The sequence below is a fragment of the Rhineura floridana genome, chromosome 4 (genome assembly GCF_030035675.1).
Source record: "Rhineura floridana isolate rRhiFlo1 chromosome 4, rRhiFlo1.hap2, whole genome shotgun sequence".
In the NCBI taxonomy this organism is placed as follows: Eukaryota; Metazoa; Chordata; class Lepidosauria; order Squamata; family Rhineuridae; genus Rhineura; species Rhineura floridana.
This window is the reverse complement of record NC_084483.1, coordinates 152,094,835-152,166,923: the sequence shown is the minus strand read 5'-3', so window position 1 is coordinate 152,166,923 and position 72,089 is coordinate 152,094,835. Positions and strand designations below refer to the sequence as shown.

At 43.0% G+C, this 72,089-nt stretch overlaps 2 protein-coding genes across 7 annotated transcripts in view; one reads left to right on the top strand and one right to left on the bottom strand.

Moving 5' to 3' along the window:
* Window positions 1-15,032: 15,032 nt before the first annotated feature.
* On the top strand, window positions 15,033-39,678 carry TCTE1 (t-complex-associated-testis-expressed 1). Of its 6 annotated transcripts, none has more exons than XM_061624861.1 (5): window positions 15,033-15,051; window positions 26,259-26,517; window positions 27,338-27,906; window positions 33,183-33,632; window positions 38,283-39,678. In XM_061624861.1, the coding sequence occupies exons 2-5, from the start codon at window positions 26,340-26,342 to the stop codon at window positions 38,493-38,495; spliced, it is 1,410 nt and encodes a 469-aa protein (XP_061480845.1). In that variant the 5' UTR covers window positions 15,033-15,051; window positions 26,259-26,339; the 3' UTR covers window positions 38,496-39,678. The 6 variants fall into 6 exon arrangements, with proteins under 6 accessions (XP_061480845.1, XP_061480847.1, XP_061480843.1 ...); XM_061624863.1 differs by lacking the exon at window positions 15,033-15,051 and adding an exon at window positions 15,609-16,437 and having other exon boundaries at window positions 26,263-26,517; XM_061624859.1 differs by lacking the exon at window positions 15,033-15,051 and adding an exon at window positions 15,609-16,437.
* A 28,939-nt stretch (window positions 39,679-68,617) lies between these two features.
* The window catches only part of TMEM151B (transmembrane protein 151B), a 23,080-nt gene continuing 19,608 nt past the window's right edge, over window positions 68,618-72,089 (bottom strand). Inside the window, exon 2 of the mRNA XM_061626418.1 lies at window positions 68,618-70,544. Within this exon, the coding sequence (XP_061482402.1) occupies window positions 69,108-70,544 (1,437 nt within the window). The 3' untranslated portion in view covers window positions 68,618-69,107. The remainder of the gene's footprint in view (window positions 70,545-72,089) is intronic.

Sequence of the window (72,089 nt, the reverse complement as noted above, 5' to 3'; positions counted from 1 at the left end):
GCTTCCTATATTGTGCAGAATGGACCTCCTGATGAGACGGTATCTGCAGTAGGCCCTCACCTACAGAGCACAGTGATCGACTGGCTATATAAGGGGTAAGACAATCTTTCAGGTATCTGGGTCCCAAGCTGTGTAGGGCTTTGTACACCAAAACTAGAACCTTGAACTTGGCCCAGTAGCTAATAGGCAGCCAGTGCAATTCTTTCAGCAGCACAGTACCGTGTTGGCGATACTCTGCCCCAGTGAGCAGTGATGCCACCACATTTTGCACCAGCGGCAGCTTCCGCACCAATCTTAAGGGCAGCCCCACATAGAGTGCATTATAGTTATACAACCTGGAGATTACCAGTTGATGGACAAAAGTGGTCAGGCTATCCTGGTCCAGAAATGGCCACAGCTCTTACCAGACGAAACTGATAAAAGGCACTCCTAGCCACTGAGGTCACCTGGGCCTCTAGCAACAAAGATGGATCCAGGAGCATCCCCAGACTATGAACCGGCTCTTTCAGAGGGAGTATGACCCCATCCAAAGCAGGCAATTGACCAAGTATTCGAACCTGAGAACCACCAACCCGCAGTGCCTCAGACTTGCTAGGATTCAGTCTCAGTTTATTGGCCCTCATCTAGCTGAGTCCAGGCACTGGGCCAGGGCTTGCATGGCCTCTCCCGATTCAGATGTTACAGAGAAATAGAGCTGGGTATCATCAGCATACTGCTGACACCTCGCCCCAAATCTTCTGATGACTGCTCCCAAGGGGTTCATATAGATGTTAAACAGCAATGGGGATGGTACCCTTCTGCACCCCACAGCACAACTGCCAGGGGCCTGAATGATAATCACCCAATGCTATTATCTGAAAACGACCTTGGAGATAGGATCAAAACCACTGTAAAACAGTGCCTCCGATGCCCATCTTACCAAGTTGGCTCAGAAGGTTAATGGTATCAAAAGTCAACGAGAGATCAAGTAGGAATAACAGGGTTGCACTCCCCGTCCCTCACCTGATAAAGGGTGACCAAGGCTGATTCAGTCCCATAACCAGGCCTGAACCCAGATTGGAATGGGTCAAGATAATCTGTTTCATCCAAGAGTACTCACAATTGCTACGACACAACCCTCTTGATCACCTTCTTAAAAAGGGATTATTTGCACTCAGGTGGCAATTGTCGCAAACCAATGGGTCTAAGGTGAGTGTTTTCAGGAGTGGTCGGATCACCACCTCTTTCTGGGCAGCCGGGACCACTCCCTCTCGCAAACATGCATTGACCACACTCTGGATCCACTCAGTCATACCTTCTTGGCAAGCTTTAATAAGCCAAGAAGGGCAAGAGTTGAGAGGACACATTGCTGGCTACATCATCACAAGCACCTTGTCCACATCATCAGGCTGCATCAACTGAAAATGATCCCAAGTAGTTGCTGGCAGACTGGACTGCACTGGACACCTCACTAGGGACTACAGCAGATGTAGATGGGGCATCAACATGACTATGGAGGCGAGCAACTTTACCCTTGAAGGGCTGTGCAAACAATTAACAGTGGGCTTCCAAAGGGTCTAAAACACCATTTCTTGAGTTGATGTTAACACACCACTGACAATATGAAAAAGTTCCACTGGACAGTTACTTGAGGATGCGATGAAGGCAAAGAAGTGGGCCTTCTTTGCTACCTTCACAGCCACACAGTAGGCGTGGTTATGATGTTTTACCCATGCCTGATCAGTCTCACAGCATGTCTTTCGCCACTTGTGCTCTAGCTATCATCTAGCCTGTTTCATTGCCTTAGTTCACTGGTGTACCAAAGTGCAAACCAGGCTCCACAATGCTGGACAGGGCACTCAGAAATAACCTTGTTAAGAGCCCAACATGTCTCATTCCACAACGTAACAAGGGCTTCAACAGGGTCACCTGCTGTATCTACTGGAAACTCCCTCAGGGCGTTAAGGAATCCACTGGATTCCATCAGTCTCCAGGGGCAGACCATCTTAATATGTCCACCAACACTGCAAGGGAGAATTGGAGCTGCAAGTCTAAACTTCACAGGAAGTGGTCTGACCATGACAATGTGGTGACATCCATCACCCCATCTCCATACTACCCTTTCCTCCATCTGGAGCAAAAATCAATTTGAAGGTGTACCCTGCCCTATGTGTTGGACTGGTGACAATTTGAGACAGCTCCATGGTAGTCATGAAGGCCATGAAGGCCCGAAACGGAACACTAGAGGCAGCCTCAGCATGGACATTGAAATCACCCAGAACTATCATTTTGGGCTCCTCCAATACCACAGCTGAGACAGCCTCCACTAGCTCAGTCAGAGAAGCTGCTGGGCAGCAGGGTGGACGGTATACCAGCAGCAACCCTAGTTTACTGTCTCCTTGGCCTGACACCAGGTGCAGACACTCACAGCCAGCGCCAAGACAGAGTAGTTTCCTGGGGACAGAGATGGAAGTTCTGTAGAACAGAGCAACACACACACCCGTCCCTACAGCCTGTGCCGGTGTTGCACCGAGTATCCAGGTGGGCAAAGCTGGGACAGGTCAATTCCTCCCAGCTCACCCACCCTAGGCACAGCGGGTGAAGTTAGGCAAAAACTTAATCAAATTAAAAGAAAAGATGTATTCAAATTGGTAGAAGAGACTGGAAGAAACACAAACTGCAATAACTAAGACACAACAAATATTCACTAACTGAGCTACACAATATCTAAGGCAGACTTAGGACCTTGCAAACTAAGGATCTTCCGGTGACATTCAGTCAGCATGGGTCATCCCAGGCAATTCATGGAAGGCATTCCAGAGAGTGACAAATCACTGGGGAAAAACACTATTTTTGTCTCTGGAGATTCAGGAGAGGGGCTGCTGAGGGAAGAGGAACCAACCTGTTCAGAGGGGAGAAAATTCTCCTTGAGATATCTGATGGACATCATTGGTGGCAGAGAAATCATCCTGCAGCACTTGCCAATGACCCAGCAAGATGGTTCAAGAGATCTGAATGGGAATTATCTCCTTTTGTATGAGATAAGAGAAAAGGTGTAGCTTGAGATGTGACTGCTTGCTTTTGCTGTTATGGAAGAAAGAATCATTGGAGATATAAGAATTAATAAAGATAGAAAGGAAGCTTGGCATTCTGGCTTCCGTCACTAATTCAGCTGTAGAACGTACAGTGGGTAGCTGGAGGATGCATGTTTAAATTGTGCTCTTCTAAGAATATTGGGAAGTGTTGTGCGAAAAAAGGCCAAGCAGTGGAGACTGACTTGTGAGTTGAACCAGTCCATGCCACTGGCCACAGAAAGTAGCTGCCATGCAAAGGCAGTGAAAACATTCAAGCAACTGCCACCAGATGGCCATAGCATAACAAGCCACCCTGTAGAACCTATGTGATTATTCTTTATAACAAACAGTTAACCGATTAAAAAAAATTAAGAATTCAGAAATACATTATCACTTACCTAGAAAACAGTAATCCAGACAAAAAAATGGTAAAAATCTGAAATATTCATAAGGATAAGCCCAAAATATTGACTGGGTGACTGTGAAGCAATGCCTCCATATTGTTCCTCCTTGTTGTTAGAGACTTCCATGAGTTTTTCAATGGATTCTCAACTATTCTGTTATGCACACTTTCCCCAACAATGTGTCAGGTTTCAAAGGTTCAGACCAAGAGCCTTGTGTGTCAGGCATTCGTTCCATGCTTCCTGTGCTATTAGGGCCTAACCAGTGGTTAGCAGAGAAAACTGTAGGTCTTTCAAATTAAAACACTGCTAGAATGTTCTTGGTCCTAGGAATCAAGTGATTCTAATCTTATGCCACTACTTGCTATATAGCTCAAAGTTCTAATACAACTTCTTTAGTCTGGTAACATGTTATTGAGGAAACCCACTAGCCCAGGAGTGGGGAATCTTTGGCCCTCCAGATATGGTTGGACTACAACTCCTGTTAGCCTTAATTATTATGCATGCTGGCTGGGGTTGATGGGAGATGTAGTTCAGCAATATATGGAGGACCAAAGGTTCCCTACCCCTGCACTAGCCCATTTGAGCTGCTTGCCTGTTGCTCCTTCTGGTATGGATACTGTAGTGGCCCCAGACCAGAACTCCTCAGAGGCAGAGCCTCTGGCAACTGCATTTCTGTTAAGGAAATTGGCCAATACCATATGGGTCCGTGGAAGGCAAAGCTTTCCCTGAGCCTGAGAAGGCAACCTCTGCCATTGGACTCTGATGACTGGTCCACAGACTCCTCTGGGGATCAAGAGAGCCACAAGGAGAGATCCCCATAGCTAGAAAGCCCGTTACCCTGAAAGAGCCAATAGCTGCAGCGGAAGGCACTGGCCCTTCAATTAGCCAGGAAGGAACAGTCGGGGAGGGGCTCCAATTAATAGCCCTGCTAGAAAACTTGTTGGGTCAACTGGGATGTTGGGCTTCAACTGTTAGAACACTATCTGTGGTCCTGAACCCATGCCTTGGACTCTGTCCAAGGTGTCTGCTTTGGAAATCATGAACTTCTGACTGCCCTTTGCTTGGGCAATCACCCCTCCTTGGCAGTGGGCATTCCTGTGGATCACAACAAATACTGCTGCTTCTTAGCATAGTTGGTTTCAGTTTTTGTGGGGCCCAGTCATCTGCTTACCCCAGTAGTGGCACAGCCCAGAGAAGGGGCTCTCCTGCAAGCAGTGTTGGCAGTTACTGCTGCTGCTCAGTGGCAACTTATCAGGGTTCAATGTTAGTGGCCCCTCTTGAGGCACAGGGGCCTTGGCAGCTGCCCAGTGATGCTGACCTCTGAAACTTGCTGTGTTTTCCAGCCTTGGAGGCTGGACTATATTAGTCCAAGTGCCTAATATTGGGGCAGAACACACAGGTACCCCAGTTCTCAGCTTGTTTTTCCCACCTCTGGAACTTTGTCTCCCTTTTACATTGAATTACAGATACATAACTGATAATAAATATAGCAACACACCTCTCCTCTTCTCAGGGCCAGCCCTACCATTAGACAGAGTAAGGCAGCTTCCTCAGGTGGCTGATGCTGGGAGGTGGGAAATGGTGTCTAAGTGTTGAAGACAGAGAAGTATGTGTTATGTGACCTGCCCTGAGCCACCTAAGATAGCCTTCTACTCTCAGTTGAGGAGGAGGCAGAGCTTGGAAAAGTTACTTTTTTAAACTACAACTCCCATCAGCCCCAGCCAGCATGGCCACTGGATTGGGCTGATGGGCATTGTAGTTCAAAAAAGTAACTTTTCCAAGCTCTGGGAGGAGGATGCTGTCCCACCCCCAGTATTGAAGTAAGATTCAACTGCCAGCCTGGCTGGATTCTGTACATAGACTGAGAGGGTATCTGCATGTTCTCCATCACCTTTAGGAACGTATCAGATCAGATCATTGGTCCCTCTAGATCGATATTATCTACACAGACTGGGAGCAGTTCTCTAGCATTTCAGGCTATAAACACACTAGTTGCCAGATCAAAGCATTTCCATTAGCCACACCTGGAGGGGGAACGGGTTGATCTGCCATATCAATTGCAAAATCTCTTTGAAGCTGGATTTTTTTTAAAATGCACTCAAGCTGCTCCCACTATAGGTTTTACAGTAAAAAGGGATAGGGTTTGACTAGCATCGTGTGCCCCCATTTTCAGAAGAGAGAGGTGGAGATGCACTGGAACCAGCAGAACAGGGAGTGCGTTTCCACCCTCAGACAGGGTTTTTCTCTCAGCCCTACCTGGAGAAGTCAAGGATTGGACCTGGTCCCTTTTGCATGTAAAACAAATGCTGTACCGCTGAGCTACAGCCCTGCCCCTTGCCACAGGCAGCAAAATGTCTTCTACTGTCTCTTACTCTTCTTTCCCATTCATGGGTCTGTAGGTATTTATTTATTTAGTTAGTTTATATCCCATCCTTCCTCCAAAAGGAGCCCAGGGCAGCAAACAAGTGCTAAAACAATAAAAACATATTAAAACCAAATCCAACACAGATGCAGACTGGGCAGAGTGTATCGTAGAGACTGAAAGTGTCCTTAAAATCCAAGGAGGCCCCCAGTCATGGGAAAGCAAGGGCAGGGGGGATACTAAGCCTAAACATTGCTAGGTGCATAATTCTCTGATTTAATAATTTAAAAGCTGACAACAGTCAGAGTGCTATGAAATGTGAGGGTTTCGTTTCAGAAATAAGATTGAACTCAGCTGGCAGCAGGTCAGGCCAGCCCTTTGCCCAAGCAAATACGTCTTCAGGTTGCTGCCTGTCTTGGACAGAGAGAGACAAGGTTGCATAATTTCCCATCAGTGTTATGTTTGGAAAGTTATTCTACAGCCAAAGGGGACAAGTTTTTTTTTAAAGCAAAGCTCAACAGCAAAGCAGCAAATCAATGAGAAAGGCCATTCTGCGACAATTTGTGTGGCTGCATGATCTCATTATACATGCCGCTCTGCCTGCAGTCTGTTTCCCACGACTGTGCCCAGTCGAGTTTTCAGTATGCCAACTGATGGGGCTCTCCCCATTCTCCAGAGACAAACCGTTTTGCATTCATTAGAGTTTTGTGTAAAGAACATATTTTTAGATGTTAGGTCTAATTTTTTTCATTTCCTAATTTCATGCCACTTAAAAAATGGGAATATGACCACACAAACACATCTGTGTGTATAAGAAGAGTCCACCACTCTGTACCATTGTGGGGGGAGGAGGAGAAGAAGAAAGAGGTGGGTGGGTGTGATGGTGTTTCAGCTTTTAATGATGTTGTGCATATGTGTGTGCCATGCATGGGAAGGTGAAAAGCATGAAGGGCCCCTGCACTTCTGAATTTACCACTGCACTACTGTTTCCAAGGGATCTGGATAAAAGTCAGATACAGTAGAATTAATTAGTCTTGAAAAGTACAAACAGCTGAAAGAGAAAGTTGGAAGGAGCACCACCTTTCCTTCTTCCTCTTTCAGCTCTATGTACTTTTCAGGGGTGAAAAGGGTAGTAGTGTAGTGGCAGGTTCAGAAGAGCAGGGTCTCTTCTTGTTAGTCACAGCCACCTCTCCCCCTTTTTTGCTGCTGAGTTGAGAAAGAGGTTCTTGTTAATGCCTTCTCCCACAACAACAGACATCCCTAGGAGCCAATCAGAAAAAGAGCGTTAACTGCTGAAAACAACCTTCTAGGTGGCTTACTCACCTCCTTTCACTCTGATTGGCTACAGTCTGCAGAAAAGGACAAGGAAGCATGTTAGAAGACTCTTCTCAGTGGCTAACCCACTCTCCTTTTATGCTGATTGGCTCGCAGGATGCTGGAGACATAGGGACCCTGCTCCCAAAAAAGTAAAGGGTCAAAGACCCCCCCCCCAGACCTGGAATGACTACACTCCTGGAAAAGGGTAAGCACCTTGCCCCCTTATCACCAAGACAGCAGTGAGTAGGGGGGCTCAGAGGCTTCATGGGTGCCAGGGCAAAACTTCAAGGGTTTCATTGCACCCACAAGTACTACATTGCAACCCCTGACATAGATGATGGAACATTTTTGTTTCCCATTGCTCCAGAGGGTAAGACGTCAACCAATGGGCACAAAATACAAGAAATAGGATTTAGACCTTCCCATCAATAGCCCTCCTGACAATAGAGAACTGAGCTTGTAGAAAGGCTGGTACATGCTTAACAGCACACGTAAGAGACTGAGCGAATAATTCCAAAAATATGTGTTATTACATAACTGATCTTTACATTTCTAACAGGAACCAAACAACAGGAATTTAATTTTGTCTGCGAGTCACACATTGCCCTATTTACCACAGTACAATCCCATACACAGTATTTACTCAGAAATAAAACAAAAGTTTTCAGTGCTGCTTATTTCCTAGAAAGAAATCCCATTCTTCCCTTCCTGTGATATTTTATTGCTCCAAAGGAAGTAAAGCAAAATCACACTGATGTTCATGGCAGGCGGTGTGTTCCAGAGCAGTGATTCCCAGCCTGGGGGCTGCGGCCCCCAAGGGGGTCATGAAACAATCAGAAAGGGGTCGCGAAAATGACAGTGTTTTTTTTAAAAGGAACTGCAAATAATGGTAAGCCACGGGTGGAATGTTGGCTCTACCCCTTTTCTATCTCTGCGGTACTACCCCGCCGCCAGCGACATAATCTTTCCCACCCATGACGTCGATCTCATGACGCTCCCATTGTCTCCTCTCATGGCACTGGATGAGCTCACCCTTCCCGCCTAAATCCATGAAGGGGGCGCGTAGTTGCAGAGTGGAAATAACGCAATTGGCTGTGAGGCGGCTGGAGCTCCGCTAGAGCTGTGTCCTTTTCTGGTCAGCACAGGCCTGCTACTTGGCTGCCTTTCCCTAACTTCTCCCTGGCTGGGTCCTCTTCTTTCCTTTCTTCCTCCTCCTCCACCTGCCCCCCCCCCAGCCCTGCTTGCCTGTCGTGTTGGCACCTGGAGGAACCAGCAGCGAGTTCGCCAACTTGCTGTGCAAGTTCAAGTTGGTTTTCCTTGGAGAGCAGAATGGTCAGCGCATGGCTGAGGCTGGGGCGGGCGGCAGGTGAGGGCATGGAGGATGGGAGGTCTCTGGAGCAACAGGAAGCTACATGGAAGCAGGATTACTCCCAAGGTGGTGTTAGTTTTATGCTCTCAAATGCATATGGTACCTCATAGAATTATATAAAGAAAATCAGGTAAGATATCTCCCCCCCAAGTCAACACCTGTGTAAAATCTCATGCCCACAAATAGGCTTTCAGGTACCCTATCTTTCCTGTGTGGGCAGCAGATGAGGCTCAGTGTGTGTGTGTTTGTAATGTCATTCTAGGGAATTTTGTGAGAAATCCTGAAACAAGTTCAAAACTAAAGGCACCGCAGCTGCATGTTAGTTAAGGGTGCTAAACGCTTCTCTTCCCCAGTCCCAGACATAACGCTGCTGCACCACCACCTACTAGCCGCCTTTCTCCTGAACTAGATGGTTTGGGCTGAACAGGAAGGTGTGCACTGCAAGCTCTTTTTAACAGAAGTGATTCAGCTTGTATGCATAGTGGCTGCACAGCTTAAAACTACCCAACATACATTCTATATCTGGTAATTTTCTGCCAGGCAGCCACTACACATGCAATCTGGATCATTCCCATTCTAGAGTGCCTACACACACATCTTCCTGCCAAACACTATATGAGCCTGCCCGGGCCGTGAGATCCTCAGGAGAGGCCCTTCTCTCAATACCTACGTCCTCACAAGCACAACTAGTGGGGACGCGAGATAGGGCCTTTTCGGTGGCTGCCCTGAGGCTTTGGAATTCCCTTCCTAGGAAAGCAAGAATGGCCCCCTCCTTGCAGTCCTTCCATCGACAAGCAAAGACTTTTTTATTTCAACAAGCCTTTGGAACTGAAAGCTGTTAAGGACAGGTCTTAAAGGGTGTTGCATTGCTGTTGCCTAACTATTATTTTAAACTGAGTTTGAATTATTTTAACTGTATGTATGAATGGTTTTAATACTGTAAATTGTTTAATTTGATTTTAATCTAGACTTTTGTATGCTTTTAATTATATGTGTGCTTTTATCTGGAAGCCGCCATGAGTTCCAGTTTTGGAAAAAGGGTGGGGTAAAAATAATGATAATAAAAATAAATAAATAAATAAACACTGTGTGCAGGAGGAAGCTAGCCCAGATTGAAAACCTGCAGTAAAGGGAAAAGGGAGTGGAGGCAGGAGAAGCTTTTACCAAGGCTTTTCTCCTCTCTGATGAAGGGGGAGCAGCGCTGGGCTGAAAAAGTCAGAAGGCATGTTTCTTCTTCCCTCACAGCATGGTAGCTTCTTGAAAAGTAAGAGGGATCGCTTTTCTTGCAAGGGGGGGGGAGGTGAGGAGAAGGGGGGGGGAGAAAAGAAGCCAATGCACTTGTTGCACTGAAATCAAAATATTGAAACAAGTTAGATGGGGAACCAGATTTAAGGTTGAAACTTACATCGCTTCAACCAGACTTCCAATCTCTGACAGCTGCAAAACAACACCTGCCTTCTCATTAACTCAGTTATACCATGGATGTATGAGCCTGATTTTAAGAACCTGTCAACAGTTAAATCATTGGGTCACCTGAACGCTCTTGGGCTGCATTCACTGTACATTTATTCCACTATTATTCCACTTGAAACAGTCATGGCTTCCCCCAATGTAGTTTCTTAAGGGTGGTGAGAGTTGTTACAAGACCCTTGTTCCCCTCACAGATTACAACTCCCAGAGTTTCCTGGGAGGACGGTTGGAATGTTAAACCACTCAGGGAACTGTAGCTCTCTGAGGAGAACAGGAGCCTTCTCTTAGCACCCTTCATAAACTACACTTCCCACGCTTCTTTGGGGGAAACCATGATTATTTAAGTGGAATAATAACGGAATAAATGCATGGTGTGAATGTGGCCTGGTTTCACTCTTCTTCACATTGTGAGTTTCAGAAGTAATTATCTGAGCAGATTCATTTTGGGAGGGGTCTGTTCTGGAGTCCCTCTGTGTGTGCGCGCATGTGCACACACGCGCATGGGGATCCCTGGGGGTGGGTGTTGGGGTGAATATGTGTGTTTTGGGAGCTCTGGGATGTGTGTGTGCATGTTTTGGGAGTGTGTGTGTGTATGTATGTGTATGGGGTTGGTGCGTGAAGCCTCTAGTTACCTAGTAAGTTGACTATCCTTCAAAATTTGTTAGAAGTTGTTTATATTCTGTAATCTGCCCTGGGACTTTCTGGTGAAGGGCAGATAATAAATATAATCAAATAAATATCATCATATTTATGGATTATTGCAATGTGCTCTACGTAGGGCTGCCTTTGAAGATGGTTCGGAAGCTACAGCTTGTGCAGAATGCGGCAGCCAGACTGATAACGAGGACCAAGCAGTCTGAACATATAACACCTGTTCTGGCCCGCTTGCACTGGCTACCAATATGCTTCCGGGCCAGATTTAAAGTGCTGGTTTTAACCTATAAAGCCTTATACGGTGCGGGACCGCAATACCTGCTGGAACGCCTCTCCCGATATGAACCTGCCCGTACACTACGTTCAACATCGAAGGCCCTCCTCTGAGTTCCGACTCATAGGGAAGCTCGGAGGACGATAACAAGAACTAGGGCCTTCTCAGTGGCGGCCCCCGAACGGTGGAATAGTCTTTCCGATGAGGTGCGCTTGGCGCCAACGTTATCTTTTTGGCGCCAAGTTAAAACCTTCCTCTTTTCTCAGGCATTTTAGTTTTTTAGTTTTAAATATGTTGTAATTGATTTTAGATTTGTGGATTTTTATATACATGTCCCTTGCACTGATTTATTGGATTTTATTGTGTATATCTATATTTCTCTGTTGTACACCGCCCAGAGAGCTATGCTAGTCGGGCGGTATAGAAACTCAACAAATAAATAAATAAATAAATAATATTTGTTGTTGAGATGAATAACAAAATGACATTACTTAACACTTCATTGTGTATTATTTTCAATTAACAAAGACTAAAATTACAACAATTAGCATGTGGGGGTCACAAAAAATTTTGAGTTTACAAAGGGGGTCCCGTACTTATAAAGGTTGGGAAACACGGTTCTAAAGGCAATGTGAAATGCATCCCTAGATGCTCCATGCAGAAAAGCTACATAGAAAGTTATGCTTTTTATAGGGCATTTTAGCAAAAAGCTACAGTACACAAAGCAGATTTAAGTTACATAGGATGCTTCCTTATACTGTTTCAGATCATCTATGGCTGTGTACACACTGCCATTTACCCTGCATGCAGTGCACTCCCACTGCTGGTTTGGGAAGTGGTGTCCACACAACATTAGCCACAATCCATATGTATCTTGTGTCTGTTGAGTAATTTCTTGTGAAACACTACTTTTGATGCATTTCCCCCAAACCAGCTATTAATGTGTAATATAACAGCCTATATAATAATAATAATAATAAACCCGCCATTCACTCTGAGGTCCCAGGGCAGGTTATAACTATTTAAAATACATCCTTACAAGCTATTTAAAATAACTTACAATCACAAAAATATACATCTCAGGTGTCAAAGGCCAGAGTAAAGAGATGCGTCTTCAGCATTTGCCTAAATATAGCTGTGTATTGCCTGCTTTGAGTTGTATCCTGTGAAGTTGTCCCATTCATGCAAGGACTTCTCCTTTTGCAATAGAACTTCCCCTCTCCTTCCCTGCGTGCCCCCAGTCTGCTGCAGAGGGTTGGAGAAACCCCTAGAACAGATTGGGGGGCACAAGAGGAGGGGAAATTCTGCTGTACATGTGGGACAACTTTGTTGGCTACAGCCCTCAGACTGGTAATGGTTTTCAAAGATCCCAGAGAGAGTTATTTCCTATCACTTCCTTTTATCTGATTCTTTTAACTGGAGATGCCTGAGATTGAATCTGGAAACTTCTACAAGCAAAGCATGTTCTCTAGAACTGAACTATGTCCATCCCCTAAGTTGGGCTAAGGGCAGTAATCTGTTACTATTACAGCGATATAGCAGTAGTTTTGTTACAGCGATATAGCAGCCACACTAGGGAATCAAGTTATCATTCAATTCCCTATAAATTTCATGCACAAATTTGACTCCAGCCTTTGAGAGGATAGGCACACAGCACTATATTTATGTAATAATTAAATTTTTGTTGCTTGTCATCAACCGTGTTTAAAAGTGTCCCTGAAAATGTAATATTGAAAATAAAATTTCTGCAGTTTCTAGATTCAAAATTCACATTAAAAAATTAAAAATGTTGAGCAGGTTGGAAATGGTGTGATGTACCTTTAGTCATCTCCCATAGCATACCGTGAGCTTTTAGCTACTTCACTGCCCTTTCTTGTTTTATTTTACATAGAAGCAGCAGCAGTAGACAAAAACATAAGGAAGGCCTGCTGGACCAGACCAAAGGCCTATCTAGTCCTGCATCCTGTACTTAGCAGCCAGTCAGATACCTACTATGGGAGCCTGCAAGGAAGATACGAATGCAAACAGAATGGCACAGATTTCCCCCAATATGACATTACATCAGGTTGCTCTGACTCCTTATTCAGATTGCATTTCTGACTGTTACTCTTGCTGCCTTTTTGCTTAAAGGAGAGCATGTCATAGGGATTAGGTCAAAAATATGGCCTCCCATATCTGATGTGAAAGTTGGCCAGTGAAAAAAGCGGGTAAGAGAAAAATCAACTCCTTTGAAATGTGGTGGTGGTGGAGAGCTTTGCGCATACCATGGACTGCAAAAAAGACAAATAATTGGATGTTAGAACAAATTAAACCAGAACTGTCACTAGAAGCTAGAATGATGAAACTGAGGTTATCATACTTTGGACACATCATGAGAAGACGTGATTCACTAAAAAAGACAATATTCTGGGAAAAACAGAAGGGAGTAGAAAAAGAGGAAGGCCAAACAAGAGATGGATTGATTCCATAAAGGAAGCCACAGACCTGCACTTACAAGATCTGAACAGGGTGGCTCATGACAGATGCTCTTGGAGGTCACTGATTCATAGGGTCGCCATAAGTCGTAATTGACTTGAAGGCACATAACAACAACAACTTCTTCCATTTGCTCTATTTTGCTTGAGAATGTCTTGTGGCATTTGAAACTCTCTCTTTTCTTTTTCACTATACATCTGAGTAATGAGAAGTGCCTAGCTGCTCAGTTTTGCAAAATCACCTTTAGATAGTAAGATTCTTGTAGATGGTGGTCAGGCTAGGTCACTACAATAAATTGTTATAATCCTAATTATTTTGCTGCTTTGACAATCCTAGACATAAATTACATAAGTTATAAATTCAATGGTATAAATTAAGATCATTTGAAAGACAGCATGAGAGAGAAATAGCCATACTGAGCTGGGTTTTTTTAGCAATTCAGTATCTCATAGTCCAGAAAGAGGAAACTAAAGTTGTCAATATCCAAACCCAGATTACCTAAAATATCTGGCTACCTGAATGTATATGCTGCACCACAAGCAACGCAAAAAGCTTCATTTATAAGGCCCTATAAATTGTATCCTTCCCTTTAGTCCACTTTTAGAACTGGGGGGGGGAAGAGTGGCTAGGAAAACAGGAAGAATTTGCATGCAGCTTTGATGGGTTATTGAGGAAGGGGGAAGAAGGAAGCAGTAGGGAGACAGGAAATGTTGGTGGCTGTTAAGCTTAGAAATATTTGCTACTCTGGTATAGATTATTACTGTTCTTCCAAAAAATTTAAAAAAATCTATACCATGCAATTGCAGAGAAGAATCTAAATAATGTGCAAATGGAGTCAGTCTAAGTTTATGGCTAGCTTCCACAAATAACAGTATTTTACCATTCAGTATTTTATTCAAGGCATCCAAGAGCATTAACCTTTTCAAAAATGTATGATGATTGAAAATCTATGCAAATACACAAAATAGAGGAATTGTGGTAACAAAAAAAACTAAATATGATCACATTGTAAGAGACTTGAACCATTTTTAAAAATGCAAATTTGTAAACATAATGAAATACTTAGAGAAGTGATGGGGCATTTTTACGTGGAGACCAACGGTCAGCCCTGGAACTTGTTTTTAGCTGCAAGGCTCAGTTTGGAACATGTTAAGTAATAATAGACTGTGAACACACTAGTCGCCAGAGCAAAGCGTTTCCATTAGTTACACCTGGAGGGGGAACAGGTTGATCAGCTGATCAGTTGCAAAATCTCTTTGAAGTTGAATTAAAAAAAACACTCAAGTGCATCCCGCCAGGTTTTACAGTAAAAAGTGACAGGATTTGACTAGCGTCATGTGCCCCCGTTTTTAGAAGAGAGAGGTGAAGACACACTGGAACTGGCAGAACAGTAAGTATGTTTCTACCCATAGAGCATGTTTGGGCATGTGCAAAGTGTCTCTGGCTGTGAGCACACTAGTCGCCAAAGCAAAGCATTTTCATTGGCCACACCTGGAGGGGGAACAGGTTGATCTGCCAATCAGTTGCAAAATCTCTTTGAAGTAAATTTTTAAAAAACCACAAGCTGCTCCCATCAGGTTTTACACTAAAAAGGGGCAGGTTTGACTAGTGTAGTGTGCCTCTGTTTTTAGAAGAGAGTGGTGGACTGGAAACGCACTGGAACTGGAAGAACAGTAAGTGTGTCTCTATCCTCTCATTCAACAATGATAAAGTACAAGCTGCTCCTATTCCCCAGGGACTGGAGGAATCATTTCCAGGTCAGAAAGAACATGACCTTTAGGCAAACTTGAACCTCTCATGAAAGGATGGCTAACTTGTGGTCCTCCAGATATTGCTGGACTCCTAACTCTCATCAGACATAGGGCCCATCCAAACCTAACTGCAAATTCCACATTTTCCATATTTGGTTGGTGGCCTTGAGATCCATACATGGCCTGAACAGGGTGGTTCATGACAGATGTTCTTGGAGGTCACTGATTCATAGGGTTGCTGTAAGTCATAATCGACTTGAAGGCACATAACAACAACATATGTGAATTTGAAAATCCTTATTAGCTTGCAACTGATAATGGTGAATTAATGAGGACACAAAGGTATAACGTTGCAGATTATAGCAGTATGGACGCCCCCCCAGCCAGCATGGCCAACCCTGCTTAAAAGCTGCACTGTAATAAGTGGCCTCTTTCTTTGGATATGCTAAATGATATTCTCTCAAAAAAATTGTAGTTTCCTAAGCTAGCAAATGTTCACTTAATGAGTATTAGTAGTGTTGAGAGTCAGCAGCTAGGCTACTGCGGCTTCTAATGGGCGGGGGCTTTGAACGTAGCCAGAGTCAGTGAAGAACAACAAGTTCAAGTTTTGCCGCCAATCGGGGGAATCAGTCAGCCCTTCATCAGTTGCTCATGCATGGGCTTTACGGCGGGGCTGGGGTTGATGCTGTTTTCAAGATCAGCGCTACCTATGTAGGTTCTCTTCTCGCTGTTTCCCGCCTGTATTTGCATGAGAAGAACGGCAGAATTCTCCAGCATTTCTCCTCATGAGACAACCGATCCAGATGTCCATGAAACTTTCTAGCACTCGATGGAAATGGGGCTCACAGAGCGCTCGGATGGACGTTTATTCTGTGCAGCGGTACTGATAGCGTGCGGTGTTTAGTTGCGTTTGCAATGTGTTCCCCACAATTATGCCTACGCTAAGCTGCACTGGAGATAAGCCTCTCAATGTAGCCGGAGAGTTTTCTATCATATCGGGCTATACATTCTCTAGGCTGGCTACCACAGCAAAGCTCCCTATGCTATGTTGTGTCCCTCTATTTTTTTGGCGGCGGCGACGGGGGGAGACACTGATGCATATTCTGACAAATGCATACAAGGAGGTACTCCAGCCGCTGCTCCAACGAAGACAACACCCCATTTTAGCACAACACGCCCTCCTTCAGTCTAGTCCTATGCATGTTTATTAAGGAGTCAGCCCCACTGGGGACTTACTGCCCAGTAAGTGCGTTAGTATTTGCTGCCTTAGGAACACGAGAATCTTCGAGCGCTCCTGCTGCAGAGCAGGTGAGCGGGCGGTAGCTAAGAAACATTGTTATTTTAACCTATAAATAAATGAAAAACAAACAGCCTAGGCGAAGAATGTGTGATTCTCTTAGAATGGCCACATGGAAATAAGGAGAGGGCTCCTGGGCCTTTAATACCTCTGTAGAAGAGGAATTTCAGCGAGTGAGGCAGCCATTAAAGCGTGCAGGAACCCTACCTTCTTTTTCATTTGGCCACCCGAGATCAGCAGCCCAGTCCTTATAGAGGGCGGGAGTATAGGGCAGCCTACAGTCAAAAGGAGGGAGACGCTTATTATTTGGGGTGAGAGGGTGAGGCTCACGAACACAGCGTCCTGTTTATTTTGATTTCAAATGTAGGAAACAATATATTCACGACTCGAGCCCTGTCCCGCCCCGGGTGTTTCTTCGCGCGCATCGCCTAAAAGGAAAAGGGCGGCTCCCGCTTGTTGATTGGAGGCCGCGCTGAGCTCCTGACCCTGTGGGGAGGGCTGGGCCACCCTGCCTCTTAGTTCCGGCCATTGACAACACTTCGTTTCCCTAGCAACCGCCTCTGAGGACTGTGAGCAGGCAAGTGGGATAGATCCTCCCCCCGAAAGACATGTGGTGGGTTATTCGGGAAGGGGAGAAGAGGGAGCTTTGAGACTTTCCGGCCAGCGGAATGCTTATATGTGTATCGGTAGCATTCGGAGTTTAGATGCGCCATCCGTGAAAGGCAAATAGCGGATGTAGTCGAAAAAAGCGTACAGGGGGTAGGGAGCCCCTTAAAGCTACGAGAGTAATGATGGAGGCAGCCCCTAAACACCTTTCCCACCACCCCTCCTGCCTGTCTGTCTCTAAATATAATATGTGTATGAGAGACAGACAGAGAGATCTGTACAGGGAAAGAGTAGAGTCCCTTTTACAAAAGAACCAGGTAGCCACCATAGAGAGTTCTGTTGCCGCAAATGCAAAATCTGGCTTTGTACCCCCATGTCAATTACTCTAGGGCGGTTATGGTTCCCTACCTGGGCAGTTACAGTGGACTGGACCACCGGCTTCATCCGTTCCACAAGCGTTCACTAAGAGACTAAGAAAAGCTCACCCTTAGTCTTCCCTAATTTGGGATGGTCATAAGGTGCTAAGGAGCAACTAAAAGTAGTTCCAGATGAGCAGTTGTTTCCAAAGGCTGCAATTGCTACAATTCATCTTGGTAATATGGTGGTGGTGGGGAGCTTCCTCAACAAACATTTAAAATATTGTTAAAGTGGGGGTGTAGGGAGATACTTTGGGAGGCATTGATAGCTGAGAACCTCTGGAGAATAGAGTGTGGTACACTGAGGGAGTGGAAGCTCTGGGAGCCTCTTGTGAAAATATCCTAGAAGAGACCCTTTTTCTTCCATCTCATGGGTTCAGTTGTTTTTAGAATTCCTACAATGAGTTCAATAAGTCATGCTCCCAGGTAAATGGGCATAGGATTCCAATCCTAACATCTCAGGAGCTACTGTAGAGAGCTTTTTCAGTATCCTGAGGAACATGGAAGAATTTCCTTTCCTCTCAGCTCTGTGATGTTTGGAGATACATGCTGGGGAGAAAGATAGAATTTGTTTAGGTCTGTGCTTGAATGTCCATAACGTTTTGCAATCTTAATCTGTAAGGAAAGGTATGTGATGTGTAATAGAAATTTTGAGGAGACAAACAGCACATCCACACAACCCTTTTAGGCAGAGATGACAGTGTTTTGTACTGTTCAGCTCCTAAGCAGTTGCATGTACATTAAGAGACAAACAGCAGTAATGCAAGTAGAACATAGGCGGCTTTCAATAATCAGCCAAATTAGTAGTAGCAGTTGCATATTGCGCCTTCTCTGTGCAGAACTGTTGATTAGTGACTTTTAATCCTATTCTCTTTTGCAGTATATTTAGTGCTTGAATTATAGAGGGAGGAAGATGAGATAGGCAAGCTCTTAATAAAATCCACAAGACACTTCCTGTGGACTCTCCTCAATTTTAGCCAAGCCATGCCCCTCCCAGCTTTCTAAAAACATTGTCATGAAAAGTAAGGCCCCCCCCACCTGTATTTCAAGCACTGCTTGTATTTGTTGATTGTTGCAACTACTTGGTACTGTACTGTTCGATGGTATGGGTTATATTCTATTCAGTTTAGTGGACTCTATGTTGCATTCAGAAGATCTTTCCCTGTGAGCAGGTCTTATTTCTTAAAAGGAAGTTGAACTGAAAAGGTTTGAATATTAAAAAGCACCTTAAAATGAATGAAATACTTGAGGAATCTGTCTTGATTTTTTCTTACAGGTTTTACGATTAAATATCTGTCTGTAAATAATATAAATTGGAAACTTACTACATTTTGGCATTTGATTGCATCGCTTTTAACAGTACTTTTGCAGTACCTATGATTTAGTCACAGAGTGGGTGGAAATAATACCTTTATATGCTAGCTTTTACTTAATGGCATTTTAATTTGCTGTTAATGCAAAATGTCAAGAAAGGAGACTACTTATATTCTATGCCTGTGTGCCATTTATGGCAGCAGTTATGTTTTCAGCCAAAGTTCATTGAATCTGAGGTGATGAGTGAATACAGAAGGACAAATAGTAATATATCACAGTAAATGTACAACTGCTTAATAAGCTAATCATCTATATTATTCCTGTGAAGAAATGAGAACCGTACTACATTTCCATACTGGAATCAAAAGGCTGAGGAAATGGGGAGGGGGGGTAAACTCTTTACACTTTGGCAGGAAAATATAAACAATCTGTTTATAGGAAATGGTTACATATATGTTGTGGTAAGTTACCACTTCATAAAATATCTAATCACCAATGAATATATGAATATGAATGCAAATCAGTACAGGGGGATGTATGTCTCTACTGACAGAATAAGAAAATGAAGTAATACAAAAGCAATGGTAATATGTGATTAACACATCAGGAGGTTCTGTAAATTGATTCAGTGTGATAAATGACTCACTGCAAGACCTAGCGCCTTGCAACTCCCCAAGTACTTGATCATAGAGTTAATTCAAGCACCTTGTGGAATCATTATAGCACCATAGCAACTTTGTTCTGCTATATTTGTGATGACACTGAATGCTCAGTTAGGAGAGAATGAAACACATATGTCTTATTAAAAACAAAAATAAGTTTGAGGATTGTGTCCAGGTTTCTACCTAGATTTCCTAGAATGCTGCGATACTGTGTACGTAGAATAGGAAAAGCCTCGCTTTCTGCTAAGGCAGTGGACACCTGCCTTCTTTCATTTACAGTACATTCAATCCCAAAGTGATAGCACTGAACCTCCTGATGAATTGTAATTCAGCAGTTTCACACTGCAGCCTCTCAGCCTTTTTCAAAGGGAGACTGCAACGGAAACCGCAGAATTATAATTTATCAAGGAAATACAAGGTTCAGTGCTATCACTTATGGACTGAATCGAGGCAAAGCTTTTTTAAATCAGACTATTGTTACCAGTGCCAGGATGTCTGTGTTATCAACAAATGACTACTGTTAATGACTTAATTATCACCTTCCCTACTTTTCTGCATTTTGTTTCATTTTGACCTCACTGTTTATAATCCACATATACACACACGTGTGTGTATGCACGCATATACCCTGGAATTCAGGATAACACTTCATATATCTGATGAAGTGGAATGTAGTCCATAAAAGCTTTTTTGTTATGTGCCTTCAAGTCAATTACGACTTATGGAGACCCTATGAATCAGCGACCTCCAATAGCATCTGTCATGAAACACCCTGTTCGGATGTTCTAAGTTCAGGTCTGTGGCTTCCTTTGTGGAATCAGTTCATCTCTTGTTTGGCCTTCCTCTTTTTCTACTCCCTTCTGTTTTTCTCAGCATTATTGTCTTTTCTAGTGAATCATGTCTTCTCATGATGTGTCCAAAGTATGATAATCTCAGTTTCATCATTTTAGCTTCTAGTGACAGTTCTGGTTTAATTTGTTCTAACACCCAATTATTTGTCTTTTTTGCAGTCCATGGTATGCGCAAGCTTATACCATAATAAATGTGTTGTTCTTTAAGGTGCCCCAAGATCCTTTGTTGCTTTTGCTACAGCTGGCTAACATGGCAACCCCTCTGGAAATTGTTAAAAGCAAATCAGTTTTCTAGCACAAGTGGATACCGAATAGTTGGTTGCTGAACTGATGCTACTTGATATGTATGTCGTGAGCTGCCTACTGAGCAGAACTTCATAGAATCATAGATCATAGAATCGTAGAGTTGGAAGGGGCCTAGTCCAACCCCTTGCTCAATGCAGGAATCCAAATTGAAGTATACCCTTCTTTTGGATGGATCCTATCTTTTAGCAAGCAGCCCCCCATGCTGTCTTTAAGCTACTCCTAAAACTCAGGGGAACTTCAGTACTCCTCAGAAGAGTCAGAAATAAAAATAACATCCCTGTTCATGGGTGAAAATGCTTTTCCAGCATAAAGTGGCTCTTTGGATTGCAGCCACAGCCTTTATGAGCTACAACTAGCATTAGAGGTTATAATGAACTCTTCTTCACTTGCAGGCTTTTTTTTTTTAAGTCAATAGAGATTTGGTTGAAATCCACCTAAGATTGTTCTCCTGCATTATGGAATATCTAATCATGAAATGTTTTAATTTTTAATAGAATTTTTAATTTGCAGATTTTGGCAATGAAATACTTAATTGTTCCTAATAAAAATTAGAACCCTACTCATTATTATTTATTTATGCAGTTATATTGTTCATGGTGCTTTACAGAAATAAACTCTGCATTCATGCTTCTTGGAAGAAGCTGCAACTGCAAAGTGATTCTCTTACTGTTGTGAAATAATCACTGGGACTATTTGGCAAGTACAGAAAGCTGTTGAATTTTAGCACTTCATGATACCAGGGCTTGGTTTTGCACTTGCCAATTGTTTTCTCCCATCCATATTCTGGGATTGGTGGAGATTGGAGTGACAAGGTGGTTGTAATGGCATGCTGGTCACAGCAGTCAGATCTGTAGAAGGATCTCCAGCTGAGGAGCAGTAGTGGGCTAGCTTGACACCGGAAGGGAGAATCAGGGAGAAGAGAAAGGAGAAACTGCAGCTATAAAGGCTGCTGTGCTCTCCTGCTAGAAGGTTTGTTGGTATGGCTTTTGAGGTTAGGAACTTTGGTTGCCTGTACCTATATGGTGTTAGCTCCACAACAGCTATATTTCACACCCACACTAGGATTAGCTGGTCTGATGGATAACATTTCATGTCATTTGGCCATTGGGCAGCTTATCTCACCACTTCTGCAAAGACCAAAGTGTCCGTTTGTCCTGGCCTCTCCCTGCATCTCCAACTGCCCACCTTCTTATTAGTGTATTACTTTTCTCTAGCACCTGCTGCTTGCTGTTAATACAGTCAAAGAAACTTTGTGGAACATTATCTGAAACACAACATGAATAATTTCTTTGCTCCTCGAGTTCTTAGCATTTTGTAGATGTCCACTCTTGTGATTCAGCAGGCTGTTTTATTAGCACTACCCCAGACAGTTTGGGGGTTGGAGTGATTGTCAAAGCCTACCGCCTGTTACAAAGGTTTCACAGACACCAGGGCTTTAGCACACCAAGGCCTGCGTCTTATATGAGCTTGAAAGCAAAAGTGAGCAGCTTCATGAAGGGGAAGGAAATAATGAGCTTGATCTCTGCCACAGTACCTGCTTCTCTCTTTGTAACAGGAAAATACTGTGGAGAATCAAAGTACTATTCAGCAGAAGTGTGCAGTACTATGGCACTAGTTTCCATGTGGCCGCAGGCTTCTTTGTAGGAGGTTATTAGGAGGTCTTGTGAGGATGAAACACTGTGTCAGAAACTAGGATAATTTCCATTTTCGGTTCACACACCATTATCAAACTCTGTTGCGCTGCAGGATAAAGGAAGACATGGACCTACTGTTCAGTTCTATCAGATTATAGGAGTAAAACCAAATATAATCTGTCATACACATATCTAGGAGGTATGGCTATGTCAGGTCATGAAAGGGAGAAAAGTGGAAACAAATCTATCATCTTAGTTCTGTCAATAGCCATTTGCCATGTAGCTAAATGGATGGCAGTGTGCCTCTGGATACCAGTCACTGAGGAGCTAATAGCAGGGGAAGGCTGTTGCTTTTGTGCTCTGCTTTGGGCTTCCTGGAAGCCAAGGACTGGCCACTGTTGAAACCAAGATACTGGACTAGAGGGACCCTTGGTATAATCCAGCATAGATAATTCTTATATTCTTAGTTTATTTACTACTGTGATCTGCATTTGCCTCAAGAAGAAATTCATTTATCCTTTTACAGATCACCGTATCCTGGATCCTTACCCTCAAATATATGGCTTGCTTCACTTGATGAAGCCCCCTCGGGTATCCCCCAGGTTGTTCCTAATTAATTAGTATCCTGCCCTTCCCCCCAGAGGGAGCCCAGGGTGGCAAACAAAAACACTAAAAGCACTTTAAAGCATCCTAAAAACAAAAGGCTTTAAAATATATTAAAACAAAACATTTTTAAAAACATATTAAAACAAAATGTCTTTAAAACATCATTTAAAAAACAACTTAAAAAACATCCTGAAAAACAATTCCATGTACAGATGCAGACTGGGATAAAGTCTTGTTGAAAAAGGAAGGTCTTCAGTAGGCGCCAAAAAGATAACAGAGATGGTGCCTTAAATATTAATTTAAGGGGAGGGAATGCCAAAGTATTGGTGCCACAACACTAAAGATCCGCTTCCTTTGTTGTGTGGAGCAGAATGCCTGATAAGATGGTATCTACAGGAGGCCCTCACCTGCAGAGCACAGTGATCGACTGGCTATATAAGAGGTAACACAGTCTTTCAGGTATCCTATTCCCAAGCTACATAGAGCTTTGTACTCTAAAACCAGAACCTTGAACTTGGCCCAGTAGCTAATGGGCAGCCAGTGCAATTCTTTCAGCAGCGGAGTAACATATTGGTAATACCCTGCCCCAGTGAGCAATCGTGCCACCACATTTTGCACCAGTCACAGCTTCTGAACCAATCCCAAGGGCAGTCCCACTTAGAGCACATTACAGTAATCCATTCTGAAGGTTATCAGTTCATGGACAACAGTGGTCAGGCTGTCCTGGTCCAGAAACAGCCACAGCTGCCTTACTAGGCAAAGCTGGTAAAAGGTATTCCTAGCCACTGAGGTCACCAGGGCCTTTAGCAACAAAGATGAATCCAGGAGCTCCTCCAGATTACGAACCTGCTCTTTCAGAGGGAGTATGGCCCCATCCAAAGCAGGCAATTGACCTATTATCCGACCTCAGGAACCACCAACAGCATTGGGGACAAGATGGTACCCTGCAGTGTTGGAGAATTTTGTATTTTTCCATTGGGATCTTTTGCTGGGGGTCCTGGAATAAAAATTTTGAAGACACAGGCTTGCAGCAAAAAGGAAGGCCTTTATTGGATGACAAGTGTACGCTTGGTCAGTCTCCCTCCTAGTGAGTGGAGAACTGCCACTTGGCACTGTTTGCCTGGGTTTTTTATACATTTCAGGACAAAGACTTTAGCATCTACCAATCAGGATTTAACACATCAGAATGGCATAGACATGATAGTATTACACATGCATTTTGCATAGGCATTTTGTACTTTAACACATCAGAATGATATAGACATGACAGTATTACACAGGCATTTTTTATAGGCATTGCATAGGTACTGTACTTCTCTGCATCGTGTTCTAGTGAATTTGGTGTTCTAATGAATTTGGCAATGTTCAGTATTTCACATGAAAGTACATTTTCACAGTGAGCTAAGCATCTTAGCTATTCTGCAATTCGTTCTACATCTTAGAGGTACCGAGATATTCAGCACAGTGTTATCAATTGTTTTGAGTACAAATAGTTCCAAACAAACCAGCATGGTCAGGGAAGTCAGTTCCAAAGAGAAAAAGATCTGGTTTCCTACTAAACTGTTAAAATGTTATGAACCTTTATAGCTTTATAAAATAATGTTTTTGCTTATTATGTATATTGAGTTCTCCATTAGTTATACATGTATGTATATATAAAATTCCCCATCATCTCCCCCCTCTGAAGCTAGCTAGAATACTAGCTTCACACAATATCACATTATTTCATTTATTATCCTAAAGTATTTGGTGAAGAGAAAAAAAAGAGAAGAATAGCATTACAAAATTACTGGGTGCATGGTAGCATTAATCATTAATCATTTATCAAAATTCTCCAACAGCAGCACCCCACAGCACAATTGCCAGGAGCCAAAAGACAATCCCCCAGGGCTGTTCTCTGAAAACAGCCCTGGGGATAGGATTGGAACCACTGTAAACCAGTGTCTTCGATACCCATCTCACTAAGTTGGTATCTCAGAAGGATACCATGGTTAATGGTATCAGAACCCGCTGAGAGATCAAGTAAGAATCACAGGGTCACACTCCCCCTGTCCTCCTGATAAAGGTCATCCATCAGGGCAACCAAGGTCGGTTCAGTCCCATAGCCAGTCCTGAACCCAGATTAGAATGGGTCAAGATAATCAAGATAATATAGAGTACCTTATAGAGACTATATAGAGATTGAGGCACTTTTCTGCTGAGTTTATGGCCTAGCATAGTCTGGATGGCAGATTAATGTTCAGAAACGGGGGGGAAACCTTTTCCCACCCAAGGGCCATATTCCCTTCTGGCAACCTCCCTGGGGCCACATGGCAGAGCTACAGGGAAAAGTGAGTGGGACAATAAATATAAATTTTACCTTTGTACAGTAGGTACTTTCTACACACACTCCTCTGTATCTTCCATCCAGATAAGCAAGAAACATTATCAGAGTTCAGAGCTGCATTCCAGCCCTATTATACCACTCTCACAAGTGTTCATGTAGCCTTTTAAAGTAAACCTTCAGTGAAGACCTGCAAGGCTCCACCCTGCCATAAAGCAATGGCTCATTGTTTCCATGTTAAAATGAAATTTCAGCTGTATTTAGTTCAGCAGAAGGGAATCTGTGGCCCTCCAGATGTTGCTGGACTATAACTCCCACCAACCCCAGCCAGCATGGCTACTGATCATAGAGTATGGGAGTTATAGTCCAACGAAATCTGGAGGGCCAAAGGTTTCCCTCCACTGATTTAGTGCTTTGGAGGTCATGAACTCCCCTGTCTGTTCTGGCATGCATATATTGGCTTATTTTTTAAAGGGGGGCAGCCTGCAGTATGGCTATTGCCCCTGCTTTAAAGCTATCCCCTCTAGTCACTGTGTGGACTATACTGTGTTGTTGTCATGTGCTTTTGCATTGGCACTTCAGAGGCCTGTGTGGAAAGGATAAACTGCAACTTGGAGAATATGTTGTCTGCATGATCCTTAAGAAATATGAGTACTATACGGGAGATGGAACATGTGTGAAATTAGAATAGTTCAGAGAAAGGAGAATGGATTGGGACTCCCAGGTTCTGTTCTGTTTGGGTTTTTTTCAATATATATAAATTTATCTTTACATCATGTGAGCATTCTGCACTGACACACTGCTGCTTTTTGATGTAGAACCACCACTTCATTGTGCTTATCCATCTGATTTGTGTATGAGTAATTTCCTTTAATTGCTTTATCTTCACTTTAGTAGACATTTAATAGCTCAAGAAAAGGCAAAGTTGGTCCAGAAAAATAGTGCCTTGTTTCATATGTGCATTGGTGGAGCTAATTATTGAATGTATCATATCAAAGATTTAAATAAATACAACTGTAAAAGTCTTTCTCCCCCTTTTCCTCCCCTTGTAGTACCATGGATCACAACAAATATTTTATCAGTACCAGTGATACTAACTTCTGGATTTTTCTAGGAAGAGTGACTGCAGAACTTTAGTGATCCAGTTTGCACAGAACTTTCAGTCGAGAGAGAGAGATCATTCTAACATTCCAAGATGCAGGAGTCGGTTGCTGCAGATCCCAATGCAGTTGCTCCCCCGAGCCACACAACAAACCCTGCAGCTAACCCCCGGCGAATGCGAAGGATTATAGCTGAGGATCCTGAGTGGAATCTAGCCATAGTTCCACAGCTCACAGAGCTCTGCATCCAGCACATAATCAACAACTTTGAAAGTAAGTAATTTCTCCTTCTCTATGCAAACCTTGCTGAGAAAGTACAATTAGATCACAGGTTAGAATTCTACATGCTATTGAGGATTGATTTTTAAAAATGAAACTAAATGTAATACATCGTTAGAAAATGCCAGTCAGTTATATGTAGACCAAATCATTCCTGCATCCTGCTGTTGCTTGACAACCAGTTAATTCCTTTATTTTTGCCTAGTAGTTTTTGTAAAGACATTATAGTCTACAATATAACACAAAACTCATATATTCATTCCCAGAAACTATTGTTCTGTGAGGAAGTCTAGATATTCCTAATTATTTATTTATTTTTATTTATTTATTATTTGATTTATATCCCACCCTTCCTTCCAGTAGGAGCCCATGATAATGAATTCTTAGCATCCTCAGCAAATTACTGTTTTCAAGATTCTTTGGGGGAAGCCATGCTGAATTAGTACAAAACCAAATGTGCGTTTAGATATATGGTGCAATATTATTTGAATAATTGTTTAATCTGCTCCTGCTATTTTAATGCTATCATTTAATTTGTTTGCTTTATTTGCTGCTGTTATTTTAATATTTTAGTGTTGCTTTTTTGTTATTCTATTGTGGTATAAACATATTCTATTGTTTATTAACTACTGTAAACCAGTTAAACCACTTTGAGAGGATAATTTATCCTGAAAGGTGGTTTGAAAATCCAACCAACAAATAAATAATATATAACTAGCAAATTAATCTCCATGGAGGTATAAAAAGCAGGAAACAGGCACCACATTCTAACAGGCTCCACGCTGTAATACTAATTTCACTTCTTTCCAACTAGATAATCCTATCTTGCATAGTCTTCTTCCTGAGCACCAAAGGAAGGTGCTGGACAAGGTCTCCACAAGTCTGCCCCTCACTGTGACTGCCAACCTGATTAGTGATGAAGGCTATTGGAAACGATGCTGCACTGAGAGATGGACAGTTTGTGATGTGTCCCGCTATGGAAACAGCTGGAAACGGATGTTTTTTGAACGTCACTTGGAGAACATATTGAAGTTCTACATTCCAGATACCAGTAGCCCTAACCAGGTCCTGGATGTCATCCCACTCTGCAAGGAATATGTGAGGAAGCTAGAAATCGACCAGTTCCTTCCACCAGTGAAACTAGATCAGAAGAAGGAAGATGAAGAAGTCTCTGATACTGAAAGTGATGCTGGACTAGATGAACCTTCCATGGACCATTTTGATATGAGTATGCTCGCCCCAGCACTCTGTCACCTAGAGGAACTGCACTTATCTTATGGCGTTAAAGATTGTGGCATGAATTTTGAGTGGAATCTTTTTGAGTTCACCTATCGGGACTGCTGCTCCCTGGCCAATGCTGTCAAGAAATGTCCAACTTTAAAAGTAATTTACCATATACAGTTTTATAATATTTAGAAACCCTAAACATAGAATGATGGTTCCCAAAGGTCAGAGGCCAGTTGAACAATCCTTTAATTCCTTTAGTGTAGAACTATGTCTGAATAATTAAATGAAAGCAGTACTTCCATGCCGAGAGAGAGCCTGTTTTACAGCATACTTCCAATACTAATCCCAAACATTCTTATTTAAATAAATAATAATAAAATTTTATTTGTGAGTCGCCTATCTGGCCGAATTAACGGCCACTCTAGGCGACGTACAATAACACAATAAATACAACATATGGATAAAAAAACAGTCAATAATTAATCTAAAACCAGCCTTCCAATTAATAACATCATAAAAACTAATCCACCCCAAAAATCCTGTAGGCCTGCCTGAATAGCCAGGTCTTCAAGGCCAGGCGGAAACCCATCAGGGAGGGGGCATGTCGAAGGTCAAAAGGAAGGGAATTCCAGAGGGTGGGGACCACAATCGAGAATGTCCTCTCTCTGGTCCGCACCAGCCTGGCTGTTTTGACTGGCGGGACCGAGAGGAGGTCTTGTGTGGCTGATCTCGTCAGGCGGCATAATTGGTGATGCTGGAGGCGCTCCTTTAGATAAACTGGACCGAAACCGTGTAGGGCTTTAAAGGTTAATACCAACACCTTGAATTGGGCCCGGTAAACAACTGGTAGCCAGTTTAGATGTTCAAATGCCCTTAATACATTACAGCAGAGGCATGGGAGTCATTTTTCCATGGCTTCATCCTGTGTAGATGGTGTTCACTACACAGGTCCTTACCATCTGATCCCAGCCAGGCAAGGATTGTATGGGGAGGACCTATATTAATTGACCCTGCTTACATGGTACTGGACCTTTAAACATTATAGCAGTACAATGAGATGAAGCTTCAATAAATAAGCTCCTAAACCTCTGCTGTAATCTATAAAGGCCACTGCAAGTCCTATGGATTTCAGATGAAACTTATTTCCAAAAAAGGGCCAAACAGGATTTGGGAGATCCATAACTGGAACCCTTGACAGTTCTATTTTTCTTGAAAGTAACTATAGGGCCTCCCAAATTAGATTGGGGCTGCAGTGCTATGTTGTTGTTACGTGCCTCCAAGTCGACTGCAACTTATGGCGACCCTATGAATCAGCAACCTCCAAGAGCATCTGTCGTGAACCACTCTGTTCAGATCTTGTAAGTTCAGTTCTGTGGCTTCCTTTAAGGAATCAATCCATCTCTTGTTTGGCCTTCCTCTTTTTCTACTCCCTCCTGTTTTTCCCAGCATTATTATCTTTTCTAATGAATCATGTCTTCTCATGATGTGTCCAAAGTATGATAACCTCTGTTTCATCATTTTAGCTTCTAGTGACAGTTCTGGTTTAATTTATTCTAACACCCAGTTATTTGTCTTTTTTGCAGTCCATGGTATGCGCAAAGTTCTCCTCCAACACCACATTTCAAATGAGTTAATCTTCCTCTTATCCGCTTTTTTCACTGTCCAACTTTCACATCCATACATAGTGATCGTAAATACCATGGTCTGAATGATCCTGACTTTAGTGTTCAATGATACATTTTTGCATTTGAGGACCTTTTCTATTTCTCTCACAGCTGCCCTCCCCAGTCCTAGCCTTCTTCTGATTTCTTGACTATTGTCTCCATTTTGGTTAATGACTGTGCCAAGGTATTGATAATCCTTGACAAGTTCAATGTCCTCCTTGTCAACTGTAAAGTTACATAAATCTTCTGTTGTCATTAGTTTAGTCTTTTTGACGTTCAGCTGTAGTCCTGCTTTTGTGCTTTCCTCTTTAACTTTCGTCAGCATTTGTTTCAAATCATTACTGGTTTCTGCTAGTAGTATGCTATCATCTGCATATCTTAAATTACTGATATTTCTCCCTCCAATTTTCACACCTCCTTCATCTTGGTCCAGTCCTGCTTTCCATATGATATGTTCTGCGTACAGATTAAATAAATAGGGTGATAAAATACACCCCTGTCTCATACCCTTTCCGATGGGGAACCAATTGGTTTCTCCATATTCTGTCCTTGGACAGTAGCCTCTTGTGCAGAGTATAGGTTGCGCATCAGGACAGTCAGATGCTGTGGCACCCCCATTTCTTTTAAAGCATTCCATAGTTTTTCGTGATCTACACAGTCAAAGGCTTTGCGGTAATCTATAAATCACAGGGTGATTTTCTTCTGAAATGCCTTGCTCCGTTCCATTATCCAACGTATGTTTGCGATATGATCTCTGGTACCTCTTCCCTTTCTAAATCCAGCTTGGATGTCTGGCATTTCTCGCTCCATATATGGCAAGAGCCTTTGTTGTAGAATCTTGAGCACTACTTTACTTGCATGGGATATTAAGGCAATAGTTCGATAATTACTGCATTCCCTGGGATCCCCTTTCTATGGAACTGGGATGTATATGGAACGCTACCAGTCTGTGGGCCATTGTTTAGTTTTCCATATTTCTTGACAGATTTTTGTCAAAATTTGGACTGATTCAGTCTCAGTAGCTTGTAGCAACTCTATTGGTATGCCATCTATTCCTGGTGATTTGCTTCTTCCAAGTATTTTAAGAGCAGCTTTCACCTCGCATTCTAAAATTTCTGGTTCTTCATCATACGGTTCCTCCGTGAATGAATCTGTCATCCGGGCATCTCTTTTATAGAGTTCTTCAGTATATTGCTTCCATCTTCCTTTTATTTCATCTTGGTCATTCAGTGTGTTCCCCTGTTGATTATTCAACATCCCTACTCTTGGTTTAAATTTCCCTTTCATTTCTCTAATCTTTTGGAATAGGGCTCTTGTTCTACCCTTTTTCTTGTCCTCTTCTATTTCTATACAGTAACTATTGTTATTGTAATAGTTCTCTTTGTCCCTGCGTACTAGTTGCTGTATTGTTGCATGTAGGGTTCTGACTGTGTTTCTATCTCCTTTTGCTTTTGCTTTCCTTCTCTCTTTAACCACTTTAAGAGTTTCTTCAGTCATCCATTGAGGTCTTTCTCTCTTTTTAACTAGAGGTATTGTCTTTTTGCATTCTTCCCTGATAACGTCTCTGACTTCATTCCATAGTTCTTCTGGTTCTCTGTCAACTAAGTTTAAAGCCTCAACCTGTTCCTTATTTGATCTTTATATGCTTCTGGGATGTTATTTAAATTGTATTTTGGCATTATGATTGCCTTGTTGGTCTTCTTTAGCTTTACTCTGATTTTCGATATGACCAGTTCATGATCTGTGCTGCAGTCTGCTCCTCGTTTTGTTTTCACAGAAAGTATGGAACTTCTTCATCTTCTGCTACCGATTATATAATCAATTTGATTCCTATATTGACCATTTGGTGATGTCCACGTGTACAGTCGTCTTTTCGGTTGCTCAAAAAATGTGTTTGCAAGAAACAAATTATTGGCTTCACAGAATTCAATAAGTCTTTCTCCTTCATTTCTGTCTCCTAGGCCCCATTTCCCCACAATTCCTAATTCTTCTCTGTTCTCTACTTTTGCATTCCAATCCCCCATGATTATCACCATATCTTGTTTTGGTGTGTGATCAATTTCTTCCTGTACTTCTGCATAAAATCTCTCCAATTCCTCTTCTTCTGCATTTGCCGTTGGAGCATAGACTTGGATGATGGTTATGTTGATAGGTTTCCCATTTAATCTCATTGATATAATTCGCTCAGACCTGGCGTTGTAGCTCCTAATTGCTTTTGCTACATCACTTCTCACTATTAAAGCAACCCCATTTCTTCTTAATTTCTTATTTCCTGCATAAAATATTTTGTAGTTGCCTGATTGAAAATGTCCCATTTCCATCCATTTTAGTTCGCTCACACCAAGTATTGCAATGTTGACATGTTCCATTTCTTGCTTGACAATTTCTAACTTTCCCTGGTTCATGCTTCTCACATTCCATGTTCCTATTGTGTGCGTCGTACAACTCCGGACTCTCCTTTTGGATCTGTGCACATCAGCCTCTGGGCTTCCTTTCGGCTTTGACCCAGCTGCGTCATTAGTCACAGCGCTACTTGTACTTGTCCTTTGTTCTTCCCCAGTAAGTCGGTGAGTGCCTTCTGACCTGGGGGTCTCATCTTCCAGCACTATCTCATGTTGCATTTTGGATACTCTGTTCATAGGGTTTTCATGGTAAGAGGTATTCAGAGGTGGATTACCATTGCCTTCCTCTGAGTTTGGATGCATCTTAGTCTGGTGTCTTAGCTTTGACCATTCTGCCATGGGTGCTCCTGCTAGGAGTCTAGCCTCTTGGTCTAAACTCCTGACGGCATTGCTCTTAGCTTCTTCAACACTCTCAACCCCCCTCACCACGTTAAGGTGTGCATCCTAGGGGGGTGCTATGAGAGCAGTGCTATGAGAGGTGAATTAACCCCATACTTCAGCATCTGTATTCTGATGTAAATCCCTTTCCCTCCCCTCAGCTGCTGTCTAGATCAGGAAAATCACTAGGGGAAATTCTTTTCCACCTGCAGCACAGCAGCAATCCAACTTGGGGAGACCCCTACAGCTCCTTTTAAAAGAAAAAACAAATGACAAGTGATTGAATCATGGGTCTCCCGCATCTTGTCTAGTTTGGTCCTAAATGTGGCTTGCATTAAAACAGCAGCCTTAAGTTTCCTTTTCAATCTGTTCCCTCCCTGCCCCCCCAGTATGCCCTATCTATTTTTAATGTAGACATCTGCATGGCCTAAGTGAGGAAGCAAGGTAGGTGAGTCTCTAATGATATAAGAGCCTTGCAGCTCCTGTAAAAAAATGGCATGGGATGGGTGGAATGACCCCACAACTCCTCACCCCCAAACCACCCTGGGTAGTGCACTTTTGATTCATGGCACTTGAGAGATCTGTGTTGTATCTTACTCGTGATGACTAAACCATCCATTTGCCTGCCAGTTTATATCACAGAAAGCCTTGAGTCTGCTTAAAGGCAATGGAGAAATCTTTGATTCTGAATTCCAACCTCTTTGAGAAAACAAGGCAAAGTTAACCACAATTGCTGCTTGCACACCAGAGCTTTCAAATTACTCCTTGTGAGTCCAAAGCAGTTGAGCTTTTGAAGGTATGCACCGGTTACACTTAACAGTTATGATATGTGTTTTGTTTTTTTAAAGCATCTAAAGGAATAAACTGTCCAATTCCTTTGGCTTTCAGTGAGAACTTAGTGATCCTGTGGGAGTCTGAGGCAAACAACGATGTCTGAAATATTTTTAACTTTTTAATCAAAGTATGTAATCTTATTTTTCTGCTGCAGGTCTTCAAACTGTGCCGTAGCAAAGTGGATGATGATAAAGCCCGTATCCTGATTTATCATCTATTAGACCACCCCTCGCTAATAGAACTAAACTTATCCCACAATCTGATCGCAGACCGGGGAGCACGAGCTGTTGGCAAGCTGATCAACCGCAGCAAATTGGTAACCCTTAACCTTTGTGATAACAGGATCCGGGCTCAAGGAGCCCAGGCTATTGCTCATGCGTTGTCCAAGAATTCCATCCTGACGTCCCTAAATCTGCGCCTCAACTGCATCGAGGATGAGGGAGGCCAAGCCATTTGCCATGCCCTCCTGGTTAACAGCATTTTGACAACTCTTCACTTGGGCGGCAATGAGTTGTCAGAGCCAACAGCCACTCTTTTCTCTCAGGTCCTGGCTCAGAACACTGCTCTGATTCACATCAACCTCTCCTGCAACCACATTGGGCTAGTATGCAATCTCCTTTTTTTTAAATGGGAGCTTAACATGCAGTTAATATGCAGTTAACACACAGCACTTATATAGCAGTTTAGAATGTTCAAAGCACTTTACATACATCATCTAAGTAATCCTTACACCCTTGTAAGGTCAGGTCAGATGTAGGGGTGTTGAATCTGAGAGATAGTGGCTTGTCACCTCATAGTGAAGTTTTGGCTGAGATAAGACTTGGCCTGGTTTACATGTGTAGCAGAATGAGGTGGCAGAGTGCACCTCTCCAGTGGGGGAGATGAGCTCCATGCAAGTAAAAGGCACATCAGAGAGGGAGGCTCTAGCTCAACCCACTCCTTGCTGTGCTAGTTTTTAATATGCAGAGGTTTTTTCTGTGTTTTAACACAGAGGACCACTCAAAAGTGTGATTCCCCACTTGCAGATAAAGTAGTACCATTGATTCTGCCATGTCAGAACTAGATTGTCTCATTCCTTTGTCATTCTGCTGCATGTGTAAACTAGGTTTGACCTGGAGAGATCCAGGCTCATAGTGCCTGCATTGCAGCACCTCTGTGTGTTCTGGTTACCAGCAGTCAGTTCAGTCAAGAGATAATTCTACATTATTCTATAGTAAGAAAGTCTAGGTCTCCATACAGCCTGCTGGATTTTATTGAGGGTGTATGCAGCAACAATGTTGCTGATGCATTAATAGTGCATTTGAAAAGAATTCATACTGGACTGTCCATATGTCCAGCTTTATCTGTTGTTCTGTGATACTTCCCCAATGTTTCTGCATTATTGCATCCATACTTTAACTCCATCCATTCCATTTTCTGTGTTCCTACCACCCCAATTCCCCCCTTTTTTTCCAAACACAAGTTAGTTGCGCTATGACACCATGCCACCATCATTTCATTTGTACACATACGTTTAGACTGTGATTGCTATGCCAAGCCACGATCAGCTGCAGAAAAAGCCACGAATGCTGGTATCTGGCATTAACAGGAAGTATGTGAGAGCGGCTATGTCACAAAAGAAATGAATACATTTTGGCACATTGCCAAGGTGCTCTTGCCCTATAGTGAATTAAAGCAGGAGTAAAGAAAGAAACAAAACATTTGTAATATAAAAAGTTATGGGATTTTAGCAGGAAGCTATGAGACATGCACCGATTGCAGCCGAAGCCATATAACCTCCCAGAAACGTTTGCAGGCAACTTTTGCATTGAAAGTGTGAGCGCATTGAAAGCGTGATCGCATATAACCGTCCTGATAGCATTGTGAGCAGAAATCATGATGAATGCACAATAAAAAGGATTTCTAGAGGGGCCTTAGCTCCTCTTGCAATCTTCTAGCAAAAGATTCAAACATATCTCTGGCTTACATTTAAAGATGGAACTTTCATATTTCATTATTTAGCAGTGGAGAAAGCAGAGAATGGACTGTTTCAAATTGTGTTCAGAAACTCTTCTTTGTAGCATGATGTGTGACTCTCATTGTATGCCTTTTTTCCTATTTTGGTAATGTGGCAATAAGTGAGTGATATAACCTATTTGGAGTGTATTTGTGGTCAATTCTACATAATATTGCCACAGAAAATTTAATATACCAGGTGCTTTACAATCTTTGTCTAGTTTGTGCTTGCAACTAAGGCCCGGAGTGGGTAATTTGCTCCAGGCCACGCAAGAAATTTATCACTCAGCAAGGATTTGAACCCAGGCTCCAAGATAAAAAATCCAATATTTTACCAAAGGACAAAGGTTTAAATCCTCAGTGGTGGTCTTTTGAGAAGTTAGCAACTCTGTAAGGTGGGTGTGCAGGTGCTTCATTGCTTGGTTTATGTCTATCCCAGCATGCTTTAGTTTTTTCTTGTTCCAGCATGCTTGAAATGAAATCTGGATCAATTCATGTAGGTTAAAGCATGCAAGCTCTTCATATTCACAGAGTTGTGGTCAGATTGAAGAAAAGTTATAAAAACTTCAATGGCTTTTGCATGTTCATCAGCTAATTTTGCCATGTCCACTATATATTTTTCAATCTCCCGTAACACCATGGCAATCATAATTTATATAGCTAATGGGCTTCAGGAAATGGCAACATTAAAATTTCTTAAGATGTTGTCATTTCCCCTGAAATTATTTTAAGAGCTCTTATGAGTTTTCATATTCTGTTTAAAAAATAGTTCTTAAGCCATGCTGTGCTAGACAGTTCTGCCTACTTTCACGAAGGGAGTAGGAGGCCTTGGTTTGGAGAAAGAGATCAATGTGGACAGAAGGTGAGCAAGTAGAAGCCTATGCTTATTGTATCAGACATTGATTTTGGTGCTGTAAAAATGTCTCAAGGGAAACTGGATTTTCAAGAAATTTAGATGTTTGAAAACTGAAAATCTTGCTTGTATCAGGTAACACTTGGGGTAGCTTAGAGAGGTATTCTGGATATCTGAAGTTACTACAGTGAAGAATCCTTCATCTACCTGAGTGATTGATGACTTTATTTTAAAATCCACAGACTGAGGCAGGAAGAGAGAAAAGCAGAAAGATCCAGAACAGGACATTAATAAAAGAGATATGTTGGCCCATGTCACAGCTTAGAGATCACTAGCCTGCTCTTGCTTCAGATCTTCATCTCTATTATTCACAATTATTTTTGTCACATACTTTTAAAATCTGTCTGCTGTTATGTATCACGATGATGTCATCTTTTATTTCTTGCCATGCCAATTTTGTTCCCTCTGGGTCTGTCACATACTTTTTTAGAAGCATCAGAGGTTGAGGGAGTTAATGACTTCTTGTCTTTTTTCTGTAGAATGCCAAAATCTTGCAGAATTGCCTAAGCAAACACTTTATCATCTCCTGACATTATAATGAGGAGTTAGAAAGATGCCACTGTTATGACATTTTCATAACTGAGAGCATATTACATCATCCATTCTGTGAGCATTTGGCATTAAGCAAGCAGCAGCTTGATGAAAAGATGACATGAGAGGTCCACAAATTTGTTTGCCCCGGTATGCATCCTTCACCATTCCAGAGGCACAGTGAGATGTCTGAGATAAGATAGGATCAAGCCAGCCAAAATTTGTGAACCCCTAAGTGATTGGATGCAAGGAAATGGCTCGATCCAGAGCCCTAGTATCATTTTGGGGCCTCTTATAAACTTGTAACATGGACTCCTTTACACAAACGCATTATGATCTTACCTCAAGCCACAGGCATGGGTATCCCTGGGATCAATGCCCCTGATTATTGTGGTGGTCTGTCCCTACTATCCTTTCCTCCTACTTTTGCACCAGCAACTCTGGGACTGGTAATTCTTACGGGAGCAGTTCACATAGGGAATTATACATCTCTTTGTCTCTGAAACTGTACATCCGAGTTTAATTGCACAAACACTCTTTCTCTGTTTTAGAGAAGGGCCTGGACCAGCAGCTCACTGTTCAGAAAGCAACTTGTTCTGCTCTAGCACTGCTTCTGATTGGCTCCAGCAAATCTCAGTGAAGCTGGACAATGGGTACATGGAGGGAAATAAGTTTTCATAAAAATCTTCAAGCAAAATTTACAATTTAGCCTTAATTTTTTCCCCTTGTGGTAATGGGGATGTTGCCTAGGCTGTACCTCCTCCCCCCCCGATCTGTGGGCCTTGATAAAGTGTATCTCCTATGCTCAGGTCTGTGCATTCTTAACTGGGCAAGTGTTAGGGGGCTGTTGATATGTGTGCAGCATTAGCAAGGCTACCGCTTCTGTATGAGTGAAGGCATACATAATGTTTTCAGAGTGGCAGAGGTAGTTTTGTTGCTCTCGTAACACATGTACAGGGTGAACCCTTAAAAAGACCCTTCAGTTTTGTAGGGGCCTCTTGCAATTCTATTTTATTAAGCATTCATCACAATGCTGTTATTGGGGTGGTTATACGTGATCCTGCTTTGAATACCATTTGTGGCTGCAAACGTTTTGGGGAAGTCATATTTATTTGCAATAGGTGCATATCCTGCGAAAATCCTGTAACTTTTCATAGCACAAATGTTCCAGTGGTGTTTTTGTCCTGCTTTTGTTGTGTAAAAGTGCCCCTCCAGACAACAATAATGCGGCAATGTTGGAGAAACATCACAGAACAACTAATAAGGTGGAATGATGTGTGGATGGTTCAGTATAAATCCACCACTAATGCACCATTTTGCATCAATGACATGTTGTTGAGTACACCCTCAGAATATACCTTTATATACCTGCCAACTAAGATTTTGCATCCTGCATCTGATGAAATGGGCTTCAGTCCATGAAATCTTATGCCGCAATAAATTTTTTGGTCTTTAATGTGCCATAAGACTTTGTCTTGTCTTATTTATTTATTTATTGCATTTGTATACCGCCCCATAGCCAAAGCTCTCTGGGTGGTTTACAACAATTAAAAACATTAAAAACAAATATACAAATTTAAAAACACATTTTTAAAAAGCAATTTAAAAACGCATGCTAAAATGCCTGGCAGAAGAAGAAAGTCTTGTACAACACTAGCCTCCGCCACCCCTTTGAGAGCAGAAAGCCCCTTTCCCCAGGCTTCCTTAGGTATTAATTGAAAAAAAAATCAAGGTACTTTGGGACAGCGTGGTTTAAACCTGTGGATTTTGTGTGTGTGTCTTTGGCCTTCAGCCTAGCCTCTTTATTGATTCCAGGATGGAGGGAAGCAGCTGCTGGAAGGCATGACCGATAACAAGACCGTGGTAGAATTTGACCTAAGGCTGGCAGAGGTGGGACAAGAGAGTGAATACCTCATTAACCAGGCCATAAAGACCAACCAGGAACTAGCCCGTCTCAAAAGCCTGCAGCAATTGAACTCTGCACATGGCCCACATTCTGTTGAAGAAAAACACCCTGAACTAGACTAACATTTTAAGTGTTTTTGTTTTCACTTTCACCATGTTAAATGCCTATTTTATTTTTGCTAAGCATTTTGCTCAGAAGTTATTCTTTCTCCTCATCTGGTTTGATCTTGGCAGGACATGGCTTCACTTCCCCCTACCTTTTTCTTGACCTTCCCATGAAACCTTTGGCACAGCTCCCTAGATCCCATGGCCTACTGCCACTGAGCCTGTAACTAAGCCAAAGTGTGGGCAACTGAAAGCAGATTGCTTCCTTGTTTATCCCTGCCTCTGTTGTTTCTCTTTGTTGATTTTTAGATGTTACACTCCTCAAGGCAAGGAACTCTTGTGCTTTGTAAACTACACCCTGCTGGAGCTACATAAATAATAATTAATTAAAAATCATTGTGGAGAAGACAATCTGACATTCTGCAAACTGAAAATAATGGTACTATAAAAGCATGACAAGCTAGGCAGATGATGTTTAAAACGAGCTAGATCTAACATATCCCTTCAGTACAAGGTTATTTTTTAAATGTATGGAAATGTTTCATTAAAGTTGTATACAAACATTTCCTCTCTATTTGCCTCCCCTCCCTGGCACCCCACCCTCTTTCCCCCTTGTTATCCCAAAGCAAAAGTCCTCCCAGTGACAAGAACAGGACAAAAAGAAAGCGTGAGAGAGAAGGTTAAGCTCCCCCTTTCATGCAGCATTTTAAATCAGTACCATCACTTTATAGGGAATTGGCCAGACCAAGATTGAGTCCTGCTGCCTTTATGTCTAGTTGTGCTCTCAGGCTGGACAAGCCTTGGTATTGTTGTCCACGCACTGGTAACCTCCAGGCTGGATTACTGTAATGCGCTCTATGTGGGCTGTCCTTGAGGTTGGTCCGGAAGCTGCAGCTGGTGCAAAATGCGGCGGTGAGACTGCTCACTGGGGCAGGGTATCTCCAACATGTCACCCCGCTGCTGAAAGAATTGCACTGGCTGCCCATTTGCTACCGGGCCAAGTTCAAGGTTCTAATTTTGGCGTACAAAGACCTACACAGATCGGGACCAGGATACTTGAAAGACCGTCTTACCCCTTATATGCCCAGTCGATCACCGTGCTCTGCAGGTGAGGGCCTCCTGCAGATACCATCTTATCAGGAGGTTCCTTCTGCACAATATAGGAAACGGACCTTTAGTGTGGCGGCACATACCCTGTGGAATTCCCTACCCTTAAATATTAGACAGGCTCCATCTCTGCTATCTTTTTGGCGCCTTTTGAAGACTTTCCTCTTTCAACAAGCCTTTTAAGTTGAGACCTGTCCCAGTCTGCATCTGTGTCAGAATTGTTTAATATGTTTTTAATAATGATTTTAACCCTTTTTTAAGGTTTTTAAAAATGTTTTTAATGCTGTTTTGTTTTAATGTTTTTTTAAGATCTGTTTTTATGATGTTTTAAAGTGTTTTAGTGCTTTGTTTGCTGCCCTGGGCTCCTGCTGGTACGAAGGGCGGGATACAAATTAAATAAATAAATAGATATATAAAATTAACATGGGAAAGCAACTGATGGTGCTGAATCCTGGAAGAAGCCCTGAAGCTTACTGCCAGACTGCATCCTGTAGGCTTCCATCACACTACCAGATATTGGGCTTGTATCCCAATACACACCTAGTCTAGCCTATAATATCGATTTCCCCCTTCCAGTTTGGCCAAGGAATGTATTAGGCACATAAAGCTGTTATTCATATATCTCAGCTTCTAAAGGGAGATGCATTACTGATATATGTCCAAACAGTCCTGCTCAAGGGTAATTTGTAATTTGTATTCATCTGAAGTCTTGTTCCTGATACATGTTGGAAGGGGGAAGGGAGCATTTCCCCCCATCCATTCCATTCTGTAGGAATACAAATAATTTGGACAAGTTAACACATCTAACTCCCCTGAACTTTATGACTGTCTATATGCCTTAATTTTTGTTAGCTGTTTCTGAAGTGCAGGTTATTGTGAGGCCAGTGACAGAATCTGCTGTGACTTAAATGGCTTCCTGGGTGCAACTTGCTTTTGAATTTAAACATCCAAACTTTCTAAGACCCAGTTATGTCTCTTGCAGTTGTTTATCTCCCCCCCCCCCGGAGAATCTCAGTAATATGGTCAAATGGAGATTGCTAAGGGTAGCACAGGCAACACCCTTGAAAGTGACAGTGATCATGTGTTATGGGAAGATTTTCATTTTCAGCATCAAAGGTTCCATCCCTGATGTGACCTCCAAAGTCTCTTTGTTTTAACTTCTCTTTGCAGACAGGTAATGGTTAAATGGAAAAAGAAGTGACAGGATCAGAAGTATTTTCTCTAGTTATTGCCCCAGGTTAGCACACAACACTGAAGTCATTTAAAATTCCACCAGGTGCTTTATATAATTTGAGGTTCTTAATATGCCCTAGTATTTTCTAAGTAAGAAATGTGTTCCCAGTTCCTGACCAAATTTCTTTCCTTTGCTATACCTCTTGCCTTTCCTCACTCCTTTAGGATTGCTTTACAGAGCATAGTTGCTATCTATAAACTCAAAAGCTGTTATTTGGACAATTAAAATTCAAGATATGCAGCACAATCCTATGTATGCTAACTTGGAAATAAGTATGTTCAATAGGGCTGTCTACTTAATAAGTATGTTTAGAATTGCAGTGTTCACCTTGCAACACTTACCTTTCAAATCTCCTTGCCATAGTAATTAACTCAGAAGCCCAGTCATAATAAACCTGATGTCACAATTTTTAAGAATTCAGTTCTTTGTACATAGAACAATAACCTCATTCACATGAAATGGTAAGCTAACTTAGCATGAACAAGTTAATGGGGGGTTCCCAGAGAGTTCTGCAGCTGCACTGTAGTGTGCTAAGCAAAGCCACAGTTTGGCTTAGTATGTCATCTGAACCCAGGCTTGTGGCTGAGTTCTACCAGGCGAACCATAAACTGTAAATCATAGGACAAACCTTGGTTATAGCTTGTGGGTTGTATGGAGAAAGGAAAACCAGATGACAAACCAAACCGTGGCTTACCTCAGTGCAGTGCAACAGCAGAGCAGTGAGGAGGAGCAAAGTAGTTGTGATCTCTCTGGAAGCCCACATATTCATTTGTTCATGCTAAGCCATTTTGATATCCAGTAGCAGTGAAGTGGAAAAAATGGTTGAAATATTTTCCTTATTTTTGAGGCCCATTATAGAGGAACTGTACCAAGCAGCACAAGCACATTACTTAATACATTTGTTCAGTTTATTATGAACAGAATCAGAATTTGGCCATGCATACTATTAATTTTAATTACATTTATTTCCAGATTTATTCTGTAAGTTTTAAATAGATCCAAGTGTTTTTATTTAAAATCGTTTTTAAAAATATCAATATTGTTGTTATATGCCTTCAAGTCGATTACGACTTATGGCGACCCTATGGAACTTTTTTGGATAAGCTATATAAAATTCTGGTAACACTTCCTGCTTATCCTCACTCACCAAACACCTGACAAAGTAAAAATATCTTTTCCCACAATAGGACAATGCCCAGGTTTACTATGATAAATGTTTGGGTAAAGTGAGTGGTAAACTAGAGAAACAGCAACCAAGAATGTCTCCCAACAACTATTCATTATTTTTATCAGGTATGAAGGGCACTATCAAATGATTACCCTTGGGAATCATAAAGATGGTGATAGGAAATAGCTATGTCGAAGCCATTTAAAATGGAAATGGACTGCCTTCAAGTTGATCCTGACTTATGGCTACCCTATGAATAGGGATTTCATGGTAAGTGGTATTCAGAGGGGGTTTACCATTGCCTCCCTCTGAGGCTAGTCCTCCCCAGCTGGCTAGAGCCTGCTCAGCTTGCCACAGCTGCACAAGCCAGCCCCTTACTTGTCCACAACTGCTAGCTGGGGGGCAACTGGGCTCCTTGGGACTCTGCAGCTTGCGCACACCTGCACAGGTGGTAGGGCACGTATCCCCTGAGCCACCCACTGAGGGGGTGATCTTTAGCTGGCCCTTTACACCCAGGAGACACAAGTGGGGATTTGAATTCACAGACTCTGGACTCCCAGCCAGGCTCTCCTCCCCACTGTACTATACCAACACTTCCTGTTTTGTTCTCCCACCCCAAATCCACCCTATTGGTGCATACAGATGTGCCTTCAAAGAGAACACAGTGCATTTGTTTTCTCCACAGTGTGAATCTGGCTTCCTGTGACCAGCACATGTTACGATACGTGTTCTTGGGAACCTGAGTGTGTAAACTTGCCACCCACATGTCCCATGAAACACACCTCCTTGAGAGGAGGGGGATCTTTTGCTAGGATAAAACAAGCACTTTGCCCTGAAATGTGCCTAAATGGTGCGTGTATAACCCAAGAAATGCAAGTCCAAACCAGATTAAAGCAAATCTTTCTTTTATTAAGAGAAAAGAGCAGATTAGTATTACAAAATTACTGGGTGCATGGCAGCATTAATCATTAATATCCTAACCCATTCATAACTTTAAACTAAAGAGATCAAAGGACCTTTTTACTATAAATAGTGACAGGTAGGAGAGATTATCTATCCTAGGCCCAGGAGTGGGCAGTTGAATATAGCTGAAGCGATGTTGAAGAGCTCTGGCCCCAAAACAGGAAAGATTCTGTTTGTCTCAAGTGTGTGCAGAGACACAAAATCCCTTCCTGGTTCTTCTCCCTGCAGTCCTCTGTGGAAAGTGTTGTTACACATGTTGGAGCTCAAATCACCACTACCCCCCTTCTCAAGCCTCTTTTTAAAAAGACTTTCTCTCTCACCGCCCTGCAAAGGAGGGGTCTGGGTATGAGGTGATTTCGTGTGTGTCTGTGTGTATGTTTCTCGCTGACCCTGAGAAACTCAGGCTATTTTTTGAACAATGGGATGATTCTGCTGTGCATGAAGGAAATCTGCCAAGGAGAAGATAACAATTATTTCAGTTTCTCTTAGTTATTTTTGTTACTTCCAAAATGGCCTTGTTGTCCTTCGCACAATACCTCAGGAACGCATAGCCAGCCAAACAAGGGGGTGTGTGGGGTGGGAGTTCTAGTTCAGCAGGCTTCAGGGCCTTGCACCGAACACACAGCACACTGGGCAGAAGTATTTTACCAACAGTTCCATGATGGCAGAAGGATCTTATGGAGCCAGGGAAGTGGGCAGAACCCATAGTGAAGGAACCATCAAATTCAAAATTCAAAGCCCTACTAGGCTTGTGCTGGCAGGTCAAAAAGGGATGGCTTTTTAGCATCATCGCCCTTTCCTCCCTTGCTGTTTGCTCTTTTTATTTTCCCTTCCAGGCTAGAGGCTGCAACTGGTGCAGAATGCAGTGGCCCGGGTGGTGAGAGGTGCCTCTTATGAGGCACATATCATGGCTGTGATAAGGAATCTGTATTGGCTGCCTACAACAGCGTGAAAGATCAACTTCCCCTCCATTGTAGGGTAAGGGCATTAAGATAAATCAGCAAATGAAGCCCAGTTAGAGCATATACACAGTGCATAATAATGTGCATTCAGTGCTTAATGCAAGTGCCTTTTGGGGCTGTTCCACACACATCGCTATTTGTCAATCTAAACCACTTTGTGCTGGAACAGTTATAATCCATTTTGTGCTGAGAATGCACTTCTCAAGCACTTGCTGCATACATGTGTACACAAGAGTGCATTCTCAGGTCACCACCTATTGGGGCAGCTCTACTGATATTGCAGGGCTGTGCCACTCCCTCTCACCATGTCTTATTTATTACTATTTATTTATTATTTGATTTATATCCCACCCTTCCTCCCAGCAGGAGCCCAGGGCGGCAAACAAAAACACTAAAAACACTTTAAAACATCATACAAACATACCCTAAAATACATTAAAACAAAACAACATTAAAAACATTTTTTTAAAAAGCTTTAAAACATTTTTTTTAAAAAGGGTTAAAAACTTATTATTAAAGAAAACATATTAAATACCTCCAGGGTAATACCGCCAGGGCCAAGAAGATGCCAGCATGGTTAACGAGCAAAGTCAAGGAAGCTCTTAGAGGCAAAAAGTCTTCCTTCAGAAAATGGAAGTCTTGTCCGAATGAAGAAAATAAAAAAGAACACAAACTCTGGCAAAAGAAATGCAAGAAGACAATAAGGGATGCTAAAAAAGAATTTGAGGAGCACATTGCTAAGAACATAAAAACCAACAACAAAAAATTCTATAAATACATTTAGAGCAGGAGACCATCTAGGGAGGCGATTGGACCCTTGGATGATAAGGGAGTCAAAGGTGTACTAAAGAACGATAAGGAGATTGCAGAGAAGCTAAATGAATTCTTTGCATCTATCTTCACAGTGGAAGATATAGGGCAGATCCCTGAACCTGAACTAACATTTGCAGGAAGGGATTCTGAGGAACTGAGACAAATAGTGGTAACGAGAGAGGAAGTTCTAGGCTTAATGGACAATATAAAAACTGACAAATCACCAGGTCCAGATGGCATCCACCCGAGAGTTCTCAAAGAACTCAAATGTGAAATTGCTGATCTGCTAACTAAAATATGTAACTTGTCCCTCGGGTCCTCCTGCGTGCCTGAGGACTGGAAAGTGGCAAATGTAACGCCAATATTCAAAAAGGGATCGAGAGGGGATCCCGGAAATTACAGGCCAGTTAGCTTAACTTCTGTCCCTGGAAAACTGGTAGAAAGTATTATTAAAGCTAGATTAACTAAGCACATAGAAGAACAAGCCTTGCTGAAGCAGAGCCAGCATGGCTTCTGCAAGGGAAAGTCCTGTCTCAGTAACCTATTAGAATTCTTTGAGAGTGTCAACAAGCATATAGATAGAGGTGATCCAGTGGACATAGTGTACTTAGACTTTCAAAAAGCGTTTGACAAGGTACCTCACCAAAGACTTCTGAGGAAGCTTAGCAGTCATGGAATAAGAGGAGAGGTCCTCTTGTGGATAAGGAATTGGTTAAGAAGCAGAAAGCAGAGAGTAGGAATAAACGGACAGTTCTCCCAATGGAGGGCTGTAGAAAGTGGAGTCCCTCAAGGATCGGTATTGGGACCTGTACTTTTCAACTTGTTCATTAATGACCTAGAATTAGGAGTGAGCGGTGAAGTGGCCAAGTTTGCTGACGACACTAAATTGTTCAGGGTTGTTAAAACAAAAAGGGATTGTGAAGAGCTCCAAAAAGATCTCTCCAAACTGAGTGAATGGGCGGAAAAATGGCAAATGCAATTCAATATAAACAAGTGTAAAATTATGCATATTGGAGCAAAACATCTTAATTTCACATATACGCTCATGGGGTCTGAACTGGCGGTGACCGACCAGGAGAGAGACCTCGGGGTTGTAGTGGACAGCACGATGAAAATGTCGACCCAGTGTGCGGCAGCTGTGAAAAAGGCAAATTCCATGCTAGGGATAATTAGGAAAGGTATTGAAAATAAAACAGCCGATATCATAATGCCGTTGTATAAATCTATGGTGCGGCCGCATTTGGAATACTGTGTACAGTTCTGGTCGCCACATCTCAAAAAGGATATTATAGAGTTGGAAAAGGTTCAGAAGAGGGCAACCAGAATGATCAAGGGGATGGAGCGACTCCCTTACGAGGAAAGGTTGCAGCATTTGGGGCTTTTTAGTTTAGAGAAAAGGCGGGTCAGAGGAGACATGATAGAAGTGTATAAAATTATGCATGGCATTGAGAAAGTGGATAGAGAAAAGTTCTTCTCCCTCTCTCATAATACTAGAACTCGTGGACATTCAAAGAAGCTGAATGTTGGAAGATTCAGGACAGACAAAAGGAAGTACTTCTTTACTCAGCGCATAGTTAAACTATGGAATTTGCTCCCACAAGATGCAGTAATGGCCACCAGCTTGGACGGCTTTAAAAGAAGATTAGACAAATTCATGGAGGACAGGGCTATCAATGGCTACTAGCCGTGATGGCTGTGCTCTGCCACCCTAGTCAGAGGCAGCATGCTTCTGAAAACCAGTTGCCGGAAGCCTCAGGAGGGGAGAGTGTTCTTGCACTCGGGTCCTGCTTGCGGGCTTCCCCCAGGCACCTGGTTGGCCACTGTGAGAACAGGATGCTGGACTAGATGGGCCACTGGCCTGATCCAGCAGGCTCTTCTTATGTTCTTATGTACAGTTGGCAATACTAAAAGGGCTTCTGCACACATTTAAATTTTTATGACATCTCCCCAGGCTATACTATTTGTTAGACTCTTTGCCTTCTGTCCCCTTATTATTCTAGAGGTAGACAACACCTATCCTCTGGTATATTCCAAATAACAACAGGTAGCTCAAGATACAGTAACCAAGGGATAAAATAAGAACACGTCCAGTTACATCAAGCTAGTTTTAATCTGGTGCTGGCTATTAATATGCAGAAGAGCAGCTTCCATGAGAAAGCTCTGCCCGTATCTGTCTGTAATGAAGACACCTCTCTGATTCTCTCCTGGTGCTTCTTGTACATGCGCGTGAAGACACATTTCTGCTGCTGCAATGTGTGCACTTACCCACCTTCCTGCGAGCCTAGTCTGCTAGGGTGCGAGGTGACACAGCGTAGCAGTCACGGGAAGGTGAGGAAAACAAGTGTCCTGTTATGTTTCTCTGCTCACCTACAGACAGCAAAGGCCTGCCAGTCATCTCCATGGTAACAAAATTAAGCAGGGGAAATCTGCTTCTGCATTTAAATGAATTAGCATTTCATCTCATGAGCATTTTGTTCATTTGCCAACATGATTAATTTTTTCAGAGGAAAGACGTTTGCATTCAGCTGTGGAAATCCCCCTCCTCAGTCCGACCCAGAATCCCCTCTTGTTAATCGACTATAAACATACACAACAGACATACACTCACACTCTGTTCCTCTCTCACATACCCCTCCTTTCAGTACCACCTACTACTTTCTTACAGTAAGGTCATTTACCTCAGAGCAGACCTTATAATGCAGCCATATCTTCTTTTTGAGGAGAAAAGCCTTATGATCCCAGCAGAGATCTAACAATAGACCCTCATTTGAAGATGCTCTGTGAGAATCTTTGCCAGTCTAGTGCCCTCCAGATGTTTTGGACTAGAACTTACATCAGCCTTAGCCAACACATGGCTGTGATATATTGTCAACAAGTTTTCACAGCGCTTTAAACTTTTCAGATGGCTTTAGGATCTTCATACTGGTCATCTAGCTACAAACATCTTAGAAACAACTCCAATATAGTCAACCCTTTGGACTGCCCTTCTTGCTGAGGAACAGATAAAAGGTGCCAAGCCAAGCCAATTTCTGTTAATGCTTAAACCAGAAGGATTACCGCTGCTAGGCTAGGGAGAGCTTGTCATTTGCTACCAGAGTCCTGCCAACACTATCCCACGTGTACTTAACGGATTATGTCCTTTAGAGATATAAGGCGATGTAGCAATGGGGGGGGTGAACTCCAGAGGAAATCCTTCTCTCCAAATAGGGGTGAAGGGATGTAGAGCTTTCTTCCTCTTCAAAGTGACCATAGGGGGGAGCTCTGTCTAAACATTATTCTGCCCTCCCCTCTCCTGCTGCTAATGGATGAAAGGCTTTTCTTCAGAATACCCTGAAGGCGAGTGCTGGCGGGGAAAGGATTTGGGGTGTCTTGCACCCCCCTGCTTCAGAGGAAATGATAGTGCATAGCTTTCTCCCCCTTATCAGCACAATTACCCCCTTCCCATCCCTGCTCATGGCTAGCACCTGTACACTTCCTCTGTTGTCAGTATTATTTCATGGAAGTACATATGCCCCACCCATTGCCAGAGGCAGGTTTAGAGGAGGCATGGCGAGTCATTCTTTAAAAAAAACAACACTAATATTTTCCTGCAAGGATAAGGAGGTCTTTACCATCATTACTCTCTTTCACCCTGCCCTTCCCCTCCATTTTACTGGATCCTCAGCACGCCTGCTTTACTGCAGTATAGATGGTTAGCACAGCTTGGTCTCCTTCAAGCCATATTAATTGCAGTTTCGTTATACACACGTTCATTGGAAACAGAGATGAATGAAATAAGATGACAAGATTTCCAACACTTTCCCCAGTGCTATTTTCCTGATGGGAACTGCCCCTCATTCTTCATGATTTGACCAATGTATGGGTGTAGCAGAAACTTCCAGGGAACAATGCATGTGCTGCAGATATTGATATCACTAACCACTGCACTAGAGGCCTCAGTTACATCACATTCACAGTACACAATAATATAGCTGCCCTGCATTGTGCTCATCATTAAGGTTTAGAGATGAGGTTAGGGCCAATGTGGTGTAGTGGCTCATATTAGACTTGGGTCAGGGAGAGCTGGGTTTGAACTGCTGTTTGTGTTACGCTCATTGGGTGACCTTCGAGTAGTCACGCTCAATTAGGTATGTTCATGTATGCTACCCTGGACTCTCTGGAGGAAGAGCAGGATATAAATGTGAGCAATGCATACATTTAAAATTAATAGAGATGACAACTTAAATCAGAATGCAACCTCTGGACAACCTATGGCCTGGAGGTACTGATAGAAGATGCTGACAGAGCAGCAGGTTGAAATGACTACAGTTACCAGCCTGCAGCATTTTGGCTTGGCAAAGAAATAATAGTTATGATCAGTAATGTGTGCATTCCTCCCCAAGTGCACAAACAAACCCAAATTCTATTATCAGAATAAATGAAGCATATTAGCATCTAGTTATTTGGTTTTAACATAATTCCGCTACCAGAATCCCCCTCCAAATATATGAATATTGGACAGTACTGATGTGGTGTAAACAAAGAGAGAGGGGAGTAGAAGAAGATGGCAATTTGAGTTAGACAGAGGACAGTAACCATGGAATATGGAATGAGAGCTGTGCAAATCACTGATGTTCTACAACCTGACCCACAGATTCCCAAAATGCATTCTTTCTAGTTTCAGATTTCACAGAAACAATCTATGCACATATGCATATACAAGCTTTTCTTCACAACCACCATAGCGGATAGAAACTTATTAGTTTAAGAGAAAGAAGACTGCCATATTCTGACACTGAATGTCTGACATTTGTGTCAGAGAACAGATTCCACACTTATGCAGTGAATTTAGAGATGCATGGATACAATTCAGATTATGACCCTGAAACTGAATTTTTAAAAGTGAATATGTTCTTTTATCAGACAAGGAAGCTTTGGTATTGGATTCTGGCAAAGGTCAACCACTATTCTACAATCTTAAACTTAGGGGTGTTAAAGATCTCTAACATACTGTATAAAATTCACTAACAGGCAAAAAACCTTGCGGTTTAAGAACGTGCCTATAGCCAACAGATATTTCTATCAAACTTTTAAAAGCAGGGAAATTGGACAGCTATAGTGAATGCACCAGGGGAGCAGGAGACCTGACCTCCTCTCTGAGATATTGCACTGCCCTACAAATTTGCAAACACAATTTGGGTTGGTCTTTCACAGTCCAATCTACTTCCTGTGTAGCTTGGAAGAATGTGGTAACATGCCTTTGAGCATATGGTGAGTGGTAGCAACACCTGCCATCTCCAAAGATGGAGAATTACTTTTTGTTTGTTTGTTCATGTTCTTACTTTGCTTCTTTTCTGTGTTACTACTGTTTCTACAGAGAATCTATCCTAGAAATTATATTTCTCTCATTATTCATCCTAGAAATCTGTGTCAAATTTACTTTTATTAATTTGAAAGCCTTTTTATTGGTCAATGTCATATGATGGTGAAGACAGCCTGTTGTGTTTCAAACTGGAGGTTATGCTCTTTTTCTATTTTGAGCGCATTGTTGAATCTGAAACCGCAGTTTGATGTAAAATCAGAAGGATTACAATATGTTGCTACTTAAGCAATGACTCTAGTTGTTGGAAAAAACACTTGGCCTGCCCAAGATGCATGTTTTCAGCCTGCTATGCTTAAAGTACTCCACTTAAGGAAAGGTGGGCATGGTCAATTAAAAACATACAGCACACTTAGAATTTTGCTAGAATATATTTTACCTCTCACTGTTTTATCTTGTGCAAACTGAGACACTCCTCATGTTCATTGGAAACTATTCTGCAGAACAGTCAGTGCCATTATTCCACAATCATTTTTGGAGCTTTTTTTTTACTGTGGCAAAGTGTTGCTGTGCTTCACATATTCACAGAAACTGAAGCAAAAGAAAATGATTCACTATAGGAAACTTCACTAAAATTGCAAAGTAAATCAAACATATTTAAAGTGACTATCTGAACTATATCAACTGTTTTAAATTAATATTGTTGCTTCCTCCCTGCTAAAACAAGATCAGCACAGCACATGTCTTGTCTCTGTTATTTGGGGTGATTGCAGGTATTGCCACCACTCACCATATGCTCAGAGGCACATGTTACCACATTCTTCCAAGCTACACAGGAAGTAGATTGGACTGTGAAAGACCAACCCAAATTGTTTGCATTTTGACAAATTTGTAGGGCAGTACAATATCTCAGAGAGGAGGTCAGGTCTCCTGCTCCCCTGGTGCATTCACTATAGCTGCCCAATTTCCCTGCTTTTTACAGTTTGATAGAAATATCTGTTGGCTATAGGTATTTATTTATTTATTTAATTTATTGCATTTCTTAGTCACCCATCTGGCTGGCTATCCAGCCACTCTGGGCGACGTACAAAATAAATGTACAAATACAATAGGCATTAAAAATCTGGAAACAGGAATAATAAAATCTAGCCCACCCCAAAAGCCTGCCTGAAGAGCCAGGTCTTCACGGCCCAGCGGAAACTCATTAAGGAGGGGGCATGGCAGAGATTATTTGGGAGGGAGTTCCACAGGGTGGGGGCCACAATTGAAAAAGCCCTCTCTCTAGTCCTCAACAGTCTGGCTGTTTTGACTGATGGGATAGAGAGGTCTTTTGAGGCTGATCTTGTTGGACGGCATGGCTGATGATGCTGGAGTCGCTCCTTCAGATAGACTGGGCCGAAACAGTATAGGGATTTAAAGGTCAAAATCAACACCTTGAATTGGGCCCGGCAAGCAACTGGTAACCAGCGCAACTCTTTTAGCACTGGAGTTATGTGATCTCGCCAGTGGCTGCCTTTGATCAGGTGCGCCGCTGCGTTCTGTACTAGTTACAGCTTCCAGACCGTTTTCATGGGTAGCCCCACATAGAGCGCATTATAGTAGTCTTGGCGAGAGGAGACCAGAGCATGTACCACTGATGGGAGCAGATGACTGGGAAGGTAGGGGCGCAGCCTCCGTATCAGATGGGGTTGATACAGTGCTGCCCGGCTCACAGCAGAGACCTGACCCTCCATGGACAGCTGGGAGTCAAGAGTGACCCTCAGGCTGTGGACCTGGTCTTTCAGGGGCAGGTGTACCCCATTGAGCACCAGGTCCAAATCCTCTAACCTTCCCTTGTCTCCCACAAGCAGTACCTCAGTTTTGTCAGGGTTCAGTTTTAGCTTATTCCTTTCCATCCAGACAGTCACTGACTCCAGGCACTTGGACAGGGTTTCTACAGCCAACCTTGGTGAAGATTTAAATGAGAGATAGAGCTGTGTGTCATCCGCATATTGGTGAAACTGCAGCCCAAATCTCCTGATGATAGCCCCCAGCGGCTTTATATAGATATTAAATAGCATTGAGGAGAGGATGGAGCCCTGCGGCACCCCACAAGTGAGAGGCCAAGGATCCGAAACCTCATCCCTCAATGCTACTCTTTGGTGCCTATCAGAGAGGAAGGAACGGAAGCACTGCAGTGCAGTGCCCCCTATGCCTAATCCCTCCAGGCGGTCCAATAGGATACCGTGGTCAATGGTATCAAAAGCCACTGAGAGGTCCAGGAGGATGAGGAAGGTGCATTCACCCCTATCCAACGCTCTCCTCATATCATCCACCAAGGTGACCAAGGCTGTTTCAGTCCCATGTCCAGGCCTGAAGCCCGACTGAAATGGGTCCAGAAATCCGCTTCCTCCAAATGTGCTTGCAACTGCTTTGCCGCCACCCGCTCGACCGCCTTGCCCAAGAATGGTAAGTTTGAGATTGGGCGAAAGTTGTTCAGATCCTGGGAATCCAATGAGGGCTTCTTTAAAATTGGTTTTATTACTCCCACCTTGATCCCCTCTCCCAGTCTGTTCTTGCAGCTCATAGTGAGCCACGATGGGCAAGGATCGAGTAAGCAGGTGGTTGGCCTTAAGGCTGAAAGCACCTTGTCCATGTCATCTGAAGGAAGAAGCTGGAACCGATTCCCATCACTGGAGAACCACTGGCCGTCTCTGGCTCACTCACTGCATCCATGGCGTGCGGAATCGAACTCTTTAGACGATCGATTTTATCCGCAAAGTGCTTTGCAAACTCATCACAGGAGGACTTAGAATGTCCCATCAGTTCCGAAGCAACTGGACCGACCAGGATTCGGACCACTTGCACACAGCGGACGCAATAGAGGCAGCAGCCCTTATTGCTACATGATAGGCTGCTGCAGCTGCTCTGACCCATGTCCGGTTGTCATCAGAGCGAGATTTCCACCACCGGCGTTCTAGCCGTCTCATCTCCCGCCTCAGAGTTCGCAGCCGTGAAGTATACCACAGTGCCGTCTGAGTCTTATTCAGGGGGAGAGGGCGTTTCGGAGCCACCCGGTCTAATGCCCCGGTGATCGCCTCATTCCACTCCTCCACCAGGGATTCGACCGAGTGCCTGTCTGCAGGCTCCATAAAATCCCCAAGTGGATTCAGGAATCCATCAGGATCCATCAAACGCCTGGGGCGGACCATCCTAATGGGTCCTTTACCCCCGCAGAGGGTGTGTGGCATCGAAAGGTCTACTCTCACCAAGTAGTGATCTGACCATGACAAGGGGGTAAAAGATGTAGCCCCCATTTTCAGGTCACTCCCCTCCTCTCCCAAGGCAAATACAAGGTCAAGTGCATGACCAGCTACATGGGTGGGCCCCATGGAAGTAAGGTGCAGCTCCCAGGAAGCCATGGTTTCCATGAAATCCCGAGGTGCTCCTGTGAGGGTGGCCTCAGCATGTACATTGAAATCCCTCAGCACCAGCAAATTCGGGGATTGCACCCGCACATCCCAGACCACCTCTAGCACCTCGGCCAGGGAGTCCATCGTGCAGCGGGGTGGACGATACACGAGCAGAATCCCTAAGCTGCCCTTTGAGCCCAGCCTCCAGTACATGCAATCAACAACCTTGGTCTCATGGAGAGGAGATCTGGTACACTGTTAAACCGCAAGGTTTTTTGCCTAATAGTAAATTCCTCTGCTTTTTAATCCGGGAGGTAAGAAATGGGATCCTGTGCAAGTTTGCTGAGAATGGGTTGATCATTTGCATGTATTGAGTTCAATGGGATTTACTCCTCTGCAATCATGCTTAGAATAGGTGAAACTGACTATGGCGAGGGAGGCCTGGAGTGGGTGGGGGAGAAGGAAAAAGGAAGAGGGGAGAGGAGGAAGAAGGGGGTAGGAAGGGAGAGGAGAAGGAGGGGAAACACAGGTATGATCATTTGCATACTTATTGAGTTCAGTGGGATTTACTTCTGTGCAGTCACGCTAGGACAGGTAAAACCAACCATGGGGGAGGGGAGAGTAGAGGGGAGCAGAAAGGGGGATGGGGAAGGAGGGGAAAAGGGTGAAGGAGAGGAGAGGGAAGGGGCAAAAGGGAGGTGATGGGAGGGAGGAGGGGAGGGCAGGTTTGAACACTTACATGCTTATTGAGTTCAATGGGATTTACTCCCATGCAATCATACTTAGAATAAGTAAACCTGACCATGGGGGAGGGGGAGGACAGGGGAAGGAGGAGATTGGAAGGGGATGGGGGAGGGAAGGGTGAAGGAAAGGGGGGGAAAGGGGCAAGAGGAAGGGGATAGGAGGGAGGAAGAGGGCAGGGCAGGTTCCTGTGCAAGTTTGCTGAGAATGGGTTGATCATTTGCATGCTCTTGAGTTCAGTGGGATTTACTCCTGTGCAATCATGCTTAGGATAGGTGAAACTGACCTGGGGAGGGACAGGGAGGGGAGGAGGGCAGGAAGGGGAGGGAGAGGGAGGGGAGGAGATTGGATGGGTGGGCACTGGGCAGAGGGGAAGCCCCTTTCCTTTCCAAAAGGAAAACATTGTGAACAATATCATTCTTTTTCAGGGTTTCCCCAGCTTGTGATTCTACAGCAACCACATGTAGCTTCCTACCCAAATTTAAACCAAAGCTGTCCATAGCCACATCCACACCAGACCTTTATGTCACTTTAGACAGTCCTGGCTTCTCCCAAAGAATCCTGGGAAGTGTAGTTAGTGAAAGGTGCTGAGAGTTGCTAGGAGATGCCCTCTTCCCCTCACAGAGCTTCAATCAGAGTGGCTGACAAACCACTCTGGCCACTGGATGTCTGTCAGGGGAATAAGAGTCTACTCTCAGCACCCGTCACAAACTACACTTCCCAGGATTCTCTGGGGGAAGCCATGACTGTCTGAAGTGAAATAAAGGTCTGGTGTGGGTGTGGTCCCCTGATTAGGCAAGCCAAGCAGCTGGCAGTCTGGCTTTTAGAACATTGACAGTTGGTTTTTACTAAGCATGACCAACATTATCATTGAGTTCAATGCTAAATTCTTAAATTAATTAAAAATCAGCCAGGCATTTTTTTAACATTTAAACTGCAGAAGATGAAGGTCAGAGTATGGGGTAAGGTCAGTAATAGGAGTACAGGTATTCTGTGAACATGGCTGATTTTTAATTAATTTCAACAAATTATGAGAACTGAAAGAAAAAAAGTCGAAAGGGGTCTGGCTTTTCTCTCTCTCTTTTTACACTTTGAACTCTCAATTCTCTCTGACTGTTTTGTGTATCACCATGAAAATTTAGAGGGTTGTTAAGCAAGCATTTCTGAGTTCAGGACTGTAAGTTTTGTAAGGTATTGTTTTGAAATAAGCGTATGGGAAGCATCAGAATGGCATGGGGGTATTTTCAATTTAACATTGCGGAACGCGAAAAATCTATGCTGACTATAGTATACAGCCACAAGAGTGGCTATAAAATATCTTTTATTTTTAATCTTATGGCACTACCCCAGTTTGCAGCAAATGTAAAACAGCAGAATGTCCTTTCCATGTGCAAACCTTAATGATCTCAGCATCTTTACCAAACCAATGGGCAGCATTTTGGTTCACATGACTGAACAGATGCAGTAATGCAAATAACTGGCTCAATGTTTCAAGATCTCGCATCAAGGCACAAGATGATTTTTTAAATCTAATGTGTCTATGGACATTTTATCCTCTGCAAATTCCCAGAATAAATGTCAGCCATGCTTGTCTATTTTGCATTGCAACACCCATATGAAATACCTCCAAGACAGCAAATTTTGGTGCCTTTCTAGTTGACACCTTGCAATTTAATAGAGCTGGACAAAACGTTCCAAATGCTGTTTTCTATAGAACTTCTTTTAAATGAAAAAGTAAAATTTTACGAGGATTTTGTTGCAGCTTTTTCAATCTGTTTTAATTCTTTTGGTTGTAGAACCATGAAAGACAGATGTGGAAAAGCTTTTACATAATTTTCTCTCTCTCACTCTCACACACCTCATTATGCATTTTTCCACAGCACCAGTGAAGTATTGTTGCTTAACAAGAGGTATAAACAGACCACAAAATAATCTCATATTATTTGGAGGGGGCAGAATACATCTTTTACCACCTAGTCTTATGAATATGCTTCTCTTGCCTCAGGAGACTTGTTTGTGCATCTAGGCCTTTAAAAAAAAGAGGATTTTTCACCTTGATTGATTAATGGGATGCTGTCCAACATCACGACTCATTAGCAATCAGCTGACAGTGCTGCTGGAGAATATTTGAACTGTGTAACTGATACAGATACTAAATCATCTGGGCACATTCTAGCTATATTCTCCCCCCCCATAAGTTAGCAGCTATGATTGCAGTAACAGCCTGTACTGATGAAAAGTAAGTGATTTTCCAGGTATATGAGTAGGTCCCCCATCTTTGTTTTACAAATCAGTATACAAAAATAAAATCACAGTGGGTGATCCACAAAATTCCTAAAGTCCCAAGAATGTCTGATGATTCAGAAAGAGCATTTCTACTCATACATTTAGGGTGGGCGTTTAAAAATATATATATTCAGGCAAAATAAAAATGCAAGAGTTATGCTTATAACAGAAGGGTGCTTGTTAAAGTGGTACCCACTGAAAAGCAATATGGAATCACATATCCTCAGCAGGTCCTTGGAAGTGTTGTATAGATGGATAAATGCTATTTTGTATGAAGAAACCATTACTAGTTGCAGATGTTTTTTCCCTGTGGGACTCCTGAATGATGTAACAGGCAAGATGAGTATAGGAAGAAAAAGCTACGAAAACCAGTAATTCTTCTAGGTTTGTTTCAGTTCTTGGACTGTGGAGAAACCGCATTTTGGCTAGGAAGACGTATATTTCAAAGATGCCTCAGACCTGGTGTGGTAGATTTCAGAACTGTATTCTTTCTGACGGCACTGGGAAGATTAAACTCATGGGCACAGCACACCTCTTCTTCATAGCGTGGTCACAGACTCCATTATGGAGGAAGGAAAAACAGAACAGATTGTTGAATTAGATTATTGTCTCTCCAGTGTCTATTACTTGCAATTAATGGTGCAATCCAATGTACACTCACCTGTGAGTAGGCACAACTGAACACAGTGGGCCTTACTTCTGAATAAACAGGCATAGGATCAGGCTACAGAAGTGGAAACAGACAATGTGGAAATATGTGGCAACCTATTAAAAGCTTACTGCATGGCACTTCTAATTGCAAAGAGAGACATCTGTAGCCTCTAGCTACAGAGGAAGCCCAGTGGTACTATCATTATTCTCTGCAGCCACTTGCTGGCTCCTGCTCCACTCAGCAGAGGCCTCCAATGCATTTCTCCTTTAACACTGAGAAGTTTTTTCAGCCCAAAGTACCAGACCTTTCCCAGCCAAGATGATCGTGGAGAGAAAAAGAGTGATTAGCAGTGACATCATGGGTGGGTGTCCATCCCCTGAGCAACCTGGCCAAGGAGGATGAAGCCACACATTCTAGAGAAAGTGGGTGCCCCTGACCTATTGGAGTAAACTCAGTCTCAGTTATTTTCTTTTCAATAATGTTATTTATGACTGCATTATAAATGGGAGGGTTGGTAAAGACCCCTGTCTGAAATCCTGGAGAGCCCTAGTCAGTGTAGACAATACTGAGCTAGATGACCAATAATCTGACTCAGGACCCTGGGCAGGATATAAATTCAATAAATAAATAATATAATATTGAAGAACAAACAAACAAATTCAGCTTTCTATTAGGCCTGGGTCACTTGTGGTAGAAAGTAAAACAAGACATTTCCAAATTAATTCTGACATATTCAAACAGCAATCATGGCTAGGGTGCTATTCAAAGGTGTTTCCAGTCTGAAAATAGCACTATAAAACGGTCTAGAAGCCTTGCGTTTTCTAGCCATCTCTTGCCTTGAAATGAATTGAAGTGATCCAGCTTGCAATCAGAAACAAAATCCCTGGGGGGAGGAGGACACATTCACATAATAGCTTCCCCGAGCACAAACGTTCATCCACTACAGGGGCTGATGATGATCCAGTGACTAGAAAATGCAGTCATACCCCCTAGGCACATTAAGCTCAGATTGTCAATGCCCAATGCAGCAAAGAGTATGCCATGCTCAGAGGAGATGTCATGTGATTGGTTCACACAGCATTATAGGATAAGGTTGCACTTTACAAAACGATATCTATTGCTCAGGTAATTGAGGTTCCAAATGTGGAATCTCAAATACTTTTCCCAAGTGAAATCAAAACAATTATTTACCAACACTTGAAATTAAGTGCATTTCCCAACCTGAGCATTGTAAAGCTCAAATATTTTCTCAAATGTGAATTTCAACAGAAATGTGAGACTGGGTGGTGGGTGAATCACAGATATCAAGTAGAAGAATTGAGATTCTGCTGCTTAATGATCCTGAACTGGGCAAGTAGTGGGTCAAATTTTGATTTCAATATACAAACTGACTTTCAGCTCTATTTTGAAGTGAGGCCACATAACAGAGAGGGAGCATGTTCAATTATTGAATATGGCTGATGGGCAGGTAGAGAATTAAGATGGGTATGATTTTGTTCAACGTATGCTGATTGGACAGCAGCAGCCAACAGATACCACCATTTCTGAGCTGAACTATTTCTAGATCTTTAACCAACAGTCAATCGCTTCACAAATAAATTCCCCAAAGGGGTCAAACCAGGCATAATTCCTGCTTCTGCCTCTTCACTAACTACTGACTTTAGTTTTATGCATTCTTGGTGCTTGGTATGCCTGTGCCTGAAGGCAATGTTAATGGCTATCCCACCAGCTTTTACCTGGGTAATAGAATTAAACAAAAAGGAAGGAAAAGGGTCTCTGGGCCCACAATGATGCACAAAAGTACTTTTGCCATTTCCAGGTTAAGTCTACATTTCAAAGTGTCAGAAATAGTCATGCATCATATCAACCTTTGCCGCCCTGGGCTCCTGCTGGGAGGAAAGGCGGGATATAAATAAAATAATTAATAAACAAACTTCATGGAGGTATATTTATGAGTGGGGAAGTGTGAATGCTGCAGGGATAGATTAGTACTTAAACAGTGGAAAAGTTATAGTGTGGAAGCATCTAGAATACACTCTCTGGAGAGGAACATATAGTCCTACATAAAACTAATATTTCCTAGTGGCCTTTGTACTTTGCTTCTTTCCTGCCTATGATTTGTGTTGAAGGTGGCCTACTTTTTGTCTCTAGAAAGGTCAGGTTTCTAGAGCCTGCAACAAAATGTTACAGTTGGAGTTCTCCTGTTCAGGATTCCAGCCAACCGTGCCCTGCAGCAGGACACTCCATTCCACCTCCCCTCTGTGGTATTACAATTCCCACACACACACAATAATTAAATCAGTATTTAGTGCCCACAGAGAATATTCAGTCCTCAATGAACTACTTTTGGGGTCTCCCCTTTAGGTTTTTTCCTTAAAGAACTTTTGTATTTAGGAAAACTGGAGTTTCCTCCAGAAATGTCCCTCTTCTGAATGGATGGTGTTATTTTGACTACATAAGGAACCACACTTACAGACTGAAGATCTTCTATACTGATGATGAACTCAGATAGCATAAAAGCCCTTCACATTGCCTAAGCGTAGCTGTTCTATTAAAGACCCAAAAGCGAGGGCACTAGAATGGGTATTTTCACTTTGGTGAAAACAAATTAGGAAAAACAAGGAAAGGTTGTGCACAGCCAGACCCAGAAACCAAGCAGAGGAGTAGGGTCAATCACTCTCTTTAGTCAATGAATGAGAAATAATGAGATTTAGATGCATCTGAGAGAACTCAGGTTGCGCATGAGAAAAAAGGCTGTCACTATAGAAGCAGATCAGGCCATCAAACCCGTTGTCAAATAAATCGTCATCTCAGGCATAAATAAGCTAGAGATCAGGCAATACTCTGTAAGGTGGACTGATTGTGAGGCTGGCAATTCCAGGTGCTACACTGTACTGTCAAAAAAGCCACAAAGAATGTCTTCAGTCACACAAACAACAGCTGTTGCTCTATGCAAGCTGTGACTTTAATATGGGCTATCTTCAGGCTGTAGCCTCAAATCCCTCATCCATGTACTATAGTATCCTGATCCTAAACGTCATCACAGGTACATATCCCTGCAATGCCAGCATTAATACTGTACTCAGCTTTCTCTCCCGCTTCTCTTTTCCTTTTTTATTTAACATCCAGCCTGAAGAACAGTTCGGGAGTACTCAAAAGTTTGCTTACTACTTTTCAACATTTTAGTTGATCCTTGGAAAAGTTATGCTTTGTGATGTTATTCTGGTGTAGGACTAGTACACTTCACCTTCAGCGTAAGAACAGGTTCAGCAAGCCTAGAGTGTGGCTATACAAGATTGTCCATGGGACAATGTTTTTTTTTCAAATTAGAGCCCAGGCTGATGCAGGCAGGGAAAGGCTGCACTATTCAGGTTCTGTATCTTAAAAAATGTCTTTTCCCCCAGACATTTGATAGACTGAGATGATGTTTTGTTATTAGTATGCTGCCAAAGTTTCCTGTGCTATATGGAGATTGTTAATGTTGTTTTATTGTTTTGTTCTTATGATTTTTTTTAACAGTGTTGTAAGTCACTAGGAGACCTTCGGGTGGCAAGCGACTAACAAATCTAATAAATCATGATAATCATCTGGAGGAGGGGTTTATATATATGTTGATGTATTGGGTGGCAGAAAATCATTGCCACTCAGTGGTCCAATTGCAGAGCTGGCTCAAACAGTGCAATTCACTCTCTTGCAACCATCACTACAGCCTCACCTTATTACCTTATTTCAGTTTTTGCTATATTATAGGCACATAGGACATAGAAAGCTGCCTTATACCATTGGTTCATCTACCTCAGTATTGCCTACACTGACTGGCAATGGTTCTCCAGAGTTTCAGATAGGAGTCTTTCCCAACCACATGTGGAGATACAGGGATATACCTTAGGACAGCCTTTCCCAACTGGTGTGCCTCCAGATGTTGTTGGACCACAACTCCCATCAGCCTCAGCCAGCATTGCCAATGGCTGAGGCTGATGGGAGTTGTGGTCCAACAACATCTGGAGGCACACCAGTTGGGAAAGGCTGCCTTAGGACCTTCTTCATGCAGAGCAGATGATTTGCCACTGATCTCGGACCCTTCTCCAAAATGTTCAAAATCGGAAATGTGATTATACTAAATGGGGGGTCTTATGTCTAAGAATAAGTGACTGGTTTGGATGATGTTTGGTTATGAGTTCAGAAATCCAGAAGAATTCAAAACTCATACAATGTTACATTACTGTATAGCTAAATCAAGATCTCCTAGCCTGGCAAACGCAGGATCCTGATTTATTTTATGAGCCATGATTGATTAACCTCTGAAACATTATCATCATCATCATCATCATCCAAAGCAGTTTGTCTGTTTATGCATTATCTGATTATGCTAACATATCTTCCACACTCATACACTATTTGCTGACAGCTCTTATTTTCATATATTACCATAGGTGATAAGGGTCACCATCTTGACTAGTACTCTTTAGCATAAATTCATGTTGAGGTATATATGAGCACACCAGCTGACTACTGGCTAACATCTGAGGTTAAATTCAAAGAAAAAATAGCCCTGTGAAACAAACAAACAAACAGAAAGGCCAAGCTGAAAAAATGGAAATGGACTGCCTTCAAGTTGATCTCGACTTATGGCGATCCTATAAACAGGGTTTTCATGGTAAGTGGTATTCAGAGATGGTTTACCATTGCCTTCCTCAGAGGCTGAGAGGCAGTGACTGGCCCAAGGTCACCCAGTGAGCTTCATGTGTGAGGATTCGAACCCTGGTCTCCCAGGTCATAGTCCAACACTCTAACCACTACACCACACTGGTTCTCAAAGGCCAAGCCATAATAGCAGCAGAGGACAGTTACAAAGGCCATGCACTGTGTTCAGGTTCCAGATAGACTCAGGGTGGATTTGTATGTTAACAGCAGCCATTAGAAAGGCTTCTGTGTGACAGTGGTGGCTCTGTACAGTGGCAACAGTGTGAGAAAGCTGCACATTATGCAGATCACTGGCTACATTACTGCAAAGAGTCTCCACACCAATGCAAACCATTGCAAGGAATATATGGCACAGGCACAGAGACTCTCCATACAACTGGAATGATTCATGTGGTGAAAAACCATGCATATTATGGCTCCTTTACGAAGCCAGCTATAACAAACAAGTCAGTGTGCTTTAGCCAGGGACAAAAATTAAGATTTAAAAATAGAATAAAATAAAGGTAACATTTAAAATTTCAAGCCTAGTCTTCACCACTCCTGGATGGATTACTGTAACCCTCGAAATTTCAGCCTCCGCACTCTAGGCTATTTTTCTCCTCTCATGCCATAATCTGCATTTGTTAGAGCTGAAATTGGTTTTCACATAAATTTGAAAAACCTTTAGATTTGACTCCCGGGCTATTTGAAATCTGTTATTAAAACCACTCCCTGTAGCTGAAATCCAAACATTCAAGTATTCACACATACACCTGAAATATATTCCACCTCCCATATTAAAAAAGTTCATTCACATAGAAGAACTCCAATACTGAAAATGTGAAGTTTAGACTCTGACGTTCTAGTTTATATATGAAAATTTGAAATTGAATATTTCTGTTATTTATCTCTAATCTAAATTTCTATAAATGTCCAAAGTTTATTTTATCAACTTTGATTCATCTAAGTGTGTTCACAAATACATCTCTGCTTTAGTTTTTAAAGTGACTTTGCTGCAACAGACTGGCCCAGCTACTCTTCCAGAACTTGTGTTCATATACCAGAAAAGAGATATCCTTGGGTTTGGTCTATTCTTATTCAGCATGAAAGCTACTGTAGATAATTGGGTTCCCCTGTTTCTGGAGCTTGGTAAAGTGTTAAAAAGGCTCAAAGCAAAAGCTGAGTGGTAGTAGCCCTTTCATTCTGTTGCTATTTTATAAATTTCCATACCTCAAACTCATATAAAGTATATCCATGAAATGGAAATGGACTGCCTTCAAGCCGATCCCGACTTATGGTGACCCTATGAATAGCATTTTCATGGTAAGCAGTATTCAGAGGTGGTTTACCATTGCCTTCCTCTGAGGCTGAGAGGCAGTGACTGGCCCAAGGTCACCTGTGAGCTTATCTACTCAGTGCACAAAATCTCAATTTAGTCCACCACTCTTGGGTCTTTTTGGATGCTTTACCTGCGGCAATGTACATCACATACAGCAGCTCTACTTCCTTACACTCCACAGAAATTCTTAGGAGAAAGCTGGAGAGAGGAACTAAAAGGCACCATGACGGTGACAGTCTTGATGAAGAGCTAGATGGTATATATTTTTTAAAAATGCAAAAAGCAGCCACAGGGAGGGGTTTTATAATAACTGAGATGGCAGGAAGTAGGGAGTTTGATCCCCTCCTTCCCTGCTGCAGACCTGATGAACATCACTCCTCTGAAGCTGCTATTTGCACTGGGAGAAAATCCCCACTGGTACCAATTTCTGCTTTCAAAAGTCAATGCTTCTGGCACACACACATGTGCAGATGCACATGAATGCACACACACAAACCTGTAACCCCTCTGGATTTATTCTAGGCCCGATTGATCACCCTCTGTTTCAGAACATTAGCTACTATACACCCAAAACTTACAGGATGCTACTGAAGTCAGTGGCAAACCTCCCAGTATTTTCATGATGTGCGTACTACTTTAGAGCATGTACTATGGATTTCATTTCCATCTAAGTGAGCAGCTAACCCTTCCTTGAAAACTGGGACTAATTTCTACCCAGCAATTCCAAAGAAGACACCAAGGAACCTTACATTCCATGCAGAGTTTGAATTGTACCATTTGTGGATACTTCATAAACTTGCATGCTCTGTATAGTTTGTATCAATTTCTGCCAATTAGAGATGGGGATCAGGCAGATTGAAGAATTTGGAAAAAATGACGAAAAACAAAGATGCATGGAGGAAGGATAGTAAGTGAGTGGGGGAGGTGACAGGCAGGGCCTCTGTATGTCCCTGAAGGTCTTTCTCCCTTCAAACTTGTGAAAACTTTCTCAGAACCCCTTTAGTTTCTTAGGCTGGCTTCACATTTTAAAATATTTTATGTGCAACCATGAGGACTAGACACTTATTCTATCTTAAAATGAAGATCATCTTTTTTAGACAGCCAAATTATTTGCCAAATTTAATGTTCGGCATGAAATATGCAAATTATTGCACATTAATGTCCTGGATTATTAGTACCCAATACACCTTGTTAGCCACCTCCTAGTCTAAAGGACCAAAGTACAAATTTTCGTTCACCTACATCAGCATGATATCATTTTAATGCTATTGTCTTTAATTCACTATAGAGAAGGATGGTCTCAGTCAACAGCTATTTTACTGATTCTAAAGAGATGATAGTTGGGGCTTAAATGAGAAGAGAACCTGGTATGACTAGAGCAGCCTTTCCCAACCAGTGTGCCTCCAGATGTTGTTGGACCACAATTCCCATCTTTCCTGACCATTGGCAATGCTGGCTGAGGCTCAGGGCTGTGGAGTCGGAGTCGGAAGCAATTTTGGGTGGAGTCGGAGTCGGTAGAAATGTACCGACTCCGACTTCAAAATAAATTTTGATTGACAATTTTTTTAAAATATAAATTCAAAATTTCAAAGAAGCTTCCCATGAAGTCAGCTGTAGTTGAGCATTTCACCATAACTCAAGATGGAAAACATTTTGTGTGTCAGTGTATGACACAGGACCCAGATGAAGACAAATGCTGTGATGCCAAGATCAGTGCATATTCAGGCAGCGATAAAAATGCTCCTATGAGAGCTTCCAATTTAAAAAGACATTCAAAGCCCTTTCCAAGGCTGTGGAGTTGGAAGCAATTTTGGGTGGAGTCGGACAGTAGAAAAATAAAGGAGTCGAAGGTTTGGCGTACCGACTCCACAGCCCTGCTAAGGCTGATGGGAGTTGTGGTCCAACAACACCTGGAGGCACACTGGTTGGGAAAGGGTGATAGAGACAAATGAATCAAAATAAGACAGACAGAAAAGACCAATAGATTTCCACTTCTATAAAGCTGAAATGTGGGAGAGACCAATGGGTTTGCAGATAAATTATGAATGAGTGAAAAATGTTGCCCATGAGGTTAATAATGCATACCTTCCAACAGTATTGTATGAAAATTACTCAAAAGTGCAGGGGCATTATTTGCAAGATGAAGAAATGGAACAGAAAATGCAAATAAGCCAGAATTTGAGCAAAACTCTATTTTTAAAAACAATTTTTAAATCAGCTCCTATCTTTCTTCCACTAAATAACCTGAGAGGTAATGAAGTTGTTTCCCTTCAGTGAAGGAAGAATGATTTTCCAACTAATGCCCTATAGACATGACTTAATTCCCTCCTGGAAAGCAAAAGGCACTATTTGCATTTTTCTCTTCTTTGACTAAAAGTACAATCCTGGATGGGGCTGCCTACTCAGAAGGAAGTCCCGCTGAATGTAATGGGGCTTACTTCCATGTAGGATTGCAGATTCAATGAACTTGCACTGAGATGAACAAGTGGACGATTTCTCCTATTGGTTTGGGAATCAGCAGAGCTCACTTTGATCGAGGCTACTGAAGGGGTGTGAGACATGGCTGGTGTATGGAAGCCTGATTCTGAAGCAGAATCATAAACGAAAGCCTAATGAGCAGTTTGCAGTACCAATTTCCAGGATCAGACACAGACTTCTAAAACCCTGTCTTATCACACTTCCCATGCTTGCACACTGTATTTGGGATAGGGCAATTCTGTGAAAAATTACCATTATTGCCAAATTCTTGTCATTGGAATGAATGAAGAAATTCTGGGTAAAGGCTCCATCCTGATATGGCATAAATCAAACATACACAGCCAACAGCAGCAGGACAAGCACCTTGATATTAAGCTGTCACTTTTTACTTTTCTCTTGTTTACATGTGATGGGGTGCCATATGATCCTTTGTTATTGAGTGGAGGCAACGTGTTGTTTGTGTTGTCAGTTTTAATGATTCCAGGGAAACCATAGTCTGATCTTAGAAAATTGTTTAGTATAGAAAAAGGCTCAGTAACAGAGGCTTGCATCCAAAAGTAGTGCTAAGTCTCTCGTTCCATTAGTGTAAAGATTTGCACTTGCACAATGAAACTTCCTCCCACTGCGTGCTCCCTAAACCTGTTCTGGGTTTTCCCCCAACCCTCCAGAGCAGATGTGGGGAGGGTGCAGGGCATGCACTGGGGGAAGAGAGTTCTGTTGCGCAAGTGTAATTCCTTGCAGCAGCAGAACAAGGGCATCGGATACCATCCAGAGTGTGTTCCCATCACAAAGGAGCACAAAGCTCCTTAGGTATGCCTGTCTTTAGGGACACAAATGATTGCATATTACATCATAAGAACATAAGAACATAAGAAGAGCCTGCTGAATCAGGCCAGTGGCCCATCTAGTCCAGCATCCTGTTCTCACAGTGGCCAACCAGGTGCCTGGGGGAAGCCCGCAAGCAGGACCCGAGTGCAAGAACACTCTCCCCTCCTGAGGCTTCCGGCAACTGGTTTTCAGAACCATGCTGCCTCTGACTAGGGTGGCACAGCACACCCATCACGGCTAGTAGCCATTGATAGCCCTGTCCTCCATGAATTTGTCTAATCTTCTTTTAAAGCCGTCCAAGCTGGTGGCCATTACTGCACCTTGTGGGAGCAAATTCCATAGTTTAACTATGCACTGAGTAAAGAAGTACTTCCTTTTGTCTGTCCTGAATCTTCCAACATTCAGCTTCTTTGAATGTCCACGAGTTCTAGTATTATGAGAGAGGGAGAAGAACTTTTCTCTATCCACTTTCTCAATGCCATGCATAATTTTATATACTTCTATCATGTCTCCTCTGACCCGCCTTTTCTCTAAACTAAAAAGCCCCAAATGCTGCAACCTTTCCTCGTAAGGGAGTCGCTCCATCCCCTTGATCATTCTGGTTGCCCTCTTCTGAACCTTTTCCAACTCTAAAATATCCTTTTTGAGATGAGGCGACCAGAACTGTACACAGTATTCCAAATGCGGCCGCACCATAGATTTATACAACGGCATTATGATATCGGCTCTTTTATTTTCAGTACCTTTCCTAATTATCCCTAGCATGGAATTTGCCTTTTTCACAGCTGCCGCACACTGGGTCGACATTTTCATCGTGCTGTCCACTACAACCCCGAGGTCTCTCTCCTGGTCGGTCACCGCCAGTTCAGACCCCATGAGCGTATATGTGAAATTAAGATGTTTTGCTCCAATATGCATAATTTTACACTTGTTTATATTGAATTGCATTTGCCATTTTTCCGCCCATTCACTCAGTTTGGAGAGATCTTTTTGGAGCTCTTCCCAATCCCTTTTTGTTTTAACAACCCTGAACAATTTAGTGTCGTCAGCAAACTTGGCCACTTCACTGCTCACTCCTAATTCTAGGTCATTAATGAACAAGTTGAAAAATACAGGTCCCAATACCGATCCTTGAGGGACTCCACTTTCTACAGCCCTCCATTGGGAGAACTGTCCGTTTATTCCTACTCTCTGCTTTCTGCTTCTTAACCAATTCCTTATCCACAAGAGGACCTCTCCTCTTATTCCATGACTGCTAAGCTTCCTCAGAAGTCTTTGGTGAGGTACCTTGTCAAACGCTTTTTGAAAGTCTAAGTACACTATGTCCACTGGATCACCTCTATCTATATGCTTGTTGACACTCTCAAAGAATTCTAATAGGTTACTGAGACAGGACTTTCCCTTGCAGAAGCCATGCTGGCTCTGCTTCAGCAAGGCTTGTTCTAAACCATGCTCCGACTGTTATGCTGTTCTCAGCATAATTGCTATTGCCCCATTCTTCCACCAAGGAAGAAAGCAGGCTTCAAAAATGTCTCTCTGACACTTGTTCTCACATACACACATTTCCTCAACCCTAATGCAACTTGTCTTTCATGCTCTGAATTACTCTGCCCCCTTCACATTCCACAGAACATCAGCAAGTAGACAGCCTGTCTTTGACTAAAATTCACATGTACACACAAGCACACACCCCTCAGCCTCGCACCAACCTGTTCCTGTATTATTAATAAACTGCAGCTGAACTTCTCAGAATCTCCCTTGATACCAGAGTTCCTCCCTGGCTGAGTTTATTATGACTAGGTTTCATTCACTTCAGAGCTCCCAGCTTCCCAAGTCATCCTCACCTCCCTATGACATCTATCCCAGTGTCAGCAGATGCCTAACAGATTCTGTGACTTGCTTTGTGTACTGGGCCTTCTCCTGGGTTTGGACTGAAGACTGCATAATATTGAAGTCTATGGTTTCCTTTGTAAATCCTCTGTTCATTCTTTATTTCTGTTACCACAAAGAAAAAAGTACTTTGAATGCTTTAAGCTTTACCTATGGGATGTTGGTTCTCAGATGTAAAACACCAAGGCTTTTCAAGGAAACATCCTAAGATATTATGTCCCCAGCAGCTGAGAACAGCATAACAGTCGGAGCATGGTTTAGAAAAAGAAAGGCAGCCTGACTTGTAGCTACTTCTCAGTTACATTTCAGCTCCTTGTGCCTGGGAAAATCAGTGCAGTTAATTGTCTTGCTTCTGAAGGAACCATGTTAAACTGCCATGGATTTATCTTTTGAAGTATGACTCTACAAAGCTGGGGTAATAGCCTGCCACATGATATGAGGCAGGGACTGCTCCTGCTAGATAGATTGTCAAGGTGGCTTGGTTAGCTGGAGGCAGAACTGGGAAGAAAGACACCCCCATACTTGGGCTGTTTCAGCTTTTTTTTTGCTTGTGGCTGTCAGTTTGCAGTTCTGTGTAGTAGTTTTGATGGTGGTGTTAGCTGCCCACTTGACATTAAAGCCATTACAGGTCCCCAGAGCTAGAATGGGACTCAGGAGCTGTTGAGTCCTCTGTGGAATCACAAGAAGGAGTAATCCCATCTGACTTGTGTGGGATGTGTTGGGACCTGTCTTTCTGTGCTACCCTGTCTGCTCCCCAAAACCGCATCTGGGCATAGGGCACTTTATGTAGCTACATCACAGCGAGGTCTCCACACAGGACCCATTCTGATGGAGATGGCGGTGGCTGTGGTTGAGGCAGCCTTCATTTCTATGCACAATGAGGACGGGGAAGTAGAGGGCATCCTGGTAAGGAGGGGGATCCTCCTCCTCCACAGTGACTTGGCTGGACAGACGGGTCTGCTCAGTCGGGCAGCTCTGTTCATTTAGGCTCCCACTCCGGCTCTGCCAAAGGCAGCTGCGCCGTGAGCCATAGAGGCGGCTCAGTGAGAAGCGGCTGCTGCTAAAGGGGATCCTAGGGCTGCCATTGCAGATACTGAGGGCACTGCGGGAGAAGATGGAAGAGCTGCTTATAGTCCTGTGGCATTGCTCACAGTTTTGTCTGTAGCTCCCATAGCGGCAGGAGGAGTAAGTAGTGCAGCCAGACAGCCCCACCAAATCCATGAGGACAGCCTCTGAATAGCTGGGCACCAACTGCTGGTTGGACCGGATGTGCCACTCTAGCTCAGTACTGTCCACTGTGTTGACCCGGGGCATCCTCCGGCAGAAAGGTCGCTCTTCAGCTGGTGTTACTGCCACATAATCAAATCCAAAGAGTTTCTCAACATGGTAGTGGACATAAGAAGTGCGGTACTCATTCAAGACCCGCAAGGGCCAGGACAAAGTCAAGAGAGCAGCCACCCAGAAGACGTAATGGGAGACGTACCAAGGTAAGTTGTCTGGGTCTGAGAAGGCCACCATATACTCTTTGAAGTCCACATTCTTGAGATGCATGCCTTCCCTCGCCTCCATATAGTCATCCAGTCCCTCATTCTCTGTGAAGAAACGGGCCCTCTGGGTCAGATAGGAGTTCTCAGATTCCACATTGGCAAAGCTGAAGCACTTGGTGAAGCGAAGCCGAGTGGCTGGAAAGTTCTCCAGGTCAATCAGGTCCTTTGAGATGTCCTTCACCCCACAGTTAGAATAGTCAAACTCTGCTTCCGCCACATGGGTGTTTACCCTTTCGTGGTACACTTGGGTGGTGGTATAAGCATCTCCATTGCGGTAGCGGGTGACTTGGCGCGTCCTCCTTACATAGTGATAGCTGATGGCTTTCCACCAGATACACGGTGTGGCCTGCTGCATCCTTTGGACACGCTCGTGTACATTCTCCACATCCACCTTGTACTGGAGTTCATTCCGGGTGTAGCAATGCCAGCATTCCACCAGGTAGACCACATACAGCATCACCAGGAAGGCCAAGGGGATGTAGACGTAGCCATTAGAGCAGGGACTGTCATGGTACATCATGGACTTTCCCTTGTAGGCGCTATCAAAGGTCAGCCGAGTCACCTTGGTTACATGACACCAGGTCATGACTCCCATGCAGCCGTACATGAGGAGGGAGAGCACCAGGCACTTCCAGTGTGACTCTCTACAGAGTGACTTGCTGAGGGACTGCTTCACTGGCCGCTGCTGCTCCATGTGTTGAACAGTAGCCGGGCGGGAGGAGGGGGAAAGAGAGAACAGAAAGAGAAATTACTATACAGTGAAGGAAAAGGGGAATGCCAAAGAGCTGCCTTACTGCCTTGATTAGCATTGGCAACTAACTTTCTAGAGAAGAAGTCACAGATGGGCACCCCCAAAAACATGAAATCTCACTTAGAGGCTACTCAGGATAAATCCTCTAAGCTGGCAGACAAGGGGAGGCCTGTGCCTCATGTGTCACCATTTCTTGGGACCCATGCTGCATGTCCTCCAGTTATTGTAATGAGAAACCTATACCCACTTCTCTGTCATCCTGAGGCTGCAATAGCATTGCCCTGTCAAGTGCTCATGAAATGGGGCACATTGATCTGGTCTGAAAGCTATGAGCATATGGTCATTTTCTGAGTCTGAATGGAGCAGTTCGATGGCTGTTTGATTAACTCATGCTACATAGTAGGATGGAAAATACTGCCCCATTCTTCCCCCTCCCCTCATACATTTTCCATTATTTGAAGCGTTTCTGATATATGTAGGTCTTAAGATACGGCAATCTTGTTTGCAACCCAATCATTCCTTGCTGCTACCACAGGCCAGCCAGCCACCTCCCTTGTTCAATGAAAGCTTCTACTCAAAAGTCAAGACCAATTGCTAATGTTTATGAAGTCCAATATGTTCATCTGACTGACCTAAGTTATGGTTCCCTGCCCTTTTAAGAAGGCAATCAAATTAGAATACACCTACAACAGTGCTTACAGGGAAAAGTAACATAACCAACCTGGAATCAGCCAAGCCCATGCTCCAGTTATAGATCTTTTTGAAAACATTTCATTATGCACCAATCCATTTTGGTCATGCAAACAATAAGTACTGAAATCTCACACTGGGAGAATATAACAGATTGTAGTCCTCCATCACAGCTGGTATAGCACAGTGGGGTGGAGAGCATGGCTGGGAATCCAGAGTCTGTGAGTTCAAATCCCCGCTTGTGCCTCCTGGGTGTAAAGGTCCAGCTAAAGATCACCCCACAGTGAGTGGCTCAGGGGATACATGCCCTGCCACCTGTGCAGCCGTGGGCAAGCTGCATAGTCCCAAGGAGCCCAGTTGCCCCCCAGCTGGCAGTTGCGGACAAGGAAGGGGCTGGCTTGTGCAGCTATGGCAAGCTGAGCAGGCCCTAGCCAGCTGGGGAGGACTAGCCTCAGAGGGAGGCAATGGTAAACCCCCTCTGAATACCACTTACCATGAAAACCCTATTCATAGGGTCGCCATAAGTCGGGATCGACTTGAAGGCAGTCCCAGTCCTCCATCTTTGTCCAGTGTTTGGTGTTCCTGTTCTGAACTACCTGTACAGAGAAGGGAAGGAAGCTTCCCTTTGCCCCACTCAGGATGCTGTGGACCAGTTAAGCATAGAGACATTCTCTATCTACAAATGCAGGGGACATATGCTCTGTAACAACAGTTCCCAAACTTTCCTCCCTCCACGGACCACTTGAAAATTGCTAAGGATCTTGGCAGACCATTTAATGATTCTTCTGC

Coding starts and splice junctions, on each gene's coding strand:
- TCTE1 (XM_061624861.1), top strand. CDS start 26,340: ATGCAGGAGTCGGTTGCTGCAGATCCCAATGCAGTTGCTCCCCCGAGC. Junction 26,518..27,337: donor CATAATCAACAACTTTGAAA/GTAAGTAATTTC, acceptor CTTTCCAACTAG/ATAATCCTATCTTGCATAGT. Junction 33,633..38,282: donor CCTGCAACCACATTGGGCTA/GTATGCAATCTC, acceptor TATTGATTCCAG/GATGGAGGGAAGCAGCTGCT.